Source organism: Triturus cristatus, chromosome 5_2 (assembly GCF_964204655.1).
Source record: "Triturus cristatus chromosome 5_2, aTriCri1.1, whole genome shotgun sequence".
NCBI lineage: Eukaryota > Metazoa > Chordata > Amphibia > Caudata > Salamandridae > Triturus > Triturus cristatus.
The window spans coordinates 198,620,397-198,682,840 of NC_140588.1; the positions used below are offsets into that span (position 1 = coordinate 198,620,397).

General features: G+C 44.2%; 1 long non-coding RNA gene across 1 annotated transcript; it reads right to left on the minus strand.

Moving 5' to 3' along the window:
- Window positions 1-16,276: 16,276 nt before the first annotated feature.
- On the minus strand, window positions 16,277-46,386 carry LOC146822791 (uncharacterized). Its single transcript, XR_014962077.1, has 4 exons — window positions 46,274-46,386; window positions 33,797-33,865; window positions 22,044-22,305; window positions 16,277-16,898 (listed from the first exon to the last, which is right to left on the minus strand). It is a non-coding gene; the product is annotated as an uncharacterized LOC146822791 (long non-coding RNA).
- Window positions 46,387-62,444: the final 16,058 nt, after the last annotated feature.

A 62,444-nucleotide genomic window follows, 5' to 3' on the forward strand; every position in this document is an offset into this window, starting at 1 on the left:
AAAGAAGAATACTAAAATACAGGATTTGGATTGATACTTTTTGGACTGATTTTCTGATGTGATAATATTGTTCTTTGCTCAGGAACGGGATCTAGTTTTGCAATTTGCTCTCTGTGAACCCTTGTCCACAGAGGACATTTGGATAGCTGGGTGGCCGTTTTCCAGTTGTTCCCTTGACCATCCTTTAGACGACATTGGTATCTTAGTTATAGCAATGGCATTGCGCAAAGTCTGACCTAGCCACATTTCGAAGCTACATTACCCTTGGAACCATAATAGGATAAACTCAGGGGTGAAAATAGACCAAAGGCTCTCAGTGGTGTAACAGCAGAGTTTGAATCATCTCAGTAGTGCAAACCACACTATCTTTCAAATAAAAATGGTATTAAATCATTGTACGCTGTTTGGTGGCTTGAAGCCAGAAGCTATACTGTGGAAATGAGCCTTTTTAGGGGCCCACCGGTGCAGGGTTCACCCTTATCTGTCCACGGGTCCTTAAACCAACAAAGAAGAAATTAGCACTGAAGCTGAACTATCAAACAACAGGTTTATTCATCACTCATGAGTGGGACTACATCAATACAGAGCCCTCAGGAACTGTATGAGGTAGTATATTGAAGTCACAGAACACAGGCCTTATATACAGCTCTGTCTGCACTGTAAGCATTGAGACTCAAAGTGGAGGTACAGGCATACACAGGAATAGCTATTGACAAATATGGTCGGACAAGGATCACTTAGCCAGCAGAGTGGGAGGGGAAACCAGAACTGCTTCCATCAGTTAAAATAGCCTGACAGTTACACTCTAAGACAGGTGCATTCTAGCAACTACAGGCCTTTCTGAGCATACATTACTCTGGCTCAGTGCTGAAGAAGTTAACTATAGTTGATGACTCAAGCAGAATAGAAAAGCAGGCAGTGGTAAAGACGGAAGAAGCACATGGCTAGCACGTGGCTAACTAAAATGGCTGCCACAAACAAAATGGCTTCAGCTCATGCTAACAGCGATTTCTGTCGGTTCCCACAGACTACCCTATTAGCATTAGCTGAAGACATCCCTATAATTTAGAAGGGACATGGAAGATATCTTGCACATCTATAAGCATCATGTTATTGATCTCCTGATCTATTACTAGTTGAGCATTTACATTTTTGGTATTTCTCCTGACAGGTGTGCATGAAGTACAGGTAGAAACACAAAGGGAACAAAGTATTGGGCCACATTGTATACATAAACAGCAGATGAAGAGGATCGCAATAAATATACATAGAACTGTTAACAGTTTCCAGCCCCAAGTAACGATCATTGTCCACAGGCATCCGGTAAAAGTCCAAGTTCCTGAATCCTGATGGATTTAAGAGGCTGTTTTATGCAGCTTAGAAATTGCTTCAAAAACTAAAGGGGCGTAGTCAGGGATATAGACACAGCAACTGTTCCCGATGATGCGGCATGCTCCACCACGATCTGCCAAGACCACATCGAGCACCATCCGGTTTTGGAGCGCCACAATTCTCGCAATTTGTAGTTCTTCTGTGATGCTCCCAAGTGCCATAGCTGTCTGATTGGTTACAGCCTCTACAACACGTGTCAAGCTCCTGATCTTTCTGCTGTTTAAGGCGGCACCAACAAAGAAGAACAGTCCGAAATTGAAGTCAACATACTGTTGCAGTGCAGTCTCAGTTTGATCCACCTCATCATGATTTATTGTCCTCTTAAATCTGTTTTTAGAAATGTCATTAAACAGTTTATAGTCTTTATGATAGGATGCAGGTGCCAAAAACACAGGTGATAGCAAAAAGGACACAAAGCAGGTACCTGACCAAACAATGGGTAAGTTGTAATATCCCTTACTTCCACATATAAAATACGTATTATGTGATGATGTAAAACTGCTATTATTTATTCCAGTAATATTTAACACCAGAGTACAATCACTTTTCCCCACAGGAATACTACCAACACTGTTTACACATAAGTCTGCTCGAGCTCTAGTAACAGCTATAAGAGGGGGTCCATTACCCTTGGCAGTTCGAGTGTTTGGGAAAACATAATATGTGGAGGAATTTCCTCAGCAATACACTTCCATTTCCCACACAGTTCCTTTAGCTTGTGGATCTCCTTCCTCATCAGGGTAACAGGTTCTGTTTAGCTGAAAGTTCAGTCTTCCTACGCCAAAGTCAGTGATGTTAGCAACATGAGTAGCCCATAGCAGCGCAAACCAGGCTCTGCAGGGGCCATTGTGTGAAAATGGCAGAGGAGTAAAAGGCGTTGCTCCCTTCTTCTGATGAGCTGGCATCATTCCACACACCCAACAGTTGGTAATGTTCGTAGTATTATGGGTGTGATGTAATATTTGAATGAACGTGTTGTCGAGATACGACTGTCTATGTTTCTGCTCATAAGGGAGGGTGAAGTAGTGGTGCTCAATGGGGACAGGAGTAGTAGCAGTCAGTAGATTTCGAGCAGGAGCTACTCCCTCTATATCCCATGTTATCATAGCAATGATGATAACAATGGAAGTAAGCCCAATGATGAACACAATCTTTTGATCACAAATTCTCGTAGCAGTTGACTTCTTCTCCGTAGGCATATCCATCTCGGCGTTGAACAACAAAGCAGATATCACACTAAGGTCCTGCGCAGCCATTGGTTTCTTTACTGAGGTTGAGCCGGGTATCACTATTAGGGTCCCCCCCTTTGCTACTCAGTCTTTCACTAGCCCAGGACAGTGACTCAACCAGTCTTTTTCAACAATGAGGTCTCTCTCTTCCGGGGTCGCAGCTGATATCGAGATGTACTAGGGATCGTGTGGTCCAGGAAGACTTCCTCAGGTCCTTCAGGTGTCGCAGCTTGGCCTTTCTCGGTGTCCAGAATAACGCGGTGATCTTTAAGCGCAGCAGGTTCCACCAGGGTGGACGGCACCTTCTTACAGTGGGTGGAATGGACCCAGTTTTTCCGATTGGTCACTCGGACTGCAGTTCTGGTCACCAGAAGAACTTACTAAGGCCCACACCAACGAGGTTCTAGGCTGCTCGACCTCTGGAACACCTTCACCATCACTTGGTCACTGGGCTGCAGATCATGACCATCACCTTGCGACCTGTCAGGAAGAGCCTCTCTGACCTGTTGATAAATAGAAAGCAAGCTGTCAGTCAACTGAGACAAATAGTCGTTCATCAATGCATAAGGTACAACATGTATAGGGCGCGGCTTAGGAATTCCCCAAATGTTCATTGGCCTTCCAAATACCACCTCATATGGTGTGAGGCCAAATCGTGTATGTGGTATCGATCTAATGGACAATAAGGCCAAGGGCAGTGCATCAGGCCTTTTCAAAGATGTGGAAACCTGTATTTTGGCAAGTGTTAGTTTTAGAGTGGAGTTGTAGCGCTCCACCAGCCCTGCTGATTGTGGGTGGAAAGCAGCATGGAACTTCTGCTTGATTCCCAGTCCTTTCATAAGATACTCAACAACTTGCCCAATGAAATGGGGTCCGTTGTCACTCCACAAAACTCTGCAAACGCCGAATCTGGGCAAAAACTCCTTTAGGAGCACCTTTGCTGTAGTAAGAGCTGTATTATCTTTCGTAGCGTATGCCTCTATCCATTTACTAAAAGCACAGACCACTACTAGAACATACTTCAGGTTATTACAGTGTTCCAGCTGAATATAATCCATTTGCAGAACCCCAAAAGGTGCAGTTGGTATTGCAAAGCCTCCTGTTGGAGTTTGTGTTCCCTTTCCAGGATTATACTGGAGACAAATCAAACAAGACTGGACTATCTTTTTAGCCGTGCCGGCAATATCTGGATGATCCCAAACTTGCATAAGTAACTTTGTCATTGAGGAAGCTCCAACATGTGCTGGCCCATGTGCCATGTGAACCATGGGGTGTAAATAGGCTGTGGGCAATTTCCACCTAGTCATATCTTCATTCCTCCAACAGCCCTCATCATCCAGTGTTCCCTTCTTGGACCAGTGATCTAGTTCATCAGCAGTGGCAGATCGCTGCATGTCCAGTACCTCTTGCCTGGCATCATGCCAACGTTCAGCCTGTGACTTGGCCACATACATAGATGTAGTACTTCGCTGCACTGCAGTCTCACGAGCTGTACAGTCTGCAAAGGCATTCCCTGCTCCTATTTTGTCAGTTACTTTCTTGTGGGCGCTACACTTAACAATTGCTACTTTCTTAGGATATGTCAAGGCAGTAAGGATATTATGTGCTAATTCCCCATGCACTATTTGTGTCCTGTGTGATCTAAGGAAGCCTCTCTCTTTCCAGAGTTACCCAAAGTCATGAGCCCCTCCAAAATCACACCGGCTATCGGTGTAGATGTTAACAGACAGGTCTGTGCTAAGCTCACATGCTCTTGTTAATGCTATCAACTCAGCTGCCTGAGCTGACTTCTGTGGGATGCGAGCGGTCTCAACTACCGTCTGAATTGTTGTAATTGCATAAGCAGCTGATGTCGTGCCATCAGGCAACTTCAAGCAAGACCCGTCAACCCACAATTCCCCATCAACTTCAGGAAGGGGCGTATCTTGTAGGTCAACCCGACCCTTTGTTTGTTCTTCAGTAAGGAATATACAATCATGAGACTCTTGTGACTGAGCCTGAGTAGCTGGGAATGGCAATAGTGTAGCAGGATTTAAAGTCGAGCATCTTTTCAGTGTGATATGAGGGGCCAAGAGTGTCAATTCATATCCTGTCAAGCGAGCACTAGTCAAGTTTTGTTTTTTCATCTGATTTAAAAGGGCAACCACTGAATGGGGCACTAACACAAGCAATGTGTGTGATAAGACTATTCCCTCACTCTGACGTAGAGACACAGCTGGTGCCGCCACCACTCGAAAACACCCAGGTAACACACGGGCGACTGGATCAAGGACAACTGAGAAATATGCACAAGGATGCTGATTATCACCGTGTGTCTGTACTAGCACTGAGAGAGCGCAACCATCCCTCTCATGTACATAAAGTGTAAAGGGCTTAGTGTAGTCTGGAGTTCCTAATACTGGTGCAGAGCAAAGAGCTTGGCTTAACTGCTGGAAAGCATCCTGATATTCAGTAGTCCATGGGAGGGGCATCGGAGTGTCTTTAGTCAAAAGGGCAACAAGGGTTTAACAATGTAAGAAAAGCTATGAATCAACTGCCTACAAAAGGAAGTAAGACCAATCAGTGCACGAAAATCCTTCTGAGTACGGAGCACAAGTGTGTCTAAAATGGCTTGAATGCGGTCTGGTGTGAATGCACGTCCCTCCTTAGACAGAAGGTGACCTAAGTAGGTAACCTGCTGTCTACAATATTGCAATTTCTTCCGAGAGACTTTGTGATGATGAGATGCAAGGAATAAGAGCAATGACAGTGTCCCTTCTTCACACTGTTCAGGGGTATCAGCAGCCAACAAGATGTCATCAACATATTGAATAAGAGCCACCCCTTTCGGTACAGGAAATGAATCAAGCTGCCTGGCTATAGATGCTAGGACTCTCTGTATACCCTTGTGGAGCTCTACAATATCTGAAGGATTGATTATTCAAAGTGAAGCCGAACAAATAACGGCTGTCAGGATGAATAGGGATGGAGAAAAATCCATTTTTCAAATCTACTACGCTGAATGTAGTTGCAGTATGAGGAATCATAGTAAGAAGTGTTGGGATGTCAGAAACAACCAGGTATTGAGGCACTTCTATCTTATTGACCTCTCGTAAGTCAATGATAAATCTATAGATTTTAGAGTCAGTGTCTTTTTGCAAAATGGGAAGAATAAGGCTATTACAGGTATTGTAGGGCACTTCTTCCACAACCACCACTCTGATCAAATCCAGAACAATGTGTATCAATGCCTCTTCACCTTCTCAAGAGATTTTATATTGGGGCAATCGAGGCAATGAAGCACCTTCCTTTACTTGAATATGTACTGGTGGAATAACCATCTGACCCACATCAGTATCTGATGTAGCCCACAAGGTACTAGGTAGCGATGCCAAAGCAATATCTTCTTTAATAAGGTAAGACCTCCCAACCATTGCATAGTTATCGTTCAGAATGACATGTACACCTTCTGGGAAAGAACGTATTGAAGCACGAAAATGTTTAAGCATATCGAGACCCACAATGTTATCTGGTGTGTTAGGGGAAACCAGAAATGGACATGCAGCAGTGAAGTTACAGCGACTAAATGCAAGTGGCTGTGACAGTGGGCTTAGGGAAGGTGTCCCATCGAATCCTATTGATGTTATCGTCGTGCCAGACAGGGGAGCCCTAGTAACCAATTGTTTAGACAGAGCACTACGAGTAGCTCCTGTGTCAACCAGAAAGCGACCAGTAGAACCTAAGACGTTTGCATCGACATAGGGACCCCTTTGCTCTACTGGGACCTCGACCTGTTCCGTACCCCAATTTAGGCATTCCCATACATAATCAGAATCCTTAGGATCATTGATCGAATAATCAGACGTTTGATATTGATTTAGTCTGTCAAAAGTATTAAAAGAATTTGGATTCTGTGCAACTGCCTCAAATCTAGCACGACTATCCATGCCTCCCCTATTACCTGAGTTCCCGGGACGACCTCTCATGTTCCCTCTACCGCGCTGATACTGCTGACCTCGCAAAATGGGGCACTCAAAATGCCAATGTCCGATCTCCTTACAATAAGCACACTGATCAGAAGACAGAGTTGCTTGCGAGAAAGAGGGTGCACCAGGGTGATACATCACATGTCCACCTCTACCACCACCTCTAAATGATGGACCATAGACTTGAACCAACATAACTTTCATCTTTAAATCCTTAACCTTTTTATCCTCCTTGCCTTTCGCTTCCAATTCCTGACGCTCATAATACTGGGCCATAGTCAAAAGGGAGATGGGGGAAAACGTAATCCATGAACTCTCGCTGACCTTTAGGCAACTAGCTATTTCTGGCAACATGTTCGCGGCAAATTTGTCGGCGAACAGATGCTTACCCGTGTCATCTGTCAACGACTGTCCACTAAAGTCATGAAAAGTCTCTTTAAATCGGGTAAAGAAGTCTGAAACTGACTCATCTGGTTTCTGCTTACAGGACGCTAACTTAGTCCAATCTATCTTCTTAGGAGGTATAAGAGTTTTCAACTTAATCACGATGGCTTTGGGAAGATCTAATATCTCCTGTTCTGGTTTTTGCACAGGCTCCCTAGCCGCGTCCTTTTCCTCCAAGTGCACCCAAGTATCACCGTAAGTTTTAATATCATCTACCTTCCTAATTAATCTCCACATATCGGGGGGTAAAATCAGTCCAAAAAACATGTCAAATCTGGCATAGTACAGGAGCTAATAGCTCCTTCCACTTCTTCATAAAAAGCAACTGGGTTTTTCCGTGGGCCGGGCAAAGCAGCTTTAAGAACCATAACGTCTGCTGTACTCCAAGGAGTATAAACCCAATAGACAAAATATCCTTTTGCATCATCTGAATCTTTATCATCATTCGTGCCTGCACCCTTCGAGGGAACATACAAAGGTGCAGCTTTGCGCATCCGTTTCACAGTAACTACAGCATTACTAAGGTCATCTTCTGACCCAGTAGCTCCTTCTTGCCGCACTGGGGTCTGAACTGTTTGTTCAGTTGTTACTTTGGCAGCTGCTTTTGTCTCTGCTCGCAGACGGAATGTATCAGTACGCAATTTAACTACTCGCCTAATAAGGTCAGGCACTTGTGAGAGAAGAAAAGTGCACTCACGTAATTGATATCAGAGTGCCCTAAATCATCAGAATGTTTTCTAAAACTGGATATTACTTCTTCAACAAACATTTCAACAAAATATAACTGCTCTAAATCTTTCCACTGCTGAACCATTGCTAGAATTTCTGGAGCAAAGGCACTCCCACGAGCTGCTTTACGAGCAGCGGATCTAAGAGTGGCCATGCGTTCAGTAGTTAAAGTAAAGCGAATTGTTCGCCCTACATCCTTATCGCTATCTTTTTTTTCTGAAGAAAAAATGCTCCTCATCAGAATCGTCATTCTTAGGGGCACTAGGGAATATATACGGGACGGGGGTCGATCCAATAAAATACTGTCTTCGTGAGGTTTATTAAGTATAGGGTAAACGAGGCGCCTAGCAGGGTACTGGCCAGTTACCTCTAAATGACGCTGCCTATCTTCTTTCTCTCTTATTTCTTTCATCTCTTTATTTTTTATTTCTAACGCATTTTGGTAGAAATGCCTTGCGTCGTTCTTTTTCTGGTATAGCTTCTTCTTTTCTCACTCCCTCATGCACTTCTTTCTCCCACATTCGTACACAATCAAACATATCGGGACGACTTTTACATTGAAAAACACAGTGCTCTACATACTGAATCTTTTTAACATCAAATGACCCATTTACTGGCCATCGTAGATCAGGATCCTTTTTAGTGTATTTGTTCCACGATGTACTATACATTATGGAAGAAATACCATATTTGACATACATATGTCTGTTAGGTGTCCCCTCTGGGGGAGCCGGCTGACTTTTTTCTAAATCCTTTTTGGTACCACAGCAAAACAACTTGCGAAGTGTGCTGGGAACAGACATGACAGAAATATTATAGTAAATATAATATTATCAGTTAAATAATACTATTCCCAAATATATTACCGATCCGAATATACCAAAAATAGAGAAAAATCTCCTCATTACCTGCCCCTTGTTATTGCAATAAAAAGAATCAAACCAAACCAGAATCTTGGTCAAGCAAATCCAAAATCAAGAGTGTTGCTTCAACGACCTTACCAAACAAAACTCTCCAGCCTCCAACTGCCAATCTCTAGTGTGACCTAATGGTCTCTGCAAACATGCGCCAAAGAAAGTCTCAGTCAGGACCAGCCACCACCTGGAGGGTCAAATCGGGAAAACCGGAAAAACACGTTGGTCTGCAAAGACAAAGTGCCTCCTCGTGCAGGGTACCTCCTCAGTAGAATTCCATTCCTCTGCCAAGACCATTCCTTCGGGCGGCCGCGTCCTCGATGAACCCCACGAGCCGGGCACCAAACTGTGGAAATGAGCCTTTTTAGGGGCCCACTGGTGTAGGGTTCACCCTTATCTGTCCACGGGTCCTTAAACCAACAAAGAAGAAATTGGCACTGAAGCTGAAATATCAAACAACAGGTTTATTCATCACTCATGAGTGGGACTACATCAATACAGAGCCCTCAGAAACTGTATGAGGTAGTATATTGAAGTCACAGAACACAGGCCTTATATACAGCTTTTTCTGCACTGTAAGCTTTGAGACTCAAAGGGGAGGAAAAGGCATACACAGGAATAGCTATTGACAAATGTGGTCGGACAAGAATCACTTAGCCAGCAGAGTGGGAGGGGAAACCAGAACTGCTTACATCAGTTAAAATAGCCTGACAGTTACACTCTGAAACCGGTGCATTCTAGCAGCTACAGGCCTTTCTGAGCATACATTGCTCTGGCTCAGTGCTGAAGGAGTTAACTATAGTTGATGACTCAAGCAGAATAGAAAAGCAGGCAACAGTAAAGACGGAAGAAGCACATGGCTATGTTGGAGGGAGATTTATTAAGGGTCAAGAGGGCAGGGGGCTGAGCACAGAGCTCTTGGAGCCTTCACGGAGTGAACGAGGGAGTGAGTTAGGGACAAAAGGGGCACCTTAATTTGAGCCGGGGGTCTGGGAACGCTCGCTCTAAAAATGAAGGAAACAGATATGTGAGACATGGAAACTGAGGCTGAAAGATTTGACAGTTTTATTAGGAAGGTGCAACTTCAAAAACTGCAAGACAAAGACATAAAAATACAAAATACAAATATAGTGACCTCGTATGAATCAGAAGGCATCATACTCATTTGGAGAGAGACACTTCAGAAAACCTCAAAGACACATTTATAAATGCATTATGAAAAACATAAATTACATCAAGGAAAAGGTTCTCAGTATGCAAAACACACTTGATCTAAAATACTGAGAATACTCACGTACCTACCTAAAACGTAAAAGAAAGCAACTTTGCAAATGTAATACAAGTATGAAATGCTCAATAAGAAAACACCAATTTAGGGACAAAATAGCATAGCAAAATAGCATACATAGCATATACAGCAAATATATTGGCAAGTTAAATTGTATCTTAAAAACAAAAAATAAAAAAATAAAAAACAAAAGCTTTTGGGGAGCACCCAAACCCGCCTGCCATCTACTAACAGATGGGTGGGGTAGTCCAATGATGTCTCTGTGGTCTCCCTTCTTATACTCTTTAAGGCGGTTAGGAGTGCCTACGGTATCGTCATCTCACGCCATGTCTACCTTGTCATTTATGGTATGGTTCTCATATTTTACCATACATGGTGACGCCTTTTCCAATAACTGTGGTACGTGAGCTAGGTGAAAGTTCATATCTCAGGCCAGGCACTTGTCGTAAATTGGATAGGGCAAGCAGAAAAATGTGTATTGGAAAGGGATTCTGTATATACATATATAAATCAGCATGTCCTGTGTTGCCACATTCTCGCCTTAGCTTGACACATCTGCGGTGGCAACTTCCCTAAAACTATGTACCAGCCCAGGATGCAGTCTGCTGTATGTCGAAAGAACAGGGGGATGTGGAACTTTGAGATAGTGAACTTCGCACACAAGTAGGGTGGGGGCTCTTTAGTTTGGAGCAGGAGGCCTCACAGAGAGAGGAGCTGGATATGATTTGGATCAGAACTGCCTTCAGCCTGTTATACAGGAAAATGGCAGAACTATGGTCAATTTAACAAAAAGGCCTACATATTGAACAGAAGGACCTACACAGGGGTTTCATGCTGGTTGAGGGGTACGGATGTCCCAGGGCATTTGTTATATGGGAAAATCAGTCCCTCTCTCATTTCCCTCCTCTTGTTCATCCTTGAACAGAATCCTCACAGCATACCTTTCAGGTCTTTGAGGTATTTGGTAATGGTAGCAGACTGCATTTAGTGTAGTCCTATTGTTACTTCTACAACTTCTATAAGTGCTAAGTTATTCATATTGCCTGTTCTATCCTTGTTCTCCCTTTGCTAATTATGCTTTTCTCAGGAGGTGCAACCGCTACTTACTCGGTGTACATACTGAAGAGCATATTGTGCATTAGGACAAACAGGTATGACATTGTAACACATGCCGCTTTCTGTGTCGGTAGGCCGGTGTGTGCAAACATAACATCCTGCTCTGTCAACTGTCCCCCTGTCCCGTCTTTATCAATGGCAATTTATTCAATGTGGTACAAAAGTCATTATAAAGCAGCAATGGGGGTCAATGCTGCTAGTAGCACCCATGATCATTTTCTCTAATTGTTCTGAAAGTCCTGAGCAAGTCTTGAGGCATTGTTCCAATCATTGGTACGTGTGGCTAGTGTGACTAGTTGGGAGAATGTCTTATCTTCTGCTGCGCCTGTACTATGTTAAAAAAAAGTCTGCTGAATAATAATGTAGAGCCTCGGAGATGATACCTGTAAACAGAAAAAGTAACCGTTGGTGCCTGTCTTCAAGTAATTTGAGAGGTTTGAAAGCACTTCTATTACTTAGGCACATTCGACATGAAGAAAACAAAGTGAAGAAAAGGTAAAGATGTCTCATTGTCACAACTTGTAGACTGAGGGGTTGGGGCGTCGATGTTTCCAGACGTTCTTTAGGTGATGTATCCTTGAGGCCCGCTTACACACGCGACCTTTCTCTTCTGTGTAGCACGTGCAACCCTTCAGGATGAGCTTGGGATACCATTCCCACTTGGTAGTTTCCATGGAACACATGTAGTTTCTGTGTGGCTCCTTGCCCCTTGCACAACCCCTCAATCACCTGTGAGATGAACGCCGGTCCATTTTCAGAACCCAAAAGCAGAGGTATTAAAAAGCGCGGTATGAACTCTTTCAGGAGGAATTTGGCAATAGTTTGTGCATTGCTGTTCTTGAATTGGCATGCCTTAGTCCATTTGCTGATCATGCACACAATAACCAACACGTACTTATAGTTTTAGTAGGGGGTATGTTGATGAAGTCCATTTAATGTGGGGAAATGAAGTGGCCTGAGGCAGTGGAAATACAGCTTCAGGAAAGCAGTCTGATCTTCCTATCACGTCGTACAAGTGATGAACCATGAAAAAAGAAGGGCCATGGGGGCAAGCACTATCATTGGTAAACATTTCTTTCCATTTGTGCCTATTCATATCCCTGTTCTGTTTGTACACATCCTCCCCTGTTCCCTTCTTCCTTTTCTTCCACCCAGCCCCTTCAATAATATACTTAGTGTCATAGTACATATCATCATCCTTTATCTTTATATCATGATATCATGTGTAGTAGAAACAATTTGAACCATTGTGTACTCACAATCAGTTAATGCTATTCTTTTTTTTTGCACATCTGCATCAATACATTTTTTACCAATTGATAAACAATTGAAACTTTGGTAGTAACAGGCCTTGCAATAGTTGAGCTATTAATGGTGCACGCTGCATGTGTTTTCCATCTGAGGTAAGGAGGGAACTCCAAATGAAGGAAAGAAGAATTAAAACATTGTACTATAACTTGACCCAACTGCAAACACAGATGAAAATCTCTTGTCACAGTAACAGCTTTAGGAATCAAAAACACTCATAGTTGTCAAACTGTGCCTAGGGATGTGGAATTGCCGTAGCCCCACTCCCAGGACATATTTTCTTTTGAGGTCAAGGGTAACAAGTTTTCATGCATATTTCATCCTTGGGACAAGTAGGCCCAACCCCCTACAGCACAAATTCCTTGGCTATCAGTTTACATTACCACATTATGGATCAGGGAAAGGCATAGTCTGCAAAAAAGATAATATTTGTGTCCATGTGCTAATGCTGTTCAAACTTGCATTTATTGTTCATTATTGCAAAGGCTTTATTATTAGGGTGAGCGCTCTAAGTAAATGTTGTAAGCTCAGACTGCACTACTGACAGTAGTTAGTGTATGTAAATGTGTGCACACTTTCTCAATATTTAGCAATGTGAGGCTATGTATACTGCTCTCAGAATGCTCTCCAATTAGGTGCAAATATTTGCAGAAGCTTGATAGCAAGACTGATAATTCTTTGCCTTCAAAAATAAAAATGTTCACACAAAACAAATGCAAAAACATTTCGCTAAACTACTGGAATAAGGTAGGTACCATTTCTTTGTAACATAAAAATAAACAAGCATTGGTAAAGCCAATGAAATTGTTGGTCAGCCTTTTGGCTTTGTCAATGCACAACTTGTTTTGGCAATATTTTTGTGAAACCTCATTGGTGTGGGAGCTGCTGGGCCCTCGCCATTATAGCAAACATTGGCAAAAGCAGAAATTGTTGTGGTCTCAAAAATCAAACATTGCACAGTAGTTCCTGGCACTGGATAAAACAACTGTGTGTGGATATGCTCCTTGTGAATGAACAGAATGAGGTCACTCACAGTGAAGCTAGCCAAGAGAGGGAGGGAGAGACATTTTACTAAACATAAAAGGTCATTGTTAATGCCAGACCTAATTAGGGGCCAAATCATGAAATAAAGTGCACCCATGTCCTTGTATTAAGTGCAGATAAACAACTGTTGTAAATTCACTAGACTACAGAAGTAGGCCAAGAAATAGTACTCCTAGAAAATATTTGTGAACTGTATTTAAGCATGAGCAAATATGCAGGTGTACTATATTGCTCGAGCGAAAATCTGAGCCATTGCAAGTTCACTTTTCCTCCAGCCACTTTTTTTTTTGTGAGCCAGAGCTGTTGCTTACCATTACCTTCAGCCCCAGTATGTAGATCTGCGGAAACGTGGCAACGTAAGGGAATTGTTAGTATTCAAAGCGTACTATGGAAGGAACCCTAACGTGATCAGAGAGGCTATTTCAGAGCTCTTATATAATGGCATTGCTGCCATAATTTGTCGCTGCATTACATGGCACAAACGGGACAAGTGTATTTTGTTACAGGATAAGTATATTTAAGAGGCAACCTGCCCCATGAACATGTAGATATTTCATTAAATTCCACACCCCTTTGTGCCAATCCCTACACCTTGAAACCTTTTTTCAAACACCCTGAAAGATTACACCTATATATTAAAACACATATTAAATCTGTACACATTGTATCCTTGAAACATTATAATACGAAGCACAGTTATTCAATGCACACTATCCTTCTGTATTGGCATATACTCATTACTAATGATCAATACGTAAACATAATATAAACACAGCATTACTACTTTTCTTTACTCCTATCCTTTGTGTCCCTGGCGAATGCACTGCATTTAGAATGCATTTTAGCACATTCCACCTTACACTGTAATTTATTACTCCAATATTCTCTCCAACTCTGAAGAACATCTACTTGTGAAGATGGCGGTGTTCCTGTTGTGGCTGGTCACCTGTCCTCTACTTCTTTGGACTCAGGGATGATGGGGCGGGCCCTTCTCCATCTGCCTGAATGCCTTAGTAGAAAGACACTTCGCAGCGGGTGTTAATTTATACAAATATATGCCTTCTTACATAATTTCAATGCCACTGTGATGTCTAGTTGATGTGACCTATACATATAATATTTGATCAGGGAGAAGTATATGGGGCGTTAAGTTGTTGTCAGAACATTGTAATATTTGTGAGTGAAAACAGAGTGACCCATGGGCAATAAACTATTTTTGCTTTCTCTCAATTTATTACCTTTAAACAGTCCGTTCAGGCATTGCTGAAAGTTGTTGCTGCTTTTATATCGTAATGGACACATGGTCTAGCTATCATCCAAACGTGTGGGAAAATGTGGTAGGCCTGAGCCTGTGGTATGATAAGTTTTTCCGATGTGTATTTTATTTCTAACCAGACACGAGGTGATGAAAACAATAACATTGAGCTCATGTAAGCAAACATCCTGAAGACAGGAAATCCAATACACTTCTTGGAGACGCAGGGGAGAATCTAATAATAATAACTTCTAATCATTCATTAACTAAGAAAGCGAAAGAAGAACCCAAACAGAAGATAGAACATTTTAAGAGAGATAAAAACTTGTAGTGGTCGAACTGCAAAATATATGCAACCACCTCTAAAGTCTGCAACTCTAATTTTAGAAGGCCTCTTTAAATTCACACCTATTATTCTGGCAATACTGCGATACTGAGCATTGCTTACTCTATGCCTACCGTCCTTTAACATTGAGATCTACTTTATATCTGCACGTATTATTTATTCTTTTATATTTTCCTAGTACTGGGGCATTTGGTGGCTACCTGTGGTAATCTTATTCCTACGAATCTCTGGTTGCCTCATATTTCGAAGGCTGCACACAGCTGTGCATATCCGAAAACGTATTCCTTACCTCCTCTCACCCATCTGCACATAAACACATACATATTCCTTCACTAAACTGCACAACGTGAAACCTGAAACACTTTATTCAATCTCGGCTTCCCCCGTTACCAAATTGTGTGATTCTAGGCAACTATTTCTCCTGCTCACTTCCACTTCCACAGACACAAATATATTTCTACACATACATTTTCTTTCTACTAAATCTTATGTTCGCTGCCAACCACAGGAAGCCCATTTCCTGCCTGGCTAGACGCCCAGAATCTGTGGTCGGCCAGAAATGCTACTTCTGAAGGCAGCATCAAAAATCTGTTAACCCTTCAACACCATGTAATATCCAAACACGTGTTGTCTTTAATTTTATGTAAAATATAGCTTATTTTAAAATAATATGTTTTTTTTTGTAAAGCGTACGTTTACTCAGAATGGTATTGTGGCGCAAAATAGCAAATCTTTATTGTTCCCCTAGCTCAATGGTACTCATTTTATCCAACTTGGAAAGATGAAAGGCTGAAGAGACCTAGAAGCATTTGACGTGTGCCCATGAAGTCAAAACATGGGTATATCTAGCGTGCATTCCACTCTATCATTTTATCTCCCCTCTTCTGTGCACTTGCTCCAGCGTGGAGTGCAAAATCCCTCCCTCTATCACAGACCAAAGATCTCACATACGCACATTATCCATACATTTTCTGGTGGGGCCCATAACACCAACATTCACTCACCATTAGTCCGTGTGGGAGGCGATTATCTTCCAAACGCTGGTATGAGAAGGAAATACCACTTTACCCTAATGAGTGACAAATCTACACCACCTTCTGTTGCTCATTAGGCCCTATATTCCATCTTTGGTATTCCTCTCATAATCGTGGCGGTGGATCTGCTAGTTGCTGTTTAAATGATTATCTAATTCTCTTTTCCCTTCGCATTAATACATTTTCATAAATAAACAAACCAACTAATTTCTGTAATGAATCAAATAAGTTCTTTATCTAATTAATGCAAATAAATTCATTAGTTGTTCAAGCAGCTGACCATCATATTTACCTATTCTGGCTAAATACCGTATTGTAAGTCAAATCCAGTAGTCTCGTCAATCTATGCCCGTCAACTTTGAAAGTTCAGTTCATCAGGAAATTGGGTATTCGATCAGTCTGTCAACGATTCAGGGACACAGCTGTACTGCAGTGTCACCATCCTCTCCGTCAGCATAACATCAGGAAATTGGAAAACGACGTCGCAATTACCTCTCTATTCTACCATAATTTATAGTAAAATTGATGATAAAAGTATCAAAGTTTGGGCATCCGAGTTCGCTGATTGGACAATCAGGGATCATCCTTTTGGGTTCTCACGAAAGTGTCTTTTGGGTTATGACCTTGTCAGTTCCGGTTAATACAACAGTCTTTGTTCAGAATATTTGGCTGATATCCCAGGCTGTCCTTGGAAGGTGCATGTTCATCTGGGGTCAGGTCCAGGCCACAGTTGTTAGCAGTGACGCATGTGCGCTTCACCCAGAACCTTGAGCAATGGAGCCGGTTTCATCGGATACAGGAGTCAGCCATTTTGTGGCCACTCGCAATGGTCAACTTAAGCAAAGAAACACAAAAACGTAATTAATACATAGAAATGGCTAATTAAATGTTATTCCCTCGCTAATACCCATATGTGTGTGTATTTATCTAGCAAAAGCAACACTCAGTGCGGTTTATACTTACTAAATAAAGCACAAATCACAATTACATCACAAAAGCGACATATATCATGCACTATTCTAATTGTCTATCATTAATATGCGTACAAAATTCAGTTCACGTATTAATTAGGCCATGCAGGTGCAAATCCCACGTGTAATTCATATATTAGTAAGGTTGGTAAGTATTTTCCACATCACTCCAATCCATTAGTTTGATTATAATTAATTAATTAATCTAATTAGTAAAACAACATGCAAAATGGGGTGGGTATACAAAATTTTGCATTACCCCCTCCAGCACACTTCCGTGCACAAGAAATTGGAAGGGAACAGTCTTCAGTCTTAACTTGTTTATTCCAGTCTTCTGTCTAATGTTCACCATCTGCTCTGACATTTACGTTGCTCTAAGTCTAGTGTCACTAACTTTCTTGGCTGTGAGACACAAATTCAAAATGTTCCCTATTAACTAACCCCAACTGTGTGCTCTTTGTGGCAGCACTTTACTGGATCTGCCCTAGCATTCGGGCTACTGCTTGTGCCTGCTTCAGTTGCTGCTGAATTTGGACACAGGTAGGAGTAAATTATTCCGTACTTGGTTTGCTCAGTACTATAGCATTTGGCGTAATCTTCAGTGTGAATTATAATTGGCCATCCAAATAGAGAGATATTCATATGCATTTGAAACTGAAAGTATCTCCTTTTCTGCCAGGAAACTATATTACTTATATTGATGGCATTTTTAGTCTTTTTAATATTGTGGGCCATGATCCAAAAATATCAAAAGGAACAGCTCCATTTTACCTGGTATTACATCTTCTATCATTGTGCTCTGGGCGGTAAGGGACGGCAGTCCTTGACCTCACCTTATCATGTCACTCTTTCTTTTGTGTGGCTGGTCTATCATTTGACGCTAGGCCAAGTCTAGGGCGTAATAGCAACCAGAAAACGCAAAAAGGTGCTGTGTGTTGTGGCAAAAAATGCATGCAAAAGCCTTCCTCCCCCTCTTACTACCACTTTACTGAATATTCAAGCAGGAAGATCCTTTACTATGGGTGCAAGCACGCCAGAAAGGTGAGATGAGAAGTGTGAGGTGTGACTGTCAAGGAACAGAATGTACTTAATTCAGTGTGTAATGAGTTAAAATAGGGGAGCCTATTTAAAACCGTGCACAAAAAGACGTAATTAAGTGTCATGAAGGCAGCTACATGGAAGCTAGACACAGTATTCACTGGATGCACCGCGCATCAGTTGCGTGGTCTCTAGTTGAACCTGTCTCAGTTAAAGTGGGTGTGCTTGGCACGTACCCAGATGTTCCTCCTTATCACTTCTTACTGCAGTGCACTAGAGACGTACACCTATATATAACATCTAACCCTGGGCGTAGTTCGCGAAGTAGCACTTCGCGAAGCTACGCAAATTGCAGTTCGCACTACGCGAGCTACGCGTAGCACTTCGCGAACTGCGTAGTACCTTGTTTGCACTGTGCCAGATGTCATTTTCAATGATTGCAGAGTGCGGACAAGCAACCAGCACTGTGCAATCATTGAAAATGGCATCTTGCAAAGTGCGAGCTGTAGTTTTCTGCTGCTCGAGTAGATTTTTACTCGAGCGGCAGCTTTCTCAACGCGAACTGGTAGTTTCTCATCGCGAGCGGTCGCGAGCATACGCGACCACTCGCAATGAGAAACCGGACCTCCTCGCGTTGGGAATCTCGCCGGGAGGTTTATTTTCCATGCTCGCGATCGCCAACTTGATGTTGCTGATCGCGAACAAGGAAAAAGTCTCGCCGCGATGTCATTTCGCTTGCTCGCAGTTGCCAACTTGACGTTGAGGACCGCGAGCAAGCAAAAAATGACCGCAGCACTACGCAACACTACGCTACACGTGTTCGCACTGTGCTACGTGCCGTTCGCGTAGTGCGAAGTAGCGCAAACTTCGCAAACTACGCGAGCGTAGCGTAGTGCTTTGCCCAGGCTTAATAACATCTCCTGTGGTACCACAGTGAGAGAAAGAGATGAGGAGGGCCCATAAGCAAAATAAGAGATGAATGGTAACTATTTCCCTTCTAAAAACAAAGGTCTTACATTGAAGTGCCACTTTTAATCATCAAATCATTAACACGTCAGAGAATATATTCATCAGTTTGTTAGCTCCAGAAAGACTATTCAAAACTACAATTGTAATCAGCCAAGAATAGTAACACAAGAATAGATGTTTATGACGCTTAAGTATCCAGAAGGCAAACCCTTAAATGAGAAAATTAATCGTGCAAGGATTTACAATTTCAAAATACATTTAAATGCAATTAAAGGGTGAAATTTCATGGTCCTGGGGCACTGCACCAAGGCAGCTTAATTTGAGGGGGTGCTTCTGCAAAAGTTTGACAAAATAGACGTGTAAACAATAGGGAAAAATAGCTGTCTTATTTATATGAAAGAAGAACCCCTTTTTTAAAAAAAAATCAATATATAGCCTGGAAGTCTTAGCAAAGTCTTGGCATTTAAAGACACATTTCTGGAGTGAAGAAAAAACTCATGTAATGCAAATATATTTTAAGTCAATGGAAATACTTTTCACAATGCAACATACACACACTTTACTGCAATGCTAGGAATGCACACGTTAAGTTAGGAGGGACAACCATTAGTGCTTTGCAATAATGTTTTAGAATAAGGGCAATGCAGAGGAGAGAGAAAAAGACCATTTCAAAGTACAATAAGAAATTAGAGCTTCAGCCAAAGATGCTTAGATAGAGGGCTGAAGGAGACCACACAGGCGTCAGTGACCCAAGGGATCACTGCAGTGGGGTAGTTTGTCGAATGAACTAAGGAGCCGATACACTCTTTTAATGATGAACTATTGACCACAAAAGGACAACATTATCAGGTGCCTCTGACCTATAGGACATGACGCATTGTGGTCACTTCTGGGAAATATTTAAGAAAATAGAAGTGCCTCCCACGCTACAAAAATGTTCTCAAAGGTCAGAGGATTCTTGACCATGAATCATAATGAAATTGAGCATCTATTGAACAGTATTTGCGTCACTTCAGGGAGAAAAGGCCTATAAGCCAGGTAAGAGAGGGAGAGATGCTAAATTGCAAATCGAGAGAAGGTGACAGACATTATATCTATTAAAGTACACCGCATGTAGCTGAAAAAGGAGAAGAACAGAGGACACCCATTACAATATGGAGAGAGAAGTCGAAAGGCGATGGCTACTGCCAGGCCTGAGATAGGAAACCACAATGCGATGAAGAAAAGTAGCTCCCTTTTGGAAGCACGCAGTTGAAAAATAAAGGATACTGTTGAACTCAATGCTATAAGATGCCTCCCATTCCTTGCAGAATTAAACGTTCAAACAATACAATTTACACAAAAAAAGTAATCAAAATTCAAAACAAATGTGAGTTGCCAGACACAGTCCCATAAACATGTATTTGTGGCACAAAGTGGGAGACGCCAGATGCAACCTCCTGTCACCAAATACATGCTTCAAAATATAAATGTGAGGAAATAGTTAAACAATTCGAGATATATTGTTGTGCACTATGTGGTCAGTTATCTGAAAGTGACCTGTGCTAATAATGTGGTGCTGCGCCACATGGGTCAGACAGGGGCTGGGGGGGACAAGGGGTAACTATATAATACTATTTATTCACAAAAAGGCAATAGCTTTAATATATAAAAAACAGTTACAATACTAGTTATTATTGGTCTTACTAAATATATGAAAGGTCGGTGCGGCAGGCACAGATGCTTCAAAAGACAACCACAATGCATGCTAAAAAAAGTCCATAATAAAAAGACATTTGACTGTAAAATATTCGCACTATGATTACACAAAATGTGAAGCATATTATGTACACGTCTATTTATATATATAAACCCACAGTGCTATTTGCGCATTCTCCTCTGCTGGCCTAAATGCATACAGAAGGGTGTCTTAAAATAACATAGCAAAAAATAAACGTCTTTACATTTCATTTCAACACAGGAAGAGAACAGAAAACCATATTGGAAGGTGTTCTGTTCACAAACCATAATCACACAATACTCATGTTGACTGTCTTTGAAAATAAAAATATATACTGATAGTCCCTCGCAAAAGCCGAGGAAGTCTGATAACTGTTTATCATAAATCCTCATGTGCCAGTCACAAGATGTAGAGTGGCACATCTTATCTGGTACTCGAAACCGCTCCTGAGCCCGCAAAAAGCTGAGATTTGCATCATGCAAACTCCTTGCCTTCCTGCACAGGCGTAAACTCTATCTCCGTTGCACAAAATATATCTCTATAATAATTAAAAAAAACATAATGTAAGTCCTAAAAAAAAACAATGCTTAAGCTAGCGAAAATATAATATCTGATAAATCATCCAGGGGAAACCACTTGTAATCCACTCTAAACAGGAGATCTCCGTGAGCCCGTTAGCTAGGCGGGTCCGTCCGGTAATCTACCTCTTCCCTATTAGTACTGAAATAGGGGCCCCCTCTGAATATTCAGAGAAGCACTGAAAAAAACACATAAATAATCACTGAAAGATTGTAAACGCAACCCTTCCTTCCCTTGTCAGGTCCCTGTGACTTGGACAGAGGCCCTCCCTTAGCTATATTGGAGAGGCACGATAACACGTTATAACAATAATAAAAAAAGTGAGCACTGAGAGATGCCAGACGCAGTCTTCCCTGGCTTTAAAACAAAGTTATAACATCAATGAAGCAAAGTGAAGCAAAGTGAGCCCTTGAAACATGCCAGACGTAGTCTTTCCTTTGGCCCTACGAGAGGCACAATAATAACGTACGTCTATTTATAGCAAGAAAAACACGTAAATCACCTAACTTCCTAACTTCACTCTCTGGCTCAGAATTCCATTTCGCACACAAGCTTCCTCAGCTTTAGAATGTCCTTTAGCGAGACCAGCCAGACAGGGAAGAAAAACTGAAAGGGAGAAGGAATGCAGAGGTCTCACAAGCGCTCCTCTCAAAAACTGTTACCAAAAGACACACTCACATCAGGCAGCAATCATAGACTTACCCGAGTGTTGTTCTCTGAGGTTTCAGTCAGAAAGGAGTCACAAGTGTTTAGTCTGCGTCCTCTCGGTACCAGCTGTCTCAGCTGTCTGCTGGTACTGCCAATCCGAGTCACGGCACCAAATGTTGGAGGGAGATTTATTAAGGGTCAAGAGGGCAAGGGGCTGAGCACAGATCTCTTGAAGCCTTCACGGAGGGAGTGAGTTAGGGACAAAAGGGGCACCTTAATATGAGCCGGGTGTCTGGGAGCGCTGGGAACGCTTGCTCTAAAAATGAAGGAAACATATGTGAGCCATCAATCAATCAATCAATTAAGCTTTATTCGACCATGAAAATTACAGTCATAAAAGCACGTATCACAATCGTTAAATATTTCAAGATAAAAGTGCACAGTTAAAATATCCAAGTTAAAAGAAAAGATTAAATAACAAAGAAATCTAGTTTACATGATATCCAAACATAATTCAAGTCCCAATAATTCACCTAAGGTGCAACCTCCCAAGATTCGAGAGACATGCTTTTCCTCAACCACAGAGCCTTTTTCAGAAAAGTGGATACCCTCCAGGCCACGTGTTCATTATCTAGAAGTTGTAAGCGAACAAGTGCTGGACGGCATTGCCTAAGGCCCTGCTGTCTTAAAAGGGGAAGTAACCAGACTTTTCCTTAATTCTTTAAAAAAAAAGACTAGGTGAATGGTGGACTGCTCTGAGTGGGTGTCACACAAGCAGGGGGGTAACACTCTGGACCAGTCATTCATTCTGGGTGTGGTCACTAGTCTGTGTACCACACCCAGTCTGAATCTTATCAGCAGCATTCTGTCGTGTTCACTTGGAACAAAATTTAAATAAGGTTCCATACCCAGGGAGCTAAGCCTTAGTTGGTGTTGGATGACTGTAGGTTTGGAAGCCTCATCTGCTATTCTAACCGAGCCCAACAGTTCGAGGCACTCATTCTTCAGAGTTTTCCTCGATACTCAGGCCATAGAGCTGGGATTTGAATAAAACTCTGGGTGTCCAAGATCATTCATAAACCTATAGATAAACTTGAGCCAAGGTATCTTCAGCGCCCCATCCAACTTAATACAGTCAAGCAGGATGTCTCTATTTAAATGGGTCTGCTCACTGATCCAGATCCTATGCCATAGAAGAATTGGCCCAAGTTTGATACGGTCTACTAAATACTGGAGGCCCAACTCCTCATGGCACACAAAAGAAGACGTGCCAGGAGGGACGGAGAGGATATACCGAAGGAAAACGTTTTTCACATTTTGTAAGGGAAGGGAATTCGCAAAGCCCCACACCCCTGCCCCGTATATCGCTGCTGAAGTACACTGGGCCTTGTAGATTTGCAAGAGTTCACCGGGCGGCTTCCTTCACAGTCTCTTTGCAAATGTAGCCAGGGCACTGGTTGATCTACTAAAACCCAGTTTTTTCTGCTCAATTGCTTGAATCCATGTGTCGTTATGACTGAAAATGACGCCGCGATACGAGAAAGTAGTAGTAGTTGCTAGCTTCCTATAATCCAGATAGATGTTCCGACCCATAATGCTCCGGGTGCCAGTAGCACAGTTCATTATAAAAGTTTTGGAAAGATTAATCTTTAAGCCCAAATCAAGCATAAAAGTATTAAAACTGGTCAGGACCCTTTGTAACACATTGCCTGTACGCACCATTAAAACGGCATCATCAGCGTAAAGGAGAGCCGATAAAGGTCTCCCACCTACCTGAGGAAAATCATGCCCACTCTTAAGAAGTGCCTCAGCCAGACCATTAATGTATAAATTAAAAAGAAAGGGGGCCAGGACGCAGCCCTGCCTGACCCCTCTTCTAACAGGAAATCCTGATGTACACTGACCGTCCACCCCGTATCTTACGCTTGCTAAAGCTCCCTCATAAAAACGGTGCAGGAAGGCAATAATATTAGGATCCACACCAAGATCGGCAAGAATCCCCCATAGCCTTGCATGGATTACAGAGTCAAAGGCTGCAGTCAAATCAACGAAGACTAAGTATAGTCTCCCTTTTTTGGCTCTTGTGTATTTCCCGACAATCATAGCCAGGTTTAGACTCTGTTCCAGGGTTCCCAGGCCCTCCCGAATCCCATACTGGAGATCAGACAGAAGATTATTTTCTATTGCCCAGTCCTGTAATCGATGCAGGATGACTCGGCCTGCCACCTTCACCATGGGGTCAAGAAGGGAAATTGGTCTATAACAACCAGGGTCTTGGCGGTTTCCTTTTTTGAATATTGGGACAATGATGGACTCCGTCCAAGTCTTCGGGAAGGAGGTGCAGTCACTGGCATTAACCATCTGAGTTAATAATGGGGACCAGAGCGGGACACATGACTTAAACAAGTCCTTTAATCAGGGCTTCAAAACATCCTTAACTGGATGACAAGAAACCAATTAAAACTCAACGGAGACAAGACAGAGATTCTACTCTTAGGGAAACATCAAGATCTTTGGACTCCTTCACACTGGCCCGACCAGATGGCTACTTTCCCTACCCCAGTGACTCAAGTTCGCAATCTGGGAGTCATCTTGGATAGCTCCCTGTCAATGAGCCAACAGGCAAATAAAGTCGTGGGTCTATGCCTCACCATCATCAAATAGTTGAGGAAAGTAATTTGGATGTTGCCCGTTTCCACTCAAAAGACCGTTGTTAATGCCCTTATAACATCACGGCTGGACTACGGCAACATCCTGTACCTCGGTTCAAATAAAACGGTAGTCAATCGACTACAACTTGCCCAGAACGCTGCTGTTCGTTTACTGTGCAGAATCCCTAGAAACTCCGGGGTTTCAAGCTCTTGTCGGGAACTCCACTGGCTCAGAGTGGAAAGCAGAATCCGTTTTGAAGCCCTGAATTTCATGTTCAAAATCAAAGCAGGCACAGCTCCTAAATACCTCCTAGCCTTGGCCCACCCCTATATTCCCAAACGTAATCTTCGTTCGCAAGCAGCGTCTAACTTCTGTGTACCAAGATTTAAACTGGCAAGAGTGGGTGGCAGATCTCTTACCCACCTTGGACCATCCATCTGGAATGCACTCCCCCCTTTCATTCGAAAAGAGGAAAACCACGTCAGGTTCCGAAATTACGCTAAGACCTGGCTATTCGAACAATAACAAGAATAGCTAGCAATTTCTCCTGACATTTCTTGCTGTACCTATGCGCCGGGAAACCCTTTTTGGGTAGCTGTGGCGCTTTACAAATCTAAAAAATAAAATAAATAAATAAAATAAGTGGCACGCCATCGGGGCCGGGAGCCTTACCCCCCTTGCTATGGGCAAGAGCCAGTACCATTTCATCCAACATTACAAGGAGGTTGCCATTATGTACGCAGAGAGGACCCTGAGATGGGAGCTCATCGGTGTCCGGGCCATTATATAGTGCAGAAAAGTGGGTTATCCAATCTTTTTCTGGGATTGCAATCTCAATTGAAGGTCCACCACGCCCACACAAAGGCGGGAGCCATGGAAACTGAGGCTGAAAGATTTGGCAGTTTTATTAAGAAGGTGCAACTTCAAAAACTGCAAGACAAAGACATAAAAATACAAAATACAAATATAGTGACATTGCATGAATCAGAAGGCATTGTACGCATTTGGAGAGAGACACTTCAGAAAACCTCAAAGACACATTTATAAATGCATTATGAAAAACATAAATTACATCAAGGAAAAAGTTCTCAGAATGCAAAGCACACTTGATCTAAAATACTGAGAATACTCAAGTGCCTACCTAAAACCTAAAAGAAAGCAACTTTGAAAAATGTAATATAAGTATAAAATGCTCAATATGAAAACACCAATTTAGGGACAAAATAGCATATCAAAATAGCATACACAGCAAATATATTGGCAAGTTAAATTGTATCTTAAAAACAAAAAACAAAAGCTTTTGGGGAGCACCCAAACCCGTCTGCCATCTACTAACAGACGATCGGGGTAGTCCAATGATGTCTCTGTGGTCTCCCTTCTTATACTCTTTAAGGCGGTTAGGAGTGCCTAAGGTATCGTCATCTCACGCCATGTCTACCTTGTCACTTAGGGTATGGTTCTCATATTTTTCCATACCTGGTGACGCCTTTTCCAGTAACTGTGGTACGTGAGCTAGGTGAAAGTTCATATCTCAGGCCAGGCGCTTGTCGTAAATTGGATAAGGCAAGCAGAAAAATGTGTATTGTAAAGGGATTCTGTATATACATATATAAATCAGCATGTCCTGTGTTACCACATTCTCGCCTTAGCTTGACACATCTGGCAACTTCCCTAAAAGTATGTACCAGCCCAGGATGCAGTCTGCTGTATGTCGAAAGAACAGGGGGATGTTGAACTTTGAGATAGTGAACTTCGCACACAAGTAGGGTGGGGGCTCTTTAGTTTGGTGCAGGAGGCCTCACAGAGAGAGGAGCTGGATATGATTTGGATCAGACCTGCCTTCAGCCTGTTATACAAGAAAATGGCAGAACTATGGTCAATTTAACAAAAAGGCCTACATATTGAACAGAAGGGCCTACACAGGGGTTTCATGCTGGTTGAGTGGTAGGGATGTCCCAGGGCATTTGTTATATGGGAAAATCGGTCCCTCTCGCACGTGGCTAACTAAAATGGCTGCCACAAACAATATGGCTTCAGCTCATGCTAACAGCGATTTCTGTCGATTCCGGACTCAACAGCTCATCACGGCACCCACCCACTCCGCCGGACACACGCTCGACCCCATCTTCTCCGCCAGCAACCACGTCACCTTCAGCCACACCACCAAACTCCACTGCACCGACCACCACATCGCTGCTGGAACAAAGTCACCGAAGACCAGCTCCTCACCACCCACGCCCCAGACCCTCTGTCCGAGCCCTCTGACACCAACGCAGCGGTCCACAACTTCAGACAAGGGATCGACGACTGCGCCAACACCTTCACCCCGACCAGGAAACCCTCTAACAGGCACATCGACACGAGAGCCATTTGGATCAACGCCGACCTCCAGACTTCCAAACAAACCTGCTGAAGAATCGAGAAGCAGTGGTGACAAGACCAGACACCAGACAACCACACAGCCCTCAAGAACGCCAGACGCAAGCAGCACCAACTCATCCGATCCGCCAAAAGGACCTCCTTCAAGGAACGCATCGACAACAACGCACACAACAGCAAAGAGCTCTTCAGCATCGTGAAAGAAATTGCCTCCCCCAGCTCCAGCACGAATGACATCCCACCATTGCAAAAACTCTGCGACTCCCTGGCCACCTTCTTCCACCGCAAGATCGCAGACATCCATGACAGCTTTGACACCCAGACACCGACGACAGACGCCGACACCCCCAACTCAACACCCACCAAACACACCGACCTCCTGCTCACCATCAAAATCATGAACACCATCCACTCCGGCTCTCCTTCCGACCCCTGCCCCCACCACATCTTCAACACAGCAAGCTCCATCATCACACCCCAACTCAGAAAGATCATCAACAGCTCCTTCGACACCGCCACCTTTCCAGAGAGCTGGAAACACGCCGAGATCAACGCCCTTCTCAAGAAACCCAAGGTGGACCCAAAGGACCTCAAGAACTTTCAACCCATCTCCCTGCTCCCGTTCCCAGCGAAAGTCATTGAGAAGACCGCCAACAGACAACTGACCCACTTCCTGGAGGAGAACAACATCCTGGACTCCTCCCAATCCGGCTTCCGCAACAATCACAGCACTGAAACCGCCCTCATTGCCACTACCGACGACATCAGGACCCTGCTGGACGACGGCGAAACCGCAGCCCTCATCCTCCTGGACCTCTCGGCCCTCTTCGACACCGTCTGCCACCACACCCTGTGCACACGCCTCCATGACGTAGGGATCCGTGACAAAACCCTGAACTAAATCACCTCCTTCCTTACCGGCAGAACCCAGAGAGTCCGTCTCCCCCATTCAGATCCGAAGCCACCACGATCACCTGCGGCGTATCCCAAGGATCCTCCCTCAGCCCGACCCTTTTCAACATCTACATGGCACCACTCGCCAACATCGTCCGAACGCACCACCTCAACATCATTTCGTACACCGACGACACCCAGCTGATCCACTCTCTCACCAAGGACCCGACCACCGCCAAATCCAACCTCCACGAGGGAATGAAGGCCGTCGCAGAGTGGATGAAGACCAGCCGCCTGAAACTGAACTCTGACAAGACGGAAGTGCTCATCCTCGGCTCCACCCACTCCGCATGGGAAGACTCCTGGTGGCCGGCCACGTTGGGAGCTCCCCCGACACCCACCAACCATGCACGCAACCTGGGTTTCATCCTGGACTCAACGCTCTCTATGACCCAGCAAGTCAACCCTGTCTCCTCCTCCTGCTTCAACACCCTCCGCATGCTCAGCAAGATCTACAGATGGATCCCCACCGAAACCAGAAGGACGTTCACCCAAGCCCTCGTCTGCAGCAGGCTGGACTACGGCAACGCCCTCTATGCGGGAACCAAGGCCAAACTTCAGAAAAGACTCCAAAGCATACAAAACACTTCCGCACGCCTCATCCTCGGAATCCCTCGCCACAGCCACATCACCACCCACCTAAAAGACCTGCACTGGCTCCCGGTCAACAAGAGAATCACCTGGGGAGAGTGAGCGCCCGGGCTCACTGTTAGCGAGCATACTGCACAACAGCAGGAAGCCCCTGGTCATCGACGAGCTGGTTACGGAGGCCGGTACAGTGGTCACTGGGGAGGAGGCGATATGCGCCGAATTTCGGGACTACTACGCGGGGCTTTACACAGCCAAGTCCGCCCAGATGGAGGAGGAAATAGAGGACTACCTCAGCTATATCAAAATGCCCTTCCTGTCCGACTCTCAGAGGGAGTTCCTGTCGCTCCCCATACAGCAGGACGAAATCTTGGAGGCACTAGAGGGGATGCGATCTGGCAGCGCCCCTGGGGCCGATGGACTGACGGTGGCTTTTTATAAAGCATTCAAAGATAAGCTTCTCCCCCATTTGATCACTTTATTTGACGGCATATGCCAGGATGGCTACATGCCAGACACTATGCGCGAAGCGCTTTTAGTCACTATTCTGAAACCAGGGAAGCCCCCTAACGCGTGTGGCTCGTACCGGCCGCTCTCCCTCATCAATGTGGATGCAAAGCTGTACGCTAAGGTGCTGGCCACGCGTCTGGCGCTGCTGGTGCCGGAACTCGTGGCCCCGGAACAGGCGGGATTCATACCGGCCAGAAACCTTACATACAATATTCGCACGGTTCTGGGGACCATGCAACATGTGCGCCCTGAAAACAAGGCTTTGGCCATTTTCCTGGATATGGAAAAAGCGTTTGACTCGGTGGAGTGGCCCTTTATGGTACGGGTGCTCCGTAAGATCGGATTGGGGGAGCCCTTCCTGCAGATGCTGGGAGCAATATATTATCGGCCCACAGCCAGGCTACGATTGGGTGACCGGGTCACGGAAGCCTTCCGGATTAGCAGAGGGACCAGGCAAGGCTGCCCTCTCTCCCCTCTCCTCTATGCCCGGGTGGCGGAACCCTTGGCGTGCGCTATTAGAGAGTATCACCGCTATGAGGGCATTAACTTTCCCACCTATCAAATTGGCATCTCCACGTATGCAGACGACACGCTGCTTTACGTCCGGGACCCGGAGACGAACCTCTCGTCCATACTGCGGGAAGTGGTCAGGTTTGGGGCGCTGTCTGGCCTCAAGGTGAACTGGAGCAAGTCACTGGCATTCCCGTTGACGCCGGTTACGGTGCCTTTTCCAATGGACTACCCACTGCAATGGACTACGGACTCGGTTAGGTATCTGGGGATCCGGCTACATAAGGACCCCGAGGTGCTTCTTAGAGAAAATTACGGAGTAGCATACGCTAAGCTGGTTGAGGACGTGGAGAGGTGGAATCGACTGCCCCTAGCTCTGCTGGGCAGAATAGCCATTATGAAAATGGTCATCTTACCGAGATTCCTGTTCCTCTTCACCAACATCCCCATTGTGTTGTCCAGGGCCTTCTTTAAGCAGTTGACCCAAACCCTAATACGGTTGGCCTGGGGTGGCAAACAGCCTAGAGTACAATGGAAGGTGTTAACTCTTCCGTACGAACTGGGAGTCCTGGGGGCTCCGGACATGGAGAAATACTACAGGGTTGCGCAGGCGGCGCACCTGCACGCGTGGATACATGCCAGCGCTGATGTCCCACATGTTATTTTGGAGCGTCTGTTCGCGGACCCGCTCCCATTGCTCGCGGTTGTCTTTCAACCGATGAGCCGCTCGGTGGGGCGACTGGACTCCCTCCAGGCTACGACTCATGCGTGGCAGGCGTTAATGAGGGCACACGATTGCGCTCTTCTGTATTCCCCTTTGCTGCCGGTGGAATGGGTGCTTTGGCTCCCCCCGCTGCGGGAGAGAGGAGTGGTTCAGGCATTGGGCTCCTTGGGCATTACGCGGATGGACGACTTATTCGCGGATGGTGTGGCCAAGACATGGGACCAGCTTGGGCTGGCGCAGACTCCCCACACGCTTCTGCAGCGTTTCCAGTTCCACAGGGTTCGCAGGGCTTTGTCGGTCGCGCTGGGCCCGGGCATTGCAGAGCCTCCGGAGGTTCCGGAACTCACCTACATTATCAAAACGGTAGCGCCACCTAGATTGCTCTCGAATCTTAAAAGAATGGGGGACCGGCAGACGGCGCGTACACACGCCACGGCGCGGCTTGCCTGGCAGGGTGACCTGCACTTAGAGTTCACAGACGAGATGTGGAGGTACTGCTGCGTCAGCACCAAGGCGATATCACTTAACGGCCGGCACAGATTGGTGCATTTCAAGTACCTACAGAGGGTGTATTATACCCCGGAGCGATTACATCGGTACGGGCTCAGGGCGTCTGCAGAGTGCGAACGTTGCCATGTCCCGGTGGCGGACTTTATGCATATGTCTTGGCGTTGTCCTGGTATCGCTAAGTTTTGGGCCGAGGTGTTCATTGAGTTGAGCCGGATCCTGGGCACGGAGATTGCCCCAGACCCAGCCCTGGCGCTGTTAGGGTACTCCCGGCCTCTCCCGGTGGTGTTGCGCCGGTTAGTGGACATGGCGTTGCTCATTGCTAGAAGGGTCGTTGCAGCCTGCTGGATGAGGGGGCCCCTTCCCACCAAGAAACGGTGGGCCAGGGATATGCTGTATTGCAGTACACAGGCGGAGACCTATAGTGAACTTCTGCCGCCGAAAAGTCGTCCCAAGAATTTCTGGGGGTTATACAGAACGTACCTGTCGACCGCGGCCCCAGAGCCGGCGGGAGGAGCTCGACGGAAGTGAGAGTGCTGAGTGTGCCCCGACCCCTGATCCAAACTAGGGATGACTGTGGGGGAGAGTGGCAATGGCTTGCAATATGGCGAGGACGATAGTCGGGGGGTCCGGCGTGAAGGACTGTAGCAGGAACCGCAGGGTAGTTGGTGCGGGGGCAACATGAAGAGTGACAGTGCGGTATGGATTGGGAAACGGTATGATAGGGGCGGAGTGTGGTGACTGGCAGGGGTGGGCTGACGTGACGACGGAAACACACAGATGGGGAAGGATGACCGGACGGGACAGTGCGCGTGCGGAGGGAGGGTGGGGGGGTGGGGGGAGGGGATGTGAGTGGAGTGCATGGGAGTGTGGCTGGGTTCGCCAGTTCGGGCTGACAGTCCCTGATTCCCTGAGATATCTACAGGCTTTTACATAGGCTGGTGGCGACGGGGCTGCACACAGCAGCCAGTCACTGAAGGATGTATTGCTCCCACGTCGGGCAACCGAGACGCCGCCGGTCCTCCGGGATGTCGGCTGAATGGCTGTGTTAAGTATCGGTGGGGTGACTCACCCGTATGGGCGGAGCCCAGTTATTGTCATGTGAACTGTGGGCAGCTGGCCCTGTGCATCTCCTACCTGCAAATAAAGGTTTTGAAAACTTTAAAAAACAAAAATAAAAAAAACAAGAGAATCACCTTCAAGCTCCTCACCCACGCCCACAAAGCACTCCACAATGCCGGACCAGCAAACCTCAACGAACAACTCACCTTTAGAACCCGAACCGCCAGCTTCGCTCTGCTGACTTCACCCTCGCCACCATCCCACGCATCCGACGAACAACCACCGGCAGCAGATCATTCTCCCACCTCACCGCCAAGACATGGAACACCCTTCCCATCCACCTGCGACAGACTCAGGACCTGCTGACCTTAAGGAGACTTCTCAAGACCTGGCTGTTCGATCAGGAGCTGCTTCACCCCTCCCCCCCCCCCTAGCGCTTTGTGACCCTCACGGGTGAGTAGCGCGATCTATAAATGACCTGATTGATTGATTGATTCCCACAATAAGGTAGAAGTTAAATAACAACTGGGTATCAAGCCACTTGATAGGAAGCATAGAACCAACAGGGTCCAATGATGTCAAGTCTTTAGCTCAAAGGGGTTTGATGGCACCAAAGTGTAGGTGATATGATTTTGAACTGTGTGTCAAGCTATAAGGGACTGCTGGTCCAGTTGGGGGTCAAACCAGATGTAGTCAGGCGATGCTGTGTGGTGGTCTTGGGCTTGATCATTGTGTAGTGGTGATCCACTGCTAATTTGACTGGTATACCTTCACTAAATACCAGTTTGATGCAGAGGGGCTCAGTGGTTCCAAGTTTCAAATTCAGAAAATGTTCACAAATTACCCAGTCCATGCTATGGGTTACCTCGGAGATGGTTTCACTGAACCCCTATGATAGTCACACAAAGCAGCAGCTCCCTTTGGCCTCCGTCTCATCTTAGTCCCTCGATATTCAGAGATCTCATGGCAAACTCCTTTAGCAGACTAGCTATTCTCATGGGAGGGGGTTTTAAATATGTCTATGGACCCGAAGGAAAGTGCTGAAGACAGACAATCAAATCACCCCTTCAGAGGACAATTCTCACCACAGGTCTCTGACAGGCGGATAGGATGTATTATTCCTCTTTAGGAGAGTAGTGATGTCTAAGCATATATTCTCCAGACAGGGGCTCACACATTGATTTTAAAGGCTTGATATTGTTTACCTTTGGTGTTCTCTATCCTATCCAATCCTATTAACACACTCAGGCATCTCAATCCTGGCTTGGTGACCGCATGGTGTATTTCTGCCCTTGAAAGATGCCTTCTCGCGCACAATATTTCTTAGAGACCCTTGCATTAATGATTCCAGATGGCAGGCCACGGTCTCAGCCAAATGGAAGACTGTCCTGTACAACAACTCCACCCAGATCCAGCCCAATTCAAACCCTTGTTAGCAAAAGGTGTCTGCTTTAATGCACCATGGCTAAATTCAGGCATATATTAGTTCTAGCCCCATAATGGCTTGAAGAAAACATAGTACCTAGAACCTAGCATGGATGATCTTTTCTGACTGGGTTACTTGTGGGGTGCTAATTGGGTTAGGATTATTTTTACTATTCAAAGGTTACTGATTAATTATAATATTACATTCTCCTAAGGGATGATATTTTCTGCAGCATGGTTGACAGAAACACATGCAATTTAAAAAAGGTTTATAGTTTTAAAATAGGCCAAGAAAGGTTTTTCCATTGCTACCGCTTCCCATATTTGTACTCTTGAGACTTGGGGGAAGGACTGGCATACATACTTCTGTCTTACTAGAATGACACTTGTGGTAATTTGTCAAATAAAAAGCAAATACTTTATTAGTGCTAAAGAGGCAGAGTATAGTAGGCTCGAGCCAAAGTGTTAATGGTAGGCCACATCTTTCTTACCTTACCTTAGACTCTGGAGCAAGGATGATATGGGTGACCTTCATCAGCAACCTCAGCACTGTCCTCCAGAGTAACTAGAAGAGAGAAAGTAAATGCTTGGTAATGGTATCCAAAAGAAGCTCGGAAGAAAGGGGGCCAAGAGAGGAAAAAGCACAAGGCATGAAAAACCTCTCAACAAAGCAAACAAAACAAGAGAAAAAACAAGCAATTCAAGACAAGATCAAATTAACACTAGAGCAAACCAATGTATCCAGGACAAGAGTTTAAGGGGCATCGGACATGATGAAGATGGAATCCTCAAAGAATATAAAATATCCCATTATATAGTAACTAGTGCTGGCCAACCCAGGTAGGACCTGAAACATTTTACAGCCATCTTGAATTAGCATGTCCCATAGCGTTCTGTAACAAGGAAGTCTTTGTCATACAGACCTCTACCCATTAGTTGTCCTCATAACCAAGCAACGGACTTAAATCCCCTTCTGTTCCACCATTTATTGTGCCACAAATCAAAGCGTGAAGCATGTGGGTCTTCTCTTACCAAATGGCCCAGAGTTATGTACAACACGGCTTGCCCTGCTGCCAATGCAGTGCTTACAACCTTTTGGGTGAGCGCAGTCCATCGCTTGTTGCCTGCAGATCCCAATCATGGTAGAATACGCAGCACTCCGACCTCCACGGTGGCCACAGAGTGTAACGCAAAGATGAAGGCAAAAACAAAAGGTTGAAGAAAATCTGAAAATCCTCACAATGCCCTTCTGCATTTCCTCAGGTAGTACTGTAAACATTATAACAAAGGCAACCTTGTCAGGTCCTTAGGAATCTGAGTGAGGCCATTTGCCCCATATGTTCAGGTCTCTTTCCCCTTGTCCATTTCTCCCTACTCCTATGCTAGTGTCTTCCTGTCCCGTTCCTCTGACTACCTGCAGCCATGTCTGTGTCTCAAAGTCATGTGCCTCTTGTGCATGAGCCACTCTGTGCAATGCTTCTAAGCATTCCAATATCCTCATCTCTCCCAATGAGATTTTAAGTGATCTATGCCAACAATCCTTCCTAATCTAAACATAACCCTAATTTAAGTATTCTTTGCACATCAACTTTAAGAACTTGAAATCAACTATTTGTATATTTTTTCTAAACTAATACCCATTTTAGGTTTCTGTCTGTGGGACTGGAAACACTTAGCCAAGGAGAGTCAGACGTATTCTTTAAAAGGTGACAGAAGCCCTCTGTGTCAAATGTTCCTTGCCCTCATATCAGTGTCCAAAACTTCTTATGCCTATTTAGGTGTGAGCACAGTTAAAGAACTTTCTTTCTGAAAATTTCATGAGTTATAGGAATGTCAGACTTAGCAAACTTTATGAAGCTGTACAGTGTTTAGCTCTGGGAATTTAATCCACAAAATGTGTTTGATTATTTGTGATCCCATGCCTGCATCCTCCTAGTTAGAAGTGCAATGAAATTCACAGTCCTTGTTTTTCCTTGCCTCACTAAATTTGACATTTTTGACTTTTCATATTCCTCAACTCTTTCGAAAATAACATGTATTAAACTTTATAATGCAACTAGGATAATGTGAAGCTTGTATAATTTGCTTTTGCATATTTCTGTAAAACTTTCAGAAGAATTATATGAACTGCTAAGCTGCCATTCAATGCTATATTTTAGCATGAAATGAGTCCTTGCATCTATTTTTGATGATGATGCACTTCACTCTAAATAATAGTGCAAAAAACACAATTGGCGCAAATAACGCAGGTCGCATTCTTGTTGTTTGCATTGTTCCGACACTAAAATTTTGCCTCAAGCTGTAGCGTAGTTACATGACATGGTGTAATAATGTAATTTTGGGATGTTTGCATACCAAGCATAATGGCAGATTCCGTAAATGATGTGAATTACGCTGACATAATTCTAAATTTGCTCAGACCTAAATGTAACCCTTCTAAACTCTGTCAACATCAAACTCTAACAACTATACAATCTTGCTCATTCATATAAACTTTCACCCATAAGCTTTCACTGCTATACAAGTATCCAGTTACAAATGTTTCTAACGATAAACTTTATAATTTTATAATTTTCACTTCACACATTCTCAACTTTAAACTTTCTTCAATGTAAAGTTTACTAACTATAAATGTTCACCACCCTAAATATTCATAAATTTAAACTTTCCTTACGATAGGCTTTCTCAACTTTAAACTTTCTTTAATATAATCTTCCGTTGCTGTAATCACTGCAAAGGTTCACAACTTTCACATCTCCTGAATCTAAACTGTTATAACTCTATATTTGTATAGATTAAACATTCATAAAGTTATATGTTATTTTAATTTTTTTCAACTTCAAATTACTTACATTGAACCTTCCCTATGCAGAAATGTTCTCATCTTTAAAATGTCTTAAATGTAAGTGTCTGTTCTTAATTTCTCCTAACTATAAATCTTCTCACTTTAAACTTTGTCAAACTTATAGTTTTCAAATTGTGAGCATTCCTTACTTTAACCCCTTCGCTGCCAGGCCTTTTCCCCTCCTGTGCCACGCCCTTTTTTGGCTATTTGGGGTAGTGCGCGCTTAGACCCCTGTAACTTTTTGACCACATAAGGTATCCACGCCAAATTTGCGTCCTTTTCTTCCAACATCATGGGTATTCTAAAGGTACTCAGGGTTTGTGGATTCTCCCAGAGGGGTCACAGAAATTAGCCAAAATACAGCAAACTTTTGGTTTTTTTCAGAAGAATTGGAAAAACGGGCTGCAAATGAAAGCATCTGGGTTTTTCCCTGCAAATGTTATCAAAAAAGGGTTTGTGGGGTTGGAATCACCATTTTCCCAGCTTTACGGGGATACCAGACTTTTGTCAGAAACCCAACATTTTTTACACAGTTTTGGCATTTTTCTGGGACATAGCCTAATTTTGCTATTTTTTGTGCTTTTGACCTCCTTCCAGTTAATGGCAGAAATGGGTACAAAAGCAATAATGGATCCTGGAAAGCTATACATTTTCGAGAAGAAGACAAAATTCTGAATTCAGCAAGGGGTCATTTGTGTAGATCCATCAAGGTTTTTTTATAGAAACTAACAGTTAAATATAGGATAAATTAAAAATTAGTTGAAAAAAAAAGCCTTTTGTGTCAACGTTTTCACCTGTAACTTCTTCTAATTATGACAGTTCTTTGAAAGCAATATACCATTACATCCGCTGGACATTACTGGTTGTGGGGATATATAGGACTTGTAGGTTCACCTAGAACCCGACGAACCCAGAGCCAAAAACTGAGCAGCAACTTGCAATGGTTTTTTATTATGTACCGGGTATATAGTAATTATTCTGTAAAAATGTGTACATGGAAAAATCGGTATGAAAGACACCTATGTATTTCTGAAATGGGAACAAAATATAGAGTTTAGAAACAGTAGATATTTGCACATTTCTGAAATTGGGGATACTCATACTAGCATGAGAATTATCAGTCATTTTTTAGAATGACTTCTTTTTTACACAATATTTTTCATTTGGAAGGCAGAAATGCATCGAAAGTCAATAGATAATAACAGTTCCTTTACAAAACTGAATTACCCTAAGTCTCCCGATAAAAATGGTACCTCACTTGTGTGGGTAGGCATAGTGCCCGCGACAGGAAACGGCGCAAAACGCAACGTGGTCACAACTCAATATCGCAGTGAAAATTTACCCTTTTTTGGCAAAGCGCCTAGCTCTAGTTTTTGAATCCTAGCTCTGCGGGCATCTTGGGAAACCTAGCAAACCTATACATTTTTGAAAACTAGACACCCAGGGGAATCCAGGATGGGGTGACTTGACTGCCTCCCACCAGGGTCTGTTACCCAGAATCCCTTGCAAACCTAAAAAATTGTCCAAAAAAACACATTTTCCACACATTTCTGTGGTGCAAAGTTTCGGAATCTGCATGGATCCACAAATTTCCACCCACCTTGCGTTCCCCAAAGTCTTACGAGAAAAACGGTACCTCACTTGTGTGGGTCGGCCTAGTGCCCGCGACAGGAAACGGCACAAAACGCAACGTGGTCACAACTCAATATCGCAGTGAAAATGTACCCTTTTTTGGCAAAGTGCCTAGCGCTAGTTTTTGAACCCTAGCTCTACGGGCACCTTGGGAAACCTAGCAAACCTATACATTTTTGAAAACTAGACACCCAGGGGAATCCAGGATGGGGTGACTTGACGGCCTCCCACCAGGGTCTGTTACCCAGAATCCCTTGCAAACCTAAAGAATTGACAGAAAAAACACATTTTCCCCACATTTCTGTGGTGGACAGTTCCGGAATCCGCGTGGATCCACAAATGTCCACCCACCCCGCGTTCCCCAAAGTCGTACAAGAAAAACGGTACCTCACTTGTGTGGGTCGGCCTAGTGCCCGCGACAGGAAACGGCGCAAAACGCAACGTGGGCACACCTCAATTTCGCAGTGAAAAATGACCCTTTTTTGGCAAAATGTCTAGCTGTAGTATTTGAACCCTAGCTCTGCGGGCACCTTGGGAAACCTAGCAAACCTATACATTTTTGAAAACTAGACACCCAGGGGAATCCAGGATGGGGTGACTTGACTGCCTCCCACCAGGGTCTGTTACCCAGAATCCCTTGCAAACCTAAACAATTGACAAAAAAAACACATTTTCCCCACATTTCTGTGGTAGAAAGTTCCGGAATCCGCGTGGATCCACAAATTTCCACCTACCCCGCGTTCCCCAAAGTCGTACAAGAAAAACGGTACCTCACTTGTGTGGGTCGGCCTAGTGCCCGCGACAGGAAACGGCGCAAAACGCAACGTGGGCACACCTCAATTTCGCAGTGAAAAATGACCCTTTTTTGGCAAAATGTCTAGCTGTAGTTTTTGAACCCTAGCTCTGCGGGCACCTTGGGAAACCTAGCAAACCTATACATTTTTGAAAACTAGACACCAAGGGGAATCCAGGATGGGGTGACTTGACTGCCTCCCACCAGGGTCTGTTACCCAGAATCCCTTGCAAACCTAAAAAATTGACAAAAAAAACACATCTTCCACACATTTCTGTGGTGGAAAGTTCCGGAATCTGCGTGGATCCACAAATTTCCACCCACCCCGCGTTCCCCAAAGTCTTACGAGAAAAACGGTACCTCACTTGTGTGGGTTGGCCTAGTGCCCGCGACAGGAAACGGTGCAAAACGCAACGTGGTCACACCTCAATCTCGCAGTGAAAAATGACCCTTTTTTGGCAAAATGTCTAGCTGTAGTTTTTGAACCCTAGCTCTGCGGGCACCTTGGGAACCCTAGCAAACCTATACATTTTTGAAAACTAGACACCCGTGTGCTTCCAGGGAGGCATGGCTTCCGTGGATCCCCCAACGTTTCCTTACCCAGAATCCCCTGCAAACCTCAATTTTAGCTGAAAAAATCACATTTTTCACAAATTTTTGTGTGGGAAAGTTGAGGCATCACCGGGCTGACACAAATTTCCTACCACCCAGCGTTCCCTCGGGACTCCCGATAAAAACGGTGCATCACTCGTGTGGGAGGCCCAAGTACCCGCGACTGGCAAGGCCCCAAAACGTATTGAGGCGACATGAAAATTGCCTACCTCAAAACGACCTGGTTTTGCAAGGGGGGTCACCTGGGTTTTTGGCCCGGTGCTCAGCGGCCACCTATGGGAACCTACCAAACCCACACATTTCTGAAAACTAGACATCCGGGGGATTCCAGGGAAGTATGGTTTGCGTGGATCCCCCAACGTTTCCTTACCCAGAATGCCCTGCAAACCTCAAATTTAGCTGAAAAAATCACCTTTTCACACATTTTTGTGTGGGAAAGTTGTGGCATCACCGGGCTGACACAAATTTCCTACCACCCAGTGTTCCCCCGGGTCTCCCGATAAAAACGGTGCCTCACTCGTGTGGGAGGCCCAAGTACCCGCGACAGGCAAGGCCCCAAAACGTATTGCGGCGACATGAAAATTGCCTACCTCAAAACGACCTGGTTTTGCAAGGGGGGTCACCTGGGTTTTTGGCCCGGTGCTCAGCGGCCACCTAGGGGAACCTACCAAACCCACACATTTCTGAAAACTAGACACCCGGGGGATTCCAGGGAGGTATGGCTTGCGTGGATCCCCCCACGTTTCCTTACCCAGAATGCCCTGCAAACCTCAAATTTAGCTGAAAAAATCACCTTTTTCACACATTTTTGTGTGGGAAAGTTGAGGCATCACCGGGCTGACACAAATTTCCTACCACCCAGCATTCCCCCGGGTCTCCCGATAAAAACAGTGCCTCACTCGTGTGGGAGGCCTAAGTACCCGCGACAGGCAAGGGCCCAAAACGTATTGAGGCGACATGAAAATTGCCTACCTCAAAGCGACCTGGTTTTGCAAGGGGGGTCACCTGGGTTTTTGGCCCGGTGCTCAGCTGCCACCTAGGGGAACCTACCAAACACACACTTTTCTGAAAACTAGACACCCAGGAGATTCCAGGGAGGTATGGCTTGTGTGGATCCCCCCGCGTTTCCTTACCCAGAATGCCCTGCAAACCTCAAATTTATCTGAAAAAATCACCTTTTTCACACATTTTTGTGTGGGAAAGTTGAGGCATCACCGGGCTGACACAAATTTCCTACCACCCAGCGTTCCCCCGGGTCTCCCGATAAAAACGGTGCTTCACTCGTGTGGGAGGCCCAAGTACCCGCCACGGGCAAGGGCCCAAAACATAGTGAGGCGCACTACGTTTAGGACCCTTGCCTGTTGAGGCGCACTACGTTTTGGACCCTTGCCTGTCGCGAGTACTTGCACCTCCCACACGAGTGAGGCACCGTTTTTATTGGGAGACCCGGGGGAACGCTGGGTGGTAGGAAATTTGTGTCAGCCCGGTGATGCCTCAACTTTCCCACACAAAAATGTGTGAAAAAGGTGATTTTTTCAGCTAAATTTGAGGTTTGCAGGGCATTCTGGGTAAGGAAACGTGGGGGGATCCACGCAAGCCATACCTCCCTGGAATCCCCCGGGTGTCTAGTTTTCAGAAATGTGTGGGTTTGGTAGGTTCCCCTAGGTGGCCACTGAGCACCGGGCCAAAAACCCAGGTGACCCCCCTTGCAAAACCAGGTCGTTTTGAGGTAGGCAATTTTCATGTCGCCTCAATACGTTTTGGGCCCTTGCCTGTCGTGGGTACTTGGGCCTCCCACACGAGTGAGGCACCGTTTTTATCGGGAGACCCGGGGGAACGCTGGGTGGTAGGAAATTTGTGTCAGCCCGGTGATGCCTCAACTTTTCCACACAAAAATGTGTGAAAAAGGTGATTTTTTCAGCTAAATTTGAGGTTTGCAGGGCATTCTGGGTAGGGAAACGTGGGGTGATCCACGCAAGCCATACCTCCCTGGAATCCCCCGGGTGTCTACTTTTCAGAAATGTGTGGGTTTGGTAGGTTCCCCTAGGTGGCTGCTGAGCACCGGGCCAAAAACCCAGATGACCCCCCTTGCAAAACCAGGTCGTTTTGAGGTAGGCAATTTTCATGTCGCCTCAATACGTTTTGGGCCCTTGCCTGTCGCGGGTACTTGGGCCTCCCACACGAGTGAGGCACCGTTTTTATCGGGAGACCCGGGGGAACGCTGGGTGGTAGGAAATTTGTGTCAGCCCGGTGATGCCTCAACTTTCCCACACAAAAATGTGTGAAAAAGGTGATTTTTTTCAGCTAAATTTGAGGTTTGCAGGGCATTCTGGGAAAGGAAACTTTGGGGGATCCACGCAAGCCATACCTCCCTGGAATCCCCCGGGTGTCTAGTTTTCAGAAATGTGTGGGTTTGGTAGGTTCCCCTAGGTGGCCGCCGAGCACCGGGCCAAAAACCCAGGTGACCCCCCTTGCAAAACCAGGTTGTTTTGAGGTAGGCAATTTTCATGTCGCCTCAATACGTTTTGGGGCCTTGCCTGTCGCGGGTACTTGGGCCTCCCACACGAGTGAGGCACCGTTTTTATCGGGAGACCCGGGGGAACGCTGGGTGGTAGGAAATTTGTGTCAGCCCGGTGATGCCACAACTTTCCCACACAAAAATGCGTGAAAAAGGTGATTTTTTCAGCTAAATTTGAGGTTTGCAGGGCATTCTGGGTAAGGAAACGTTGGGGGATCCACGCAAGCCATACCTCCCTGGAATCCCCCGGGTGTCTAGTTTTCAGAAATGTGTGGGTTTGGTAGGTTCCCCTAGGTGGCCGCCGAGCACCGGGCCAAAAACCCAGGTGACCCCCCTTGCAAAACCAGGTCGTTTTGAGGCAGGCAATTTTCATGTCGCCTCAATACGTTTTGGGACCTTGCCTGTCGCGGGTAATTGGGCCTCCCACACGAGTGAGGCACTGTTTTTATCGGGAGACCCGGGTGAACGCTGGGTGGTAGGAAATTTGTGTCAGTCCGGTGATGCCACAACTTTCCCACACAAAAATGTGTGAAAAAGGTGATTTTTTTAGCCAAATTTGAGGTTTGCAGGGCATGCTGGGTAAGGAAACGTTGGGGGATCCACGCAAACCATACCTCCCTGGAATCCCCCGGGTGTCTAGTTTTCAGAAATGTGTGGGTTTGGTAGGTTTCCCTAGGTGGCCGCCAAGCCCGGGGCCAAAAACTCATAGGACCCCCTTTGCAAAACCAGGTTGTTTTGTGATAGGTAATTTTGATGTTTCCTCAATAGGTTTTGGGCCCTTGCCTGACGAAGGCACTATGCCTACCCACGCAAGTGAGGTACCATTTTTCTCTGAAGACTTTGGGGAACGCAGGGTGTGTGAAATTTTGTGGACCCACGCAGATTCCAGAACTTTCCTACAAAGAAATGTGAGGAAAAAGTGTTATTTTGAACACATTTTTAGGTTTGCAATGGATTCTGGGTAACAGAACCTGGTGAGAGCCAGTGAAGTCACCCCATCCAGGATTCCCCTCGGTGTCTAGTTTTAAAGAATGTACAGTTTTGCTAGGTTTGCCTACGTGCCAACTGCGCTAGGGCCCAAAATCCACAGGTATGCACATTGCTAAAAAAAAAAATCGGAGCCCAGTGGGCTTTCTGCCGCCCTGGGGGGGAATCGGGGAAGGGGGTTTCATCCTGATATGCCCCTAAAGGGGCAGAAAGACTGTGGCTATTTTTTGTGGGGGTGGGGACATTGGTATGACCATTTTGGGTAGCCCCCACCCCACGTATAAAAAAAGCCTGCATACTCGATGGCGCCTACTGGGCTTTCTGCCCCCTCAGGGGGCAGATCAGGGGCCACTGCCACCATCTGCCCTCCCGGGGGGGCAGAAAGACTGGAATTTCTCTGGGGGTTGGGTGGGGTATTGTCATGCCCATTTTGAGGAGCCCCTACCCCTACACTAATAAAACAAAAAAATCCATGGTTTCTAGTCGTCATTCTGCGACCCCAGGGGGGCCAGATTGGGGGCTACAGCTCCCATCTGCCTCCTGGGGGGCAGAAAGACTGACATTTTTGTGGGGGGGAGAGTGGGGGCATTGGCGTGCCTGTTTCAGGCAGCCCACATCCTAAAAACAGTTGCGCCAAAAAAATCCCTGGTGTTTAGTGGGCTTTCTGCCCCCCCCCGAAGGGGCAGATTAGGGGCCAATGCCCCATCTGCCACCCAGGGGGGGGCAGAAAGACTGTAATAATTGGGGGGGGTGGGGTGGGGGCATGGGCCTGCCCGTTTTGGGCAGCCCCCACCCCTATTTGTTTTTTTTACAATTCCCTGGTGTCTAGTGGGCTTTTTGTCCCCCCGGGGGGCAGATTGGGGGCCGATGCCCCAATCTGCCCCCCCGGGGGGGCAAAAAGCCCACTAGACACCAGGGAATTGTTAAAAAAAAAAATAGGGGTGGGGGCTGCCCAAAACGGGCAGGCCCATACCCCCACCCCACCCCACCCCTATTTTTTTTTTTAACAATTCCCTGGTGTCTAGTGGGCTTTTTGCCCCCCCGGGGGGGCAGATTGGGGGCCGATGCCCCATCTGCCCCCAGGGGGGGCGGAAAGGCTGTAATGGTGGTGGGTGGGTGGGGGCATTGGCGTGCCCGTTGCGGGCAGCCCCCACCCTAAAAATAAAACTAAAAACGAATCCCTGGTGTTTAGTGGGCTTTCTACCCCCCGAAGATGCAGATTAGGGGCCAATGCCCCATCTGCCCCCGGGGGGGGGCAGAAAGACTGTAGTAATTGGGGGGGGTGGGGGCATGGGCCTGCCTGTTTTGGGCAGCCCCCACCCCTATTTTTTTTTTTACAATTCCCTGGTGTCTAGTGGGCTTTTTGTCCCCCCGGGGGGGCAGATTGGGGGCCGATGCCCCATCTGCCCCCCAGGGGGCAGAAAGGCTGTAATGGTGGTGGGTGGGGGCATTGGCTTGCCCGCTGCGGGCAGCCCCCACCCTGAAAATAAAACTACAAACTAATCCCTGGTGTTTAGTGGGCTTTCTGCCCCCCCCGGAGGGGCAGATTAGGGGCCAATGCCCCATCTGCCCCCCGGGGGGGGCAGAAAGACTGTAGTAATTGGGGGGGCATGGGCCTGCCCGTTTTGGGCAGCCCCCACCCCTATTTATTTATTGACGTAACTTCCCTGGTGTCTAGTGGGCTTTTTACCCCCCACGGGGGGGGCAGATTGGGGGCTAATGCCCCCATCTGCCCCCCAGGGGGGGCAAAAAGACTAAACTGGCCAAAATATACAGGGGGGAGCAAAGGCCCTTGCCCAAGGGGCCGCTCCCCCCTCCCTGGTGTCTAGTGGGTGGATCCCTGCTTGGGGATAGCCCCCTGAGCACGTACAAAGTGAAACCTGAAATGAGCCTCTTGGCTCATTTCAGTTTCACTTTCACTGTAATGACGTCGGCGCGACGTGCGCGCCGATCGTCATTGCAGTGAAAGGGGGAGGGGCGTCGGGTGCTGGGGAAGCTCTTCCCCAGCTCCCGAGGCTAATTTGCACGAAAGGGAATCCCTCTGGTGCCCGCACCAGAGGGATTCCCTAGGGTATGCCTCATGACGAGCTGGACTCGTCATGGGCACAGCGCGACTGTGCTCCATGACGAGTCCAGCTCGTCATGGGTATACAAGGGGTTAAACTTTGATAAATGTAAACTTTCCTTACTTTAAACTTTGTCAAATGAAAATTACTCAAATCCAAATATTCACAACAGCAAACATTTTGAAGTATTTATTGTGTTTACAGCTAAACCAGCAATGGGAGGAGCCACAGTGGGAACATAAGCACAATGCTTAAAAAAGAGGACGTTGGTAGATCAATTTCTAAAAACTGTGCTTTCAAGAGGTTTAAAATAAGAGATTAGGCTTACATTATCGTTCAATAACATTTTTAGCAGGTAATGATTTGAAACTACAATCGAAAATGAAAAATGAGATTGGTCAGGAAGGAAAGGGAGTAGAAGATAGAAACAGATAGAAAACAGGTAGAGGCCATGCAGTTAATGATGGGACCATTGGAAATGCACTGAGTAGAAATCAGTGGTGTGAATACCTTTTGAAAGCAGGAACTCACGTTGAGATATTCAAACCTTGGAGTGAAATTCTCAGGTATGCATAGTAAAATGGATAGTAGAAAGGGTTTTATCTGAATAAAGATGTGAGATAGTTTATAAGGCTTTTGTTTCTGTCTTGATAGATTTCACACATAAATATATTCACCAGAAGAAGACTTATTTGTATTTCCCAAATATGAAGGATTTATGGATCATAATTGATAAAGCACGGATTATACAAACAAGTGTCGCAAAGGAACATCATTGGGAAAACTTGAGGAGTTCAATGACACTTTATGGATTTGGTAATGAGGACATTTATAACCATTTTCACCCTTTAACTTACAACAGAGATATCCAACTCCGCACACACTCTGTCTCTCTGTTGTGAGATCTTTGCCACCATTTTAGAATGGGGCACAAATCAAAATTCATCGATTTACTGTATTTTAGAGTTTAGTCAATGATGAAAGGTGTCGTAAGCTTTAAAGGTTGTATTTCTCATTAAGAGATTAGTAAAAATGTTGGTCTTTTATTCACATTAGTCAGATATATCCAGTTACAGAAATATTGAGTAAAATGTAGTTTGTGGCAGCATGAAAAATAACAGTGTGTCGAATATAGGAAATAGTTCCTATCTTAATCTAAAGGACCTAAGCTAGCATGAAACCCATAAAGAGTTCCTTTTGGAAAACAGCAAGGATTTGGAGCATCAAGCAAATAGTTGCAAGAAACAAACTCCTCATTAAGAGCAGTTCTGGAAACTTAGTTGAGATCCCCATCAGTTCCAGAAGCAACCGTCAATCCAAGTTACAGATTTAGCATAAAGAAAGAAAATCTCCTCATGAAGGGAAAGGAAAACAAGAAAATCACGTTAGCAGTAGCTTACAGTAATTAATGCAAGTAAAAGAAGGTGCTAAAGGGAATGACAGGGCAGGTGTGCATGGAATGCATTGGCTGTCTAGCTAGGAATACATACTATAGAAAGCACCAAACATATTGCAAATACCGGTGCTTAAGTCATTTCCAGCCAATGAAGAAAGATCTTCTGATGGTCCGTCGCCCTCTCCTCTCGATTCTCACAGCAAACGTCCGTGTCGACATGATGTTATTTGAATGCAGCTACAGCGTATAACAAAAAGATACTGTTAGGGATGTTCTCATGAGAATCTTTGCAAACCTACTCTGTTAGCTGTTCAGTATCTCTTTGTGTAACAATGGAGTGCTCTTTGAAATGAAACATTAATATCTAGCATGTCCTGGTTAGATCATTAGAAACATTTTCTTCAACCAGCCTTAATTCCAATAAACATTTTATTTATCATAACACAGAGCAGGTGACTTGATCTAATACGATGAAATCATATGGTGTGAGGAAAGAAAGAAATACATTTTCTTGAAACAGCACATTTTTCTAACAATGACACATATTACCGTTAAGTATTGGAATAAATCAGCAGTTTTAAAAGGCCTTATCTTATTAAAGAGAAAGAGAAGGGAAAAAAATATGAGGCCCAGTGATGTAAGCATGATGAAAATGAGAGCTTTCTGCTGACTAATAAGCTGCATGCTTGTTTTTACACATTTAAAGAAATGCACATCTTCCTACGGTTTGTTTTTGCTAAGCAGTTTCTACGTTATTGTCAAGGTACATTTTAGCATATATATAAGGTTAATATTGTCCACAATTTTCAGCTCTATCAAGTGCAACATTTTATTCAGACAAGAGTTTTGTGGATACATTGTTATTGATAAGCTGCTACAAGGTGCTGAGGTGTAAATATTTGATAAGTTCATGCAAGAAACCAGCTATTCCATCAATGCCCAACTTCAAGCCCAGGATATGAACAACTTTAGCTCCCACTTGGTCCATGGCTTTGTGTTCCAATTTGGTCTGTTTACTCATCACTATAGCATGTGCTTTAGCATTGCATGTTGTGAGAAATTGGGTTGTGGGTTGACTAGGGTGTGAGCCCTGGTCAAGCAGCAACCACAATCTTTGTCACGTTGAGGCTAAGGCCAACCTTAAAGGAACCTATGCTCAACCCACTGGTTTCTTGGCACAGTCAGGCTTAACTAAGAGGTAATGCATAAAGCATTTGTGCAACACTTCAAACAGTAATAAAGTGAAAACACCACACAAAAGTTATTCCACACCAAGTTAGAAAAATAGAATGTTCTTCAATAAATAAAGCAAGACCAAAATGACAAACATCCAATCAGTAGGACCGGAGATATGCTATTTTAAAGGTTTTAGTAAAACTAGCACCAAAAAGCAGAAAATGCCAACTGTGGATATCTGGTCGCGCCGGAGCGGGACAAAGTCACAAGGTCAGGCCAACCGCAATGGAGCATAGGCCACTACAGGGACTGAGTTAAGCTGAAGAAAGAACATGGTTTTCAGAGCATTGCAAGGATGCAAATTGAAGATGCACTGCGCAGCCGAAGCGATGCATCGGTTTAGAGATTAAGCTAGGCTGGGATGCGAGTGCCTGCACCGTCAACGAGGATCCAGTTGACGGGGCTTGCGTTGTGAAGTCCGGCGCCAAGGATGCAGCATGCAGTCGCGGTGATGCGTCAGTTCTGAAGAGTTTCAAGGCTGCGATGCGAAGTCCGTCGTCATCGGCGAGGATGCTGTTGACGAGGGATGCGAAGGCCTATGCAAACGATGCGTCACACAGTCGGGCAATGTGGAGGTTCCGAAGAGCTGCTTGCAATGCAAGTCTTTTAGACCGGTCTAATCCACGCAGCAGCGGCGATGTGTAGGTTCTGCTTGTATTTGTGCTTCGCAGCAGGGGTGCTGCATCGGTTCAGCTGGGTTCATAGTGGCTGGTAAGCACCTTAAGCTCACTTCCAAGGGTCCAAGACTTGGGTGGCTTCACTTGGCAAGGTCGACTCACAGATGGCAGAGTCCAGGTGCAGATGCAAGGTTGTTGGAAGTCTGTTGTGTCCCTAAGGCTTCAGGTCAGGAGGTCAGCCAACTAGTCCTTGGAGTTACTCAAGGTTCTGGGTTCAAGAGATGCAGGTCCAATCCTTCTCACCCAGGCAAGAGGGCATCAGATCAGCACAGCAGAGCAGCAGTTCCTGCAGAGCAGCAGACCAGGAGAGTTACAGTTATTTTAGCTGCACAGAAGTCCTTCTTCCAAGGGTATCCACAGGTCCAGAAGTGTACTGAAGTGGTGGTGTCTGAGGTCCAGTATATATACTCAGTTATGCCTTTGAAGTGGGGAGAAGCTTCTAGAGGCATACCTTTGAGGTGAAGAGGTGCCCTGCCTTCCTGGCCGGGGCTCCGGACTAACTACAGGGGGGTATGCAGGCCTTGTGCGGAGACAGGACACAGCCTATTCAAGTGTAAGTGGGACTGGGCCCAGCTTTGCCCCCATCTTGCCAGTAGTAGCCCATCCAGTCATACTTAAGCTCCCGATTGTCTGTGGCTGTCTAGGAGGAATACACAAACCACAACTGTCACACATACCCAGTCACGAGACCCAGAGTCAGGCTGCAGGCACCTAATGGCTAAGGCAAGAAAATGCCAACTTTCTAAAAGTAAAAAAGATAAGATGTGGGAAACCCAATAAACCCTTGGAGGCTTGGGACATATACCAATAAATAGTTAAAGGTGCCAACAAGGGATTTACTTAAAAGAAATCAAATAAACACCAATTGCTTGAATCAATCTATTGTCAACCCCAACACTGGTGGCTGACTTGTGAACAATCAAAGTTAAAATCAACTTGTTTATACTTTGAGAAATCTTCCAGAGGACAATTTAAACATGGGTGTGTGTAGTTAAACAAATTGAAATATTTAATACAAACAAATTAACAGGGTACACAATACTATACCTACATACATAGACCGAGGTAAATTAGTTAGGTACAAAAATTGTAACCTCAGAGTCCAGTATGTTAACATCTATTCCAAGATTTCAGTATAATGGAAAATGAGTCTGAAACAACAGACAAACATTCCAAAGAAACAAATTGTTGTGGAAATAGATGTGTTAGTCGATGTTTTGGTCGCTATAGCTGATAAGTCCGTTGGACCATCTTCAGGATGATGATTTAAAAGTTAATTGATTGACTCTTATATATAGTCATGGAATGCAAATTCTAGACCAGTAGAATCCTAATTCAATTAATGATTCCAAGAAGCTAGCGCCGGACGAGTAATTAAAAGCTCCAATCTCATTCGAAGATTGACAAACAGCAACCCAAGGGGATTAGCTGTAGATATCGACTCGCTAGCGTCGAGAAGAATCTGGACGGCGTTACTTCCTACACTGTCCGTTGTCTCCACAAACAGCATGTTTCTAAAAGTAGCATTTTCAGAATTGTATTTTAAAATCCAACTTCATCATAAGTTCGGATTTTAAATTGCGATCCCAGAGACAAACATGAAGGGGTTACCTTTTCCTATTTGGATATTACACTTATAAAATACAATTAAGTCATTTCAATGCAATCCCATGGGAGAGGTAGGCCTTGCAGTAGTGCAATTGTATGTGTTTTTCACTACCAGGACATGTAAAACATAGAAGTACATGTTCTACTTTTTAAATACACTGCACCCTATCCCCTGGCCACCCTACCGAAGGGCCTACCTTAGGGGTGACTTATGTGTAAGAACCAGTTTATTTTGACTGGTCGAAATGACAGTTTAAAGCTGCACACACAGGCTTTGCAATGGCAGGCCAGAGATATGTTTAAAGTGTTACTTAAGTGGGTGGCACAATCAGTGCTGCAGGCCCACTAGTAGCATTTAATTTACAGGCCATGTGCAAAGGTAGTGTCAGTTTATTAGGGACTTACAAGTAATTTAAAGATGCTAATTGGGTATAGGCCAATAGTACCATATTTTAGGGAAGGAGCACAAGCACGTTGGCACTGGTTAGAAGTGGTAAAGTGTGCAGAGTTCTAAGGCCAGCAAAAACAAAGTCAGCAGAAACAGGAGGTCTGAATGCAAAAAGGTTAGGGGAAAAACCATGCCAAAGATGCCAGGTCTAACACATTTCCAGATTTAAATAGAGTAATTTCTAAAAGGGGTTTTCCATCAGAAAGGTCATTTAGGTACAATGGACTTGTTTAATAAAAACAAATATTCTAGCTCTTCTCCCTAAATACTGCCCCCCAACTTAACAGAAGAGCCATATACCTGTACCCTAGGTATGCCATCTTTTGGATGTGTGATGCTGATGCCTATCGCTACTTTTAGTACCAACTTGTCTGACTTTGTTCCTGCCCTTCTCTTTATCCTGCTTGACAAAGAAATGTAAATGACTTCTGTCCCCAGTCCTAGCCATGCCTCTGTGAGGATATGTATGGTACGGTACATCTCCTGCCTTTGGACTGACCTCATATCCTAACACACAGGTACTCTTTATCAGAGCTTGCTTATAGACATTGTGTAGGGGAGTGTGATACTATCACAGAACGGCAGTAAGGCATGCTGCTACAATGCTTGAGGAAAGACATCACCCATTTGGTGTGTATGCTTTGGTTTACAGAACACACATGGTTAATTGGAAGAATAACACCAGGCATTGTGAACAGCAAACTTTTCCACTAAAAACAAGTGTGTGTTTATATGATGGAGAAGCAATATGATTGTGAGGCTATTGCACAGCAGGCAGAGCCAGCCTGTCCTCAGAATCCAGTACGGAGCTAGCTTGTAGTATCAGTGCATATGGTTTACTCTTTGTTTCCTCTTTACAGCAAACTACAAATGACAACTATCTGGATGTCTCATGGCATGCACCCAAGTATGGAAAATCTAGATTTACTTATCAGTCAATATTTTGTTTTCGATATGCTGTTCTCAACATTGTGACCCATCTATAGAAAAAAGACATAATACTTTATGTATGTTAGGAAATAAGTGTACTCTCTATGGAAGTTCATGCCGGATCACAAATCAGCTCTAACTTTGTATTTATAATCTGTATCTCATGCTCATGCTTATGTTGACTTGTCGGGTGGAGGGGGCGACACCAAGTGGATAATTTATGAGGGTCTTTAATGTTTTACTTGGAAATTTCTATGCAGCAAAACATCTCATAAGGATAGCAGAAGGGGTCCACAAACGTTTTGTGATGGCACTTTTTCCCCACATTGCCTTAATGTGGATTCACAGTTAAAGTGGGAAAGCTTCAAAAGAAACGGACAACAAAACACCGGGCCTCGGTTAGTTGTTTCAGTACTGACCATTAACTGATGAGAGTATGCAGAGAAGACATTCAGGTTGCATGTTGTCTTCCCCATTGCTTTCTGGGGAACACCAGCCAGGGCAGATTTTGGTGTGAAGTTAGGGAAAATGTTTACCAAACATGGCAAGGTGTATTAAGATCCTGCTTCCCACCTACCAGTTCTATTTTCCTGAAGCCACAACTCGGAAGTAGGGTCACAGTATCCGGGGGCACACTATCTCTCTCCTTTGGGCAGACATGTGTGTCTATTGAGGTTGTTATAGACGGATACAAATCTCCTTGTTCTCCTCCCTCGCAATCCTTCCATTCCACTCTGTCTCCTGGGTCCTGTAGGTTGACATTCCTCCATATGGTATTTACTGACTGCAGTACTTTTTTCCCTGCCTATAACTTCTGACATTTGATTAGTCCTCCTGTATGTCTGCATCAAGATTAGATGTGCATCCATGTCCTCATGTCCTGGCTAATTTCCGGTTGTTAGCTCCTAATGTTCCATAAAGATGGTTCTAAGAAGGAAAGTTGATAGGGTTGTATCAGGAGCTCAACGTAACCCATTAAATGCCTTCCCCCTAAGCGGTTGCCAATGGGGCACAAAGATGCAGCGAAACCTAGTGCACATTGGAATGATCATTGCTAGCCCGATGTATTGTTTTGAATAAAAAGGGCTTTAATGAAGTATCCCGGTTTCATCAGTTTGAAAATGGGATGAACAATGAAGTGTAGACATATCAGAACAAGGGAAGTAAGTACAAACAGCAACCTTGAATTCCTGAAAGGATTTCATAGTGGATGGTCCAGGACAGGGTAGTTTGTCCTTGAAGCAAGATGGTCAAAGGAGCAGCTGTAGTGGCAAAATATGCGATAAAGCTCCTGTAAAGTATTTTCTATCTCAGAAAGGCACGTAGGTCCATATGTACTATTTACTGGGAGTAAAATACTGGTCACAACTTACGACCAGTAAAGATTTTTAAGAATCAACATAAGTACTCATGAGAGGTTCTTAAAAATCCGAATCGCAGTGGGTCGGAATCTGACCTACCTCTTGCATGTTAATGAGGTAGGCCGCAAATTGCAATTCACTACAATTGGAGGCCATCAAAGGGATGGTGGCCTGCAAGGCTCAGCAGATCACCATGTCTGTGATTGCTTTTTAACAAAACAAACTTGTTTTTAATGCAGCCCATTTTCCTTAAAAAAAATATGACCACGTTTAAAAAGAAACATTTTTTTTTGTTTAAGAAGTGGCAGTGGACCACAGCCTCCTCCTAAACAAACTTGTGTTTTTACATTCACAAAGGAGAAGGGTTACCACCTCCTCTAAGGTGTTGTTAAAATATCAAAGTTTTGTCACCAGACTTCAGTTCCAAATCACTGATGAATTAGTTGCCGATTTGGTATTTGGAAGAGACCCCTTCCAGAAACCAAGTTGGTATCCATTGGAATCCCATTTTAGGAGCTAGAAAAACGTTTACAACTTGTACACTGGGATAAGTAAATAGGAAAAAGCATTTCAACTGTCATAAATGCCAAATCTGAGCATTTCCAACCATTTCATTGCTTAGTACATCTGGCCCCTAGTGCTTTCTTTGTTGTGGGGTAAGGTATTCAGTTATGACTTAATTTTTCACAGATGGTGGTTTGATAAGGCCATTTCCAAAAGTTTAACCGAGATTTTTACCTTGTTGAGAACCTAGGAGGTTTGTTTGGCTTTGGGATCTATGGTCTATGGAATGCACTTCTATGGTGAAACGTTCGCCAAAGTCTCTTGACGCTTAAGCTTGCCCACCACTACACCTAAGTAACAGTCGACTAACAACTGAAGATATGCGTTTTTAGTAATCTCTTGAATCAAAGTAAGTTTTGTTCAGCAAGTAGGTGCAATTGGAGGGCATTCCACAGCTTGTCAGCTGCCTCAGAAAAGGCTCTATTGCCCACCATAGCCATATTAGTTCTGGGAATAGATGTTACAAAAAGAGATCCAGAACGCAAAGAGTGGGCTGGCCAGTGCCAATTGAATTTGCTTGCAAAAAACTCAGGACTAACGGAGTATAAGGCTACATGGACAGGAAATGCAGCCTTAAATACTATTCTATGCTTAACTGGCAGTAAGTGTAATCACTGCAGAATAGGCATAACATCAGCTCTCCCTCGCTTTCTTGGGGCCAGACAAGAAGCAGCATTTTGTGTTACCTGCCACTAGTTAATTATGTTTGCTAAGTAAGGCAAAGTAAACAACATTGTCTTAAACAAGCCTCAATTGTATCATGGTACGTATCACTGGCATGTAAAGATGACCTTCCAGGAAAGAAAGTAACAATTCTAGAGATTTCAGTTAACAACAACATATTTTGATGACTTCTGATACTTGATCTTTAAGTGAAAGTTTTGAGTCAACATCTAAGCCAAAATTGTGGACTGACCTAAATGGATTTGCACAAGCTTCCATCTTGGGTGGTCACTCAAACCATCTACTATCTTGAGAAGCATTGGTGGAAAGAAAGATTTCCATTTTAGATGGAATTCCATTTAAGAAATTTCTTTTCCTTCCTTCCTTCCTCTGGTGAAGTGTAGGTAGTTCTTCAAGTTGGACAAGGGGCACTGATTTAGTCTTGAGATGTCTTCACACTATATACTAGTTGGGTATTGTCAGCTTACACTGAGAAGGCCGCTCCCAGACGATGAAGGACTGGTGCTAGAGGTTACACATAAATATTAAAAAGAAAGGGAGATTAGATTGAACCCCATGGTATGCTGTACTTAAGTGCCATTACTTTGACTCGATGTGGAGAAAACTCCACTACCCTAGTCCTATTATCAAAAAAAGATTTTAGCCCATGCAAGGCATTACCTTCAATCCCGGCTTCTCATACCTTAGAATCACTATGAGCTCAGTAGTCTGTCCTGAGCGAAAGCCTACTTGATGATGGTCCTGCAACTTATTTACTTCTGCATTCTTAAGTAATTTGTTTTGACCTAGTTATCCCAAGACCTTGCCGAAGAATGACAGAATGTATATAAGTCTAAAGTTACTCCTATCGTTTACATCCAGGTTATTTTTTAATGACTGATTTAATGCCTGTAAGTTACAATGTACATTGCATAAGACCCATTAAACAGTGGAATAAAAACAACCAGGTAAAGCAAAAAACAAAGATTTCAGCAAAGTTGACGGACCTGGATTACCTGGCAAACCCAAGGAGAGGACTGTAGCAAGTGTTTCACCAAGGAAACTAATTGTAATTGGTGAAAACTGATCTAATTTGTAAAATTATTTTGATCTCTTAATTTTCATATCAACTTTCAAAATAATCTGCAGGTAATCTATGATAACTGTTGATGTCCCATGTCGGGTCTTTTCAATTTTGTCTTCCAAAAAAGAAGTCAGACTTTTACAGAAAACAGCTGTCTCAAGAGGTGTACTAAGGGAGGAATGAGGATGTTGCAGTTTGTTGACAATCCTAGATATTTTTTTTAGTAGGCTGGTTGCACTGGATATGTCACATCTTTTGATGGATTCAGGAATGGTTTTGCCCAGTGCTGCCCTTTACAAACTATATACCAATACAGACAGCCAGCTGGGATTGAAATTAATTTCCTTTTCAAATATATTTTAGATCAGTCATTAAAAATGGGAATAACTTTTCAAGGGGAAATATTTTCTGCTCTCTTTGTTTAATTTTCTCACATCTCACACTGTGCTGACATTTTTCCAGAGTGGGAATTCTGAGCTAGATAGCTAAATAGTCATACTAGGGGGATGTAATAGGATATTTCACTATAGTTAAAGTAAAAGAGGAGAATGTGGGATCCAGTAGGTTAACTGCTTTGTGCGTTGGTGTCATGTTTCTTAATTTATGATTACAAATTTCAAGTCTGACCAAAACTGAACGGCAGTTCCCTCAGTCTCATCAAGTCATATGCTGAAATCCCCCTAAACAGTTATTTTGTCCTGAAGATGATTTGCAGAGCATCACAAATTGAGCAAAGACTACACTGCAGTAATCCACTTGAGGCTTCAGGAATTGTTGAACAGATAAACAGGACTATCAAGTTTCAACTAGCTAAAGTCTGTGCTTCAACATCACCGAAATGGACGGATGTTTTACCTTTGGTGCTGATGAGTATTTGAAGTATTCCTGATAGGAAGACTGGTTTATGACCCCACGAGATTCTGATGGGCCATGCAATGAGGCTTGCTGGTGTGCCTGCAAATACACTCTTGAATATCACAGAGGATATGGTACCCAAATACTGCAAGGGATTCGCTAATGTGGTTGGTTCTGTTTCTTACCAGGTTACAGCTGCCACTTAAGATCTGCATCAACCCAGGTGATTGGGCTGTGATCAGGAGGCACATTTGAAAGATTTGTTTGGTACCGAGATGGAAAGGCACCTTCCAGGCCATTTTAGGGGCATATTATCAAGCACGGCGTTAAAATTATCGCCGCTTTAGCGGCAAAAAACTGCCGCTAAAGCGGCAATAATGGGCTTGATAATATGACCAAGAGAATTCCAATAGAAGCCCATGTTCACACCAGAACATGGGCTTCAATGGGAATTCTTAAGGGCATATTATCAAACCCATTATCGACGCTTTAGCGGCAGTTTTCTGCCGCTAAAGCGGTGATAATCTTAACGCTGTTTCTTGATAATATGCCCCTTAGTTACTAACACAGCGATTTAGCCAGAATCATTAAATTTTTCAAGGAATTTAAGAAAGGACTGAACTTTGCTTTCTTAATCGTGCTTGCCAAGTGCTTGTGTGTGCTTGACTCCTGTTGGAAGTCTCAGGGAGATCAAATACTTCATCCACATCTTGTTGCCAGTACTGTAACTCTTCTGCTGTGAGTCCTGGGCTGCCAAGTCGTGTTAAAACCAGCCCCGGGCTCATAGAACTGAGTGGTTATGCTGTAACTCCAAGAACAGCAACCTCGATGCCATCATTGACGCAGCGGCCTGCCCCGAAGCCGTGGTCACCGCTCGTGAGAAGCTCAATGCATCGACCATGACGAAGCTTCACGCCGTCGATGCCGCTGTCTGCACTATGGCTGAGGGCACCATGCTTAAACAGCACGGCGCATCGCCCCCGTCTCACATTGCAGCCCCTGGTTTGCCAACAACAACACCATCAACTCTGACTACATCCAACGTCGCCACTGCCGTCACCGTGGATGATGGCACCGCTTGTGAAGAGCACGATGCAGTGCCCTGTCTCACAACACAGCTCCGGGTCTACCGACGACAGGGCTTCTCCATTGCCACTGCGCCGCTGCCTGCACTGAAACGGTGGTCACTGTTAGTGAGGAGCACAATGCATCGACCGCGACGTCGCAGCCCTGACGCCTGCTGATGCCAGCCCCCAGGTGTTCGACATCACGGAAATCGATCCGCAACAAGCATGACTTCAAGGTCTCACTGACTTTCGGAACCATCGCCAGCGATGCTTCATCTTTGGATTTCATCTCAAGGTCCCCGAGGTCTCTTCATTTTTTGTCCAAAGGTACTGTTTTGCGGGTCTTCCTGATGATGCACCACAACACACAACAGTTGGATTTGTGTTGTTCACAACACGTGATAACCTCGATGGGCGCAATCAATTTCAAGGGACTGTGTTTTCGGTTTATTCTTGCAAATTTTTCACTGTGTTCTTCCGTGTGTTTTGTACAAATGCTTTACAGATTGCCTCAAATATAAGCCTGACTGCTTGTGCCAAGCTACCAAGGGGGTGAGCAGAGGTTATCTAAGCTGTGTAATTGCTGGAGCAGAGTTTTCAGTTTGAAAATTCTGGGGCTTTTGAAGCTCTGGCATGTCTATTCGTTGTATTAATTTATTAATAATTAATAATTAATTATTTGTCTTGTGCAAGTGCGTTTATATTGATCAATCCGTTTGTCTTAACAAGAGAGGGTTACACGTGAGTGTGCTTAAATGTGCTGACTGATAATAACACGCGCGTTAAATGTGTTTTTATGTTTAAACGTTGCTATGTGCTGTTTATTTTGAGCACAAAACGCTTTCCGAATTAATGCTTTTCCATGTTGCAAGTGCTAGATAAATGCATACACATAAGGGTATTAGTGGGGTTAACATTGTTTAATCACTATGCTGTAGTAACGTTGTTTTGTCTCTTTTAATTAAGATGGTCTATTAAGGCCTATGTTGGCCTAAGAAAGATGGCTGAATTATGAGCCTGGCTGTGATTGTAATATGAAAACTGTGACGAGGGAGACCCCTGCTGGAAATGGTCCTGAAGCTAACTGACCATGGTCCTTGTTGAAAAACTTTCCATGAGGACGGCAGCAGTTTTTGGGAAGTCTCCAAGAGAAGTGAAAGTGTCCTTGGCAGCCTTGGGAAACAAAGGAGCCTTAGAGAGAAGCTCTGAACTGTGGCTCGATGGCCGAGGAGAAGCAGGATAATTGTGATACATGTTTTATTTTCTTGGTTCCTGTTCCGTAGTTTTCGTTATGTGTATTTTTCCTGAGCGGAGATTCTCAAATGTAGCAATGTTACATCCTTTCCTTCTCGCTCTGCTCAGCAAGTCCGGCGGACATTATAGTTTTTTCTATGTTCCCAATGTATCTTTCTATTGTTTAGAGACTATAAGATGTTAGTCTAGAGAGGGTCTTTTGCCACTTGCCATTTTGCCTTTGCCGCGTACCGAATCTGCGTTGCTGAGGATTGATGCTGACGGGACTTCGTCTTGAGAGACATTTACCGAGAGACTTGTCCTGACCCGTTCTGACATTAGCTAGAATAGGTAACTATGAGAAATGATTTACTCTGATTGATTTCCTTTGATTAATTTTAGATAAAGCAATATAATTTTAAACATGGTGTTGGATATTCTTTCTTGTCAATTATTGGGTTTGCATTATTGATTATTGTTGTATATACTGTATAGATTATGCTTAGGGACAGTCACAAAAACCAGGTCTTATCGACCTCGGTATAGATGCAGGGTGTTTAGGAGTTTTCCTTCCACAGGTTATTGCTGGTAGAGTATTTGAGCGTATGTTAGTGAAATGGGCCCTAGCGTATGATGTATGTATGTGCGTATAACTGTGAGATTACTCTATCCGTGGTAGTGGGAATATTGTACACACCCTGATCTCTATCAATTTCCTGGTAGCAGAGGATGTGTTTTGATGATTGTCTTGATTAGATAAGATTGTTTTTATTGATTATTGATTATTGGTTCATGTTGGTATATGTACTAATACTATATGTTGGAGTCGTAATGTTGAGTTATATGTAGTGCTTCTGGAACTTGGAAGCTGTAGCAGTTCCGTAGTAGGGCAGAGGGAAGTAAATGCTGCTCTCGGGAAAGACGGAATTGTAAGGAATAACGTGTGACAATTGAAGTTGCGCGTCACATTGTCTGGGTTCGGAATTAGTGACATCGTCGTATGTTACTATTAGATATTTCTGGTATATAAGGAGTGTGTATGATAGTGAAGGTTATCTGTGAAACTCTGGTCTTAAGTCCCAGGGATCCGTAAGGATTTCCGTTAAAGCTTATCGCGGGAGGAGTAATAGGTATTCTCTGAGCTTATTTGAAGAACTGGGCAAAGAAAGCTTGCTTAGTTAATGTGTGTTATAATTCTGTAGTGGAGCAGATTGTCTGTTCTCGGGAAGCAGGATTCTGTGCGTATGTACTATATTTCCTTTGTATGAATGTGCGTGAATGTTTGTACATTTAGTTGATTGTAAGACTCTTTGGACAAGTCCTAGAGGAAACAGTTAATGAATGTATGTTAGTAGGGCAGAGTAGAAGAAGTGCTACTGTGTCAATGAAAGGTTTCTTATGAAATAGACTCTCTTTTACTATTCTGTGGTTAGCGAAGCAGACAATGGAGATGTTTTTATGTTGTAACTAATAGATTTTGTAGAAATTTTGACACGAAGTCTACTGAAAAGATTTGTAAAGGAGGGGTAGACGAGTGACAGAAGACAAGAGACAAACTGCAGCGACTGTTGACGTCAGAAAGACCGCGCTCTGATTGGATGGTAGATCAGAATAGTGCTTGCGCTAGGATTGGTGCGTTAGTGTGAGCCGCGCAAGGATTGGAAGAGTTATTTAATGACGTAGACGTTCCAGGATTGGTGCATTAGTGTGAGTCGCGCTACAATTGGTTGAAAATTCGTATTGTATATTTATAATACGGAAAGAGAAGAGAGTTCTTTGTAAACGCTAAAATGTATTACCAAGAAGAGAAAAAGAAGAAAACATTTTTTGGTAAAGTTAAAAAGTGGTTTAGCAAGGATAAAGATGTTAAAACAAGAGAGGGCGAGTTGTTACCTCCACCGAAAACACCTGCATCCTTCATGGCTGCAAGACATGGGTTTCATACATGTATATGGTTGGAGAATTGGGTTAGATATACTAAAGAAGATGGTGTTCTAGCTTTTCCAGAACATGGTTCATTTAATCTGGCCGTGTTGAGAAATTTACGGGAAAAGATGCTATGTCTTGACCCGAAACCGAGACCTACACAGTTCGAGGCTTTAGTGGAATGGGAAGAAGAAGTACATGAGAGAGAGAAACAAAGATCTGGAGGGTATTATAGGTACATGTTTGGGAGGAGACATGATCGTGAGACTCATCATGATCGAATGAAAAGGTGGCGAGATGTTAGTATGTCAGAGGGATTATATCCGATGAGAACAGTTGAAGGAGGAGCAGAAAGGGTTCCTGAGTCAGAAATAAGAAAATATGGAGTTAATGAGTATGAGGATGAGGTCTTAAATGACATGATTTACAAAAGACCACCTCCATATAGACCAGAACCGGACAAAAGTACACCAGTTGTTTCTCCGATAAGAGATACAGTTTGTGTTAGTGAGACAGAAAATGAGACGCCTGAGGTAAGGAGTGATCATTACCTTGATGAGAATGCCAGACAATTAGCCAGAACTACAACAGAGTTGACTGAGAAGATTAGGGAGTTAACGAAGAATCTAGAAGCTGTTACGGTGCCTGTAACAATAGGTCCAGTTATGCCTGTGTTTGACAAACAGAGAGCAGGTAAAAATGGACTGGTGATTCCATATGTTGGGAATAATCTGACAAATTCAGTTGGTCCTTCAGGAGATTCAGGCAAAAGAGCAGAAAGAAATGACCTGAGACAATCAAGACATAACACATGTAGTGAAATATTGGATGCTAGTGAAGCTAGTTGTTCAGGGATGCCAATTTTAGAACCGCAAAAAAGAGTGGTTCCAGTGAGAAAAACTGCTGAAATAACAGTTGATGATTTGAATGATTGGATGAAGGTTCTACAGAAAAAGGATAAAGATTCACAAGTAATTGATGTAGCTAAGTTACGTTCAGAACTAGAAGAGCTTGTCACAGGAACGGTTCCAACAGAGATTCTGAAGAGTCATCATGATGGTGAACTAATGTTTAAGTGTAAAAGTGTTACCTGGAGAGCAAGGAATACACATGACAGGCTAAGAGCAATAGCAAATGAACAAGGAGTTGACATTGATAAAGTGAAAGCTTTACAAAGAACTTACAGGATGGATTTTACAGAGAAGGATATTGAAAATTTGAATGCTACTGGTAGAACAGGACAGATTAAGGAAATGGTAGCATTATTGCGAAGATGGGGTGATGTTGAAAAGTGGAAGGATAGGTGGTACAAGAAAAGAGATGAGACTGAAGATAGAACAACTTATTCAGCATTTCCAGTGAGAGAAAAGGAGAAACCAGTGGATAATTATCCTATGAGAGAAATACCTGGAGGAGGATATGTACATGTTCCATGGACCAGACAGGATATTTTATCATTTACGAATGATTTCCCTCGATTGAGAGAAAAGCCCGTCGAGTGGTATAGGCAGGTAGATAGGTTTGTGAAATTGTCAAACGTGCTGTGGGTTGACCTGAATAGTCTGTTTGATATAATTGTTCCAGCAGACTTGTGGACTGAGTGTAAAATAGTTGTGAGTTGGCCTACTGAGGAATACCCAAGAGACCCAAGAACAGGGGCACCAGATCCAGAGGTAATGAGGAAGTATGATCAGGTGATGGTGTACCTGAAGAGTAAAGTACCTGCAAAAGAGACAGACTGGGTAAAGATAGATCGAACACAACAGGAAGCGAAAGAATCAGTTCATGCTTTTTACGAGAGGCTGATACTGGCATTTAAACAATTCAGTGGAGATGAACACCTGGGTGACAAAGATTTGAGTCATTTTGTATACAGATTTGTATATGGCCTTAGACCTGAAATTGGTGAGAGAATTCGTGAGCACACAGTGGATTGGCAGAGTAAGAAAGTAGATGAGATCCTGAGACATGCAAAATACTTCAGTGATGAAATTGAAGCAAAACAAAGAAAGCTGAAAGAGAAAGCAATGTGGGCACAAGTGAAAGTTGCGGAGAGACAAGAAGCACAGTTAGTGGAACAGGCGAATAATCCAGGAAATAATGCAGGGAATAGACCCAGATATGCAGGGAAAGGAAAAGGAAGTCTTGAGGAAGCAAAGAAAAAGTTCCCTTGTCACAACTGTGGCCAATTGGGGCATTGGAGATCGGAGTGTCCTAATCCACCATTAGTGAGTAATGAGAGTAAACCTTTAAATCAACAGGTGCAGAACCAGAACGAAGGAAATAATCAACAGCAGCAACAACAGAAAGTTGTGAGACAGCAGAGTCAAGAGCCAAAACCGCCCTTGCCGCAGAATAGAGGGTTACAAAAGTATAATCAGGATTCAGGATTCTACAATGATGAGCAGGTAAACAAACCAAGACGTTCTAACAAAGTACAGCAGTACTTGTTAAAGAGTGAAGGGAGTGAGTCTGAGGGTGATTATTGACGGTGCCGAGGAGAGGAAGAAGAGTGCATACTTGGTGCAACTCTAGAAATAGACCAGGCAGGACCATTTGTGGATGGGAAAATAAATGAGGAGAGTGTTACTTTTTTGGTAGACACAGGTGCGACAAGATCAACTGTCAGGTCAACAGATGTTA